The 72089-nt window shown below is 43.1% G+C and overlaps 3 long non-coding RNA genes across 3 annotated transcripts; all 3 read right to left on the reverse strand.

Moving 5' to 3' along the window:
• Positions 1-23107: 23107 nt before the first annotated feature.
• LOC139833389 (uncharacterized) lies at positions 23108-26039 on the reverse strand. Its single transcript, XR_011749060.1, has 3 exons — positions 25288-26039; positions 25007-25118; positions 23108-23174 (listed from the first exon to the last, which is right to left on the reverse strand). It is a non-coding gene; the product is annotated as an uncharacterized lncRNA (long non-coding RNA).
• A 4778-nt stretch (positions 26040-30817) lies between these two features.
• LOC139833279 (uncharacterized) lies at positions 30818-33970 on the reverse strand. The gene is made up of 3 exons (XR_011748697.1): positions 33221-33970; positions 32940-33051; positions 30818-31102 (listed from the first exon to the last, which is right to left on the reverse strand). It is a non-coding gene; the product is annotated as an uncharacterized lncRNA (long non-coding RNA).
• Positions 33971-34177: 207 nt separating this feature from the next.
• On the reverse strand, positions 34178-35003 carry LOC127314809 (uncharacterized). Its single transcript, XR_007859920.1, has 3 exons — positions 34607-35003; positions 34421-34517; positions 34178-34255 (listed from the first exon to the last, which is right to left on the reverse strand). It is a non-coding gene; the product is annotated as an uncharacterized lncRNA (long non-coding RNA).
• Positions 35004-72089: the final 37086 nt, after the last annotated feature.

The raw sequence follows: 72089 nt of genomic DNA on the forward strand, positions 1-72089 counted from the left end.
AGAAGGTAACACTCACATACTTGTTGCTGTTGATTATGTTACTAAATGGGTGGAAGCTATACCTACAAAAAGTGCTGATGGTGAGACCTCTTTAAGAATGCTTTTAGATATTATTTTTCCTAGATTTGGAGTGCCTAGATATATTATGACTGATGGAGGTTCTCATTTTATTCATGGAGGTTTTAGAAAAACTCTTGCTAAGTATGGTATTAATCATAGAATTGCTTCCGCTTATCATCCTCAAACTAGTGGTCAAGTAGAATTATCAAATAGAGAGATTAAATCTATTTTGGGAAAGACCGTTAATAAAACTAGAAAGAATTGGGCTAGTAAATTGAAGGATGCACTATGGGCTTATAGAACTGCTTACAAAAATCCCATGGGAATGTCACCTTATAAAATGGTTTATGGGAAAGCTTGTCATTTACCTTTAGAACTAGAGCACAAAGCTTATTGGGCTGTTAGAGAATTAAATAAAGATCCTAAACTTGCCGGTGATAAGAGGTTGTTGCAATTAAGTTCTCTAGATGAATGGAGAAGTGAAGCTTATGAAAATGCTAAACTCTTTAAAGAGAAAGTTAAAAAATGGCATGATAGAAGGATTATCAAAAGAGAATTTAATATTGGGGATAAAGTCCTATTGTATCGGTCTCGTCTCAGATTCTTTGCAGGGAAATTACTCTCGAAATGGGAAGGACCGTATGTTGTCGAGGAGGTGTATCGTTCAGGAGCAATCAAAATTAGCTCTCTCCAAGGCAATGCTACGCAAGTGGTGAATGGACAAAGACTCAAGCATTATATCTCGGGTGATTCCTATAATGTTGATGTTGATATTATTCAAGTGGAAACACCGGAGGCTTTCATCAAAGGGCAAATTGACAGTCCGCCAGAACTCGACTTTGAATAGGTAACAGTACTGGTAATGAAAAGTACGCAATTTACTTTCCGAACAATATTTTCGCTGTTTTTGGAAAATATGAAAAATTACGAGTTCGAAACGGAGTGGAAAGGACGCACGAGGGGGCGCCACCATAGGCCGGCGCGGCCTGACCTGGGCCCGCGCCGCCCTATGGTTTGGCCGCCTCGTCGCCCCTTTCCGACTCTGGTTCGATCTGGTACTTTCCGTTTGTCGAGAAATTTTTTGCTATATAATCCCCCGGACCCCTGGAGGTCCGTATATCGCTTTCTCGACGTGTTTTGTTTCGAGCTGTTTCTGCCAGGATCTGTTTTCGGTCTAGAAGCACCATGGTCTCCAAGAACAAGGGCAAGGAGTTTCCGGATGAAGATGATCGAGATCTTAGGTGGAAAGAGGAAGACAAGGACGTCAAGGAAGAGGATGAAGAAGAAGTGGAGGAAGATTCGCGCGCATGCCCGCGTGCTACCATCGCAAGCATCAAGGTGATGGACAACCCTTTTAGTGCAAACAAGAGCGCAAGAATTCGCACTGGAGGAGCGGTTCCACGTCATTACCTAGCTCCGAAGTCATCCTTATCAGGCACTCATCACCCCTTCCACAATCTAATTTTCAATAATCAAATTGAAGGGACTCCCAAGGCAGCATTGCCTAGCCAGTGGGATATAGATCGCTCTAACACTGCAGGAGAGAAGGAGCCTGAGGCTGAAGAGTGGGGAAATAACTCCAAGAGCTGGGACTCGCCGTCAGACAGACTCTTTAACCGCGTCGAGCACAATTCAAAGATGATTCGCAATCTCATATACAGGATTGATGAGCTTCAGGAGCTTATTGAGAAGCTTGTCAGGAATTCATCACCACCATCGCCAAAGGAGTAATCATCATCGGTATTGGCATCCCCTTGGTTTGTTCCAAGCTTGGGGGAGTGCCGCGGTATCACATTATCACTACCTTTTACTTTTATTGTCAAGTAGTGTCATATCATGAGTAGGGAAGTTATCATATAAGATGGGTTGCAGTTGGAATTATCTCTCCTTTAGTTGGTTGTCTATGTATCCCTTGGTGTGAGTTATCGTTATGGAATATTAATGAGAAGTCTTATCATTTACATATTGCACATCTTATTCTAGTTTGCAATCTCTATCGTATGATTTACCTTGTTATTAGTATTGGTATTACTTTGGGAGCATTGAATAAATCTATTTGGTTTTGGCAAACTTAGCAATGGTCAATAGCAACAACACTTTGAGGTTTAAGTAGAAAAGAGAAATACATGTAGTTGTTTCATTGTCTTTCTTTCTTGTTAGCTCATAGCTTATTATTCTGAAGTTAAAATTGTTTGTGCTTACAAGGAAGATGCATGATTGTTTCTATCACATGTATATTTGTTTGTTTCCCTCGACTCTTATGCTTGCTAATTAACCTTGCTAGCCAAAGACCTGTACTGAGAGGGAATACTTCTCGTGCATCCAAACCTTAGCCCAAACCTATGCCATTTGTGTCCACCATACCTACCTACTACATGGTATTTTCTGCCATTCCAAGTAAATACTTCATGTGCTACCTTTAAACAATTCAAAACTTAGCATCTCTTATTTGTGTCAATGTTTCATAGCTCATGAGGAAGTATGTGGTGTTTTATCTTTCAATCTTGTTGGGCAACTTCCACCAATGGACTAGTGGCTTCATCCGCTTATCCAATAATTTTGCAAAAAGAGCTGGCAATGGGATTCCCAGTCCCAAATTAATCAAACTAAATAGACACTCCTCCATGGTATGTGATTGATGGACGGCACCCGAAGGATTCGGTTAGCCATGGCTTGTGTAAGCAAAGGTTGGGGGGAGTGTCATCATCATAATAAAGCTAAAATAAAAAGGCACTCCTTCATGGTATGAGATTGTTGGCAGGCACCCGAAGGATTCAGTTAGCCATGGTTTGTGAAAGAAAGGTTGGAAGGAGTGCCACATAAAATGAAAATAATATGGGAGCCGCTCTTTGGAGGTTGTCTGGCAAGGGGGCTAGAGTACCCGCTACCAGTCGTTGACAACAACAAAACACCTCTCAAAATGTTACTTTTATTCTCTTTATATGATTGCAAAACTGAAAAAGCTCTAGCACATGATTTAATCCCTGCTTCCCTCTACAAAGGGCCTGTCTTTTACTTTATGTTGAGTCAGTAAACCTATTTCCCTCCATCTCAAGCAAGCATTTGAGTAGTTGTGATCAAACCATTATATTGTAATTTGCTTCATCATGTCTTTTATTCTTCCTTGTTTAGTACAAGTTTTATCTGAATGAATATAGCTTTGCACGTTATCAATGATTATGAAGAGACCATTACGATTGAGTATGCAAGTTGTGCCCTATAAACTTTAACATGAGAGCGCTGCTCAATGAGATAAGTATAATCTGTTAATTGTTCTCTGACCAAGAACGAAGTTTGCCATCACCAATTATGATTTCTTATGCACCTTTACTTGTGATTACCTTATACTTGTTTCAAGTTGAGTTATAAGAGGTTGTTTACTATAATGTCTTGTGTGAATGAATATGATGCTTCTTGTCCGTATTTTATTTATCGACTCTTCACTCCATAAACATGTGGTCCTGTTTATCGAGCTCAGTTTCGCTTGGGGACAAGCGAAGTCTAAGCTTGGGGGGAGTTGATACGTCCAATTTGCATCACTATTTTATATCATAATTTGCTGTTATTCATTGATATATTTCATATTGGGACACATTACTTATGTTATTTCATCTATTTTGCATGTTTCATCATTATTGGAGGATCAAGCACCGGAGCCAGGATTCTGCTGGAAAAAGCACCGTTAGAACGCAATATTTCGGAAGATCAACTCTGGAAGGAAATTATACCAAAAATCCTATTTTTCAAGATGACGAAGGAAGCCAGAAGGAGGAGCCAGGGTGGGCCCACACCCTAGGGCGGCGCGGCCCATGCCCTGGCCGCGCCGCCATGTGGTGTGGGGGGCCCACAACCCCTTTCGCCTCCTTTTCTTCGCGAAATCCTTCGTCCCGAAAACCGAAGCCACAGAGGGTACCTCGCGAAGAGTTACAGCCGCCTCTGCGGGGCGGAGAACACCAGAGAGAAAAGAGCTCTCCGGCGGGCAGGAATCCGCCGGGGAAATTCCCTCCGGGAGGGGGAAATCGACGCCATCGTCACCGTCATCGAGCTGGACATCATCTCCATCACCATCATCATCATCTCCACCATCATCACCGCCGTCTCCACCGCTGGACACCGTCACCGCCGTAGCAATTTGGGTTTGATCTTGATTGTTTGATAGGGGAAACTCTCCCGGTATCGATCTCTACTTGTTATTGATGCTATTGAGTGAAACCATTGAACCAAGTTTATGTTCAGATTGTTATTCATCATCATATCACCTCTGATCATGTTCCATATGATGTCTCGTGAGTAGTTCGTTTAGTTCTTGAGGACATGGGTGAAGTCTAAATGTTAGTAGTGAACTATGGATGAGTAATATTCAATGGTATGATATTTAAGTTGTGGTGTTATTCTTCTAGTGGTGTCATGTGAACGTCGACTACATGACACTTCACCATTTATGGGCCTAGGGGAATGCATCTTGTACTCGTTTGCCAATTGCGGGGTTGCCGGAGTGACAGAAACCTAAACCCCCGCTGGTATATCGATGCAGGAGGGATAGCAGGATCTCAGAGTTTAAGGCTGTGGTTAGATTTATTCTTAATTACTTTCTTGTAGTTGCGGATGCTTGCAAGGGGTATAATCACAAGTATGTATTAGTCCTAGGAAGGGCGGTGCATTAGCATAGGTTCACCCACACAACACTTATCATAACAATGAAGATTATTTAGCCGTATGTAGCGAAAGCACTAGACTAAAATCCCGTGTGTCCTCGAGAACGTTTGGTCATTATAAGTAAACAAACCGGCTTGTCCTTTGTGCTAAAAAGGATTGGGCCACTCGCTGCAATTATTACTCTCGCACTTTACTTACTCGTACTTTATTCAACTGTTACATCAAAACCCACTGAATACTTGTCTGTGAGCATTTACAGTGAATCCTTCATCGAAACTGCTTGTCAACACCTTCTGCTCCTCGTTGGGATCGACATTCTTACTTATCGAAGATACTACGATACACCCCCTATACTTGTGGGTCATCAGTATGCCAGAGGCATGCCAAACCGGATGGTTTGAGCCATCGAGATACCGGTTAAATATTCTTACCGGAACACAAAGGTAAGAATTTCGCTAAGTGAGACCAAGCCGGTATCCCCAAGAGGGGTATACCGGAACCTGGTAAAGAAGATACCGGAAAGAAGGGCCTGTCGGCAGGACTGGTCAAAGATTCTCTTCAGAGCAAGAAGATAAGGATGAGCTAAGCGAAGCGGCTTTAATCAGAGCCCTGGCGCCAAAGAGAGAGATGACGCTGAAAGAAGCCGGAGGACGTCAGCGTCCCTGATTAAAGAAGACTCCGGCGTCATCTGTGATTAAAGTAGCTTTGTAAAGTAGTTTGTCCAGTCAAAGATGCCATTAGGGTTTCTTGTTCTGTAAGCCACTGTAACACCCCAACTTTTGCAACCATGTTTTGTTGTCCTTAGTGCAAAAATTAGGGGGAACAAAAACTTTTTCTATATGCTAATTAGATGAATTGCCTTGATCTGTTTGTTATAATGAAATGCTTTGATCTGCTGGTAGATAAATTGTCTTGTTGCGCTTGTTGCAATTGTCTTGAGTTACCTCATAGAATAACACCTCTAGTGTTAAAACAATTTAACAACTCACTAAATAAAACACATGTGTGGCCCTGGAAAATTCTTTTCCTTTCTTTACCAATGCATCAACCCTATGCTTGGTGTTTTCCCCATAAATACCTCAACACACAATTTCTAGTCTCCAGAAAAATGGTGAAGCTATGGTCACTCTTGTATTACGTTAACCCCTCCCTTCAAAAACATTTGAGATAACCTTTCACAAAAATCACAAGAACCTCTTTGTGTTTTGTTTCAAAGGATCTTGTCAAAACCCTTTCCTTTAAAATTGGCTATGATCACCTTAGATCATAGTGTCACAAAATGGTTTCTTATGTTATTTTGTTTTAACACAAAGTATTTACCAAATGGCTTACCCTTACTTTATGTGACTCTAAAATCTTGTAAAAGATTTTATTTGTAGTTTTGGTTCCTTAAAATTATAAAATGGAATGATCCATATTTTCTATTTCCTCCATGGATTATTCTACTCTTCTAAGACCTCTCCTCCATTTCAAAAAGTTTTCAAGTAAGCATATCAATCAAGGCCATAGCCACCAAGATAAAGTTAGGACTATTTGATCTGTGATCAGAGATCCATGGCATTATCTTTGCCATTAATACACTTCACATATCTATCTAGTTCACAACTCCACCAGTCATGACCTTGGCTAATTATCATCTGTCAATCACTGAATAAAACTCTATTGGTATATCTAACTTTCCAAAAACACCCAACCCTACCCTTGGCATTGATCCAAATTTACAAATTTGGAGTTTCCCTCCTCTTGTCATAAAACCCTAGAAAAATCTCCTCACCTATATTTATCACTTACCCAACTATTTCTAGTCTTACCAAACCTTTCCAAAATCTCTGCTCAAGTGAAGATAGGAAAGTTTTATCTTTTCCATTGCAAAGATATGTTCTAGGAAATCTCTCTTGGTCTTATTCAACCAAAATGCATGCACAACACGCTTGTAAGCACTTGTTCAACACCACCATACACCCTCTCTTCTCCCTACTTGATTTTTATCAAGTTGGCATCGTCATCACACCACTCCTCTTTTCTTTCTCCATTATTTTGCAATGACCCCTCTCTTCTAACCTTGGTCACATGGGCATTGCATGGCACCCTCCCTCTCCACTCACCCTACACTCCCTCTTTTCCTCCCCTCTCTGATAAACCCTAGAGGGCACCACCCCTCCTTTTTTTTTCTTCTTCCTTGTGGCCGAGCCATGGTGCCCTTGCACCACCTTTCCCCCTTCCTCTCCACATGGCCGGGCCATGGTGCACCAGCACCACCCGCCCCTGTTGCCCTCCCAGGCCTCTTACCCAGCTCAGGGACCACCTGGGCTCCCCTCTCTTCCCTTCCCAAGCCCAACAAACGGCCAGCCCACCCCTCTTACCGAAACCCTAACGAAGCCAGGGACGAGAAAAACGTTCCAGAACCCCTCCCGCTCGCACCCTCCTCCTTCCCGCGCCTCTGCTGACGCAAGCCCTGCGACGTCACTCGCCCGCACAGCCCTGACGTCACCACGCGCGCCTCCATTGGCTGGCAGCACCGCTCGCCCGCTCAGCCATTGGCCGTGGCCACCACCCCCGCTCCTCCATCCGCCTATATAAACCCCGCCCCAGCTCACTCCTCTCCTCACACCACCTCTCCTCTCCCTCCCCAGAACCCTCGCAGAGAAGCGCCAGGGCATTCCCCTGCTCACAGCTCGCCGGAGAAGGGATCACCGGCGTGATCACCGCGAGGGTGACGAGGAAGAACGAGCTCGCCCCCGTCGTCCTCGTCCCTCCCTATCAGTTCCATTGACCTCCCCATGCTCTTCCTGTTCTAACCCACCTCTCCGCCTCACTCAGGGCCGCCGGAGTCCGCCGCCATCCTCACCTGGCCGGGAACACCGGCGGAGAAGGAGCAGACGGGAGCAGCTGCTGCAGGAGGAGAAGCCCTGGATGCGCGCCCCTCGACCCGCCACCGTACGCTGGACCCTCGCCGCCGACCGCCGCTCGCCACCGGTAAAGCCCCAGCCGCCCCTGCCCTCTTTCTTCCGTCCGCCCCGAGCCTGCTTGGCGAGACGAGGGAGACGATGGCCTCCCTCCGATCGTGCATGCGCTGCGTGGCCGTTGCCACGTTGGCCCATGCAGGCCTGGCCCGCCCGGGCCCCTCTCCCCTCCTTTTTCTTATTTTTCTTTTCCCCCACCGCCACCTGGAAAACCACCTGGGCCGGCCCACTTCTCCATGCCCGCACGGCCCAGATCTTCCCGCCCCTTTCCAATTCGTTTAAAAATTTAATTGCTGTTGTATTGTGACAAAAACCAGTGACACTCTTTCGCAAATAACTTGAGTTATATACACCTAAATCCAGTGAAACCAATTGCATTAGATCAGAAATTTCATTAGCTTTCCAATGCCACTGGTCCCTTATTTTTAGGATTTTTCTACGATTTTTGGTGAATTAAACTTGTTCTATGTGTACTGCAGACTCTAGCTAATTCCTAAAATTGTAGGATTAATAATTTTGGGTGAATCCAATTGGGTTAGTCTTGCTTTAGTACTGGCCATCTAGGAAAAATATTGTTAGTATCTGTTCATGCATATTTGTTAGTGTTAGTAATATGTGTGTATCACATGAAATGTTGAACCAAAACTTTTTTTTTTGTTTATTTAAAACCTTTGACCACCTCTTTGTATTAAAACTGGTCAACCTATGTTTTATTCTTGCCAAACAAAACTTCTGAGATTTAAACAAAGTTCTATTGTTTTGCTTAAGATTTCAAAATGGTGTGGCATATTGTTTACTTCCTAGTATTGGGTAGTGTTTTGTAGCAAGATAAAATAGGAAAAATGATTTGTGCCTTTCCAAAAATGTTTGAAAATAAACTATGAATGCTTTTGATGCACTTGTCTTCTTAGTGGTGTTATCTACCAGGGGGTATATAATTTATGCCTTGGTGATACCCATAGAGGCATTTGTTTATTTTTTATGCTCTCATGCCTTTGTTAAGAAAGATCAATTGGTTTTATTTTAAAGTTATTTTGAAATAACTATAAGTCCTTAACATGATAGCCCTTAGTTGAGTGGTTAGTTTCTGATTGTTGCATGTTTGTTTTATTAGTACAATGTGTTGATTGTGTTCCTTTTATATTTTCCGGCGATAGATGCGAACAATTTCGGAGAAGAGGAAGAAGTGGTTCGGACAAGGATTTCATTTATATTGACGGGATTCTTATATTGATGAAGTTGAAGAAGTCCAGGGACAAATAAGCCAAGGCAAGCCATCTATTGATCTCTGATTGTGATGTCTCCTTTTGATGTCACTTTGGTTGCTACTCTTAGCCTCTTGATCATTTGTGTGTTTATCTCCTTATTGTTGTCATGCATGCTTGTTCTCAAGCATGGTAATCGTAGTGGTTCTACCTTATGGTCGTCATAGTAAGTGTTGTGATGCATGCTGATTATGGCCATGCTATCCTATTTGGTCAACATGCATGCTTATCCTAAGCAATGCTAACTCTCTCTTGACAACTCATGCTATACTCCTTTGTTGGTATAGTGGTAGTCACTTCATGAACTAGGTATACTCTCAAATTGAGAGGGGTATGCCTAACCACATTATGTATGTCAAATATTGTTGATCACCATCACTTCCATTAGTGTTGGTTGGGTTAGCACCACAAATCTGAAAGTATTTCCCCTCTTATGTTGTCAACATACATGCTTACCTTAAGCAAGTATGACTTTTTTTATTTCCACCATACCCACTACTTATTGGCATGATGACTATCATCACGGCCATATGGTGTCTTAGTTCCATCATGAAACTTTAGGTTGGGAACCCCTCAAGGTTTACCTTGTTGTAAAAGTTTTGAGAAAAACCTTGGGTGAGTCGACCTTACCCGAGTGTATGGTTTATGAAAGGAAAGGATCTTGACAAAGATGGTTGGAAAGAGGAAAGTGTGTGTGACTTGGGTTTTTGAGAAAAACGACACATGGTTCTCTGTATTCACCCGGAACAATTAACCCGCGCAACCACACTACTCCAACGTGGGCACGGGGCTTAGCTTGACGTTTGTTCTTCTTAGCATGAGGCACCGCACAACTATACAAGGGTACGGTTACCCCCGAGTCCGGGTTGTCGTAGTTGGAGACAATAGTATAACGGGAGGCCTTCGGGGCTGACCCGTCCGGAAGATACTATGGGTCTCCTGGCTTGGCGGTGGAGCCACGCTCAAGAGGAGGTGAGCTGCCACGGTGCCGGGGAGGTACATACTCCATAGGGTAGGACCTCTTGCTAAGTTGAATGGGCGAAAGGCTTCGACTGATTATCCGAGACTCGCATACTTCTGTATGACGAACCGGGGATGATCCCGGCGGATTTATCAGATCTTGTGGGGAAAGTGCGCAAACTCTGCAGAGTCAAATCTATTCGAATAGCCGCGTCCGCGGTCATGGACGGTTGGGATGGCCGTTGCCGAGCTGTGTCGAGTTTTGTTTTATAAAGTGCTTTACAAAGAAAGAGAATGTGTTGGATGTACCGGAAGGGTACGGGAAGGCTTGTGCCGACCATATGGAGATGGTCGAGCAAAAAGGAACAAAATTTGGGTGAACCCTTCCTAGTGTTTCATGTAGAGGAACTCTTCTTCAATAAAGATATAGAGATGGCGTAGTCTATCTTTTGAAGTATCTTCTTCAATAAAGATATAGAGATGGCGTAGTCTATCTTTTGAAGTATCTTCTTCAATAAAGATATAGAGATGTCGTAGTCTATCTTTTGAAGTATCTTCTTCAATAAAGATATAGAGATGTCGTAGTCTATCTTTTGAAGTATCTTCTTCAACAAAGATATAGAGATGTCATAGGATCTTCTTAGTGTCCCCTTCAACTGTGATGTTGGGATGCTACATCCACAAGAGAAACTATTTCTCTTTCTCATGCTATTTCCACAAGAGAAATTAGCTCTTCCCTCTTGTCATCTTAGATTAGCACTTGTTATCTTGCACTCTTGCAAAGTACCTTCGTGATGGTTTGCGAGTACAATTCCAAATGTACTCACGGCTTTGTCCCTGGCTATTTACTTGGCCAGACTTGAAGGAGTTCGACTGATGAAGAAGGAGTTGACGACGTCTATGCGAGCTAGGAACGTCTTCCCAGTCAGTTGCCTGTAGGGTTTATGGCAGATGACTTGGGCTCCGCGCTGTTGAAGTGATGATGCTACTCTGATGGTTAGTTAGGCCCTTCGAGGCTATTATGTAAATTTTGGTCATGAGACCTTATTGTAATTTTTCTTATTCCGCTTTGTAATGGATGGTGTAATTTGATATCAGTTCGGATATGTGTTCACGACGCACTGATCATGGGATCGTGAATTGTATACATAACAGGGTATTTCGGACAGCTAGTCCGGGGTCCCCACAGAGCTGGTATCAGAGCCATCCTGACTGTAGGAGACCTTAGTTAGCATGGACGTTAGTTAGGAAACAAGTACTTGGGAAAAACTATTTACGAAACAAATTCTTTCCTTAGTCGGAAGCATAGCTTCTACTCCTCTTACTTCTTCAAAAACTTCTAAATTCTTACCTCACCGCTTTATAAAAAGGTTTGAAAATTCTTATTCTATTGTCTCATCCACTTCAAACATATATGCTGGACGATATCCCCAACTCAGACCGGAGACTCAACCTCAAAGATGGATCAATCCCTCGGGAAGACTCATGTATCTCCAACAGCAGCTATTGAAGATTGGAGGCCGATTTAGTAATAAGATCATGTCTTTGGTTGTCACCAAAGTATGTCAAGGAGCTGATCTTGTTTCTCCGTGGACTCGCACCTTTTTGCAGTCGTCTGGGAGCAAGTCCTCTGTTCTCGACTAGTAATTTTTTTAGGCCAGCCACCAGAAGTTGTCAACTTCGGGACTACCTCAACAGCTACCCCTCTGAAGACCTCACGTCCTCGGGATGATGAGACCCTCGGATATATGCAGTTTTCGCCTCCACCTCAACATCGACGAGTCAACACCAGGCCTGCGTCACCACCAACTGCTACAAGGATCCCTATTGAAGTCGATGCCAGCAAGATGAAGATGTCGACATATGTGACCAACCCCAAACCTATAGGATAGGTAGGACAAACTCAATCGCTTTGATTGAGATACCCCTGCGCATTAGGCATTCCCGGGTACTTAGAGTACCATGTCTGGTTTGATGATTGCTTGTAGTTCCCAGTGTGCTGCCTTGAGTGTTTTTTTTATGTTTGTTGTGTGTATGATTGCCTTGCTCTTTCGGTCTGAAGAACACTCTTGGTGTGATAACCTAGCTTAGAAAGCCTCCCTAAGATGTTTTCACCATCATCTACCTCGCCGATAAAATACTAACTACTAGTTAATTGGATAAGTTAACCTTGTTAACCACCGATTTTCAACCATCAGGAAAACTAACCTAGACCCCTCTCTTCGCTAACTACCATCAAGCTCAATCGAAGCATCTCCACTTCCCCAAGAAAGCAGAAACCAGTACCTTCAAGAGTAACTGCAACTCCGCGAGAAGATAAAGCCATACTAATTTGGTTTAACCTTAGAGAAAAATCGCGCTAACCTCGAGGATATCTTCTTAGAAACAACCCTCTAACACACCGTCTAACAAGCTGAGAGAACAATAGCGTCAAAGCCAAGCTACTTCACATGATTCATCTGGTCCTCATCAAGTGAAGCTCCTGAAGATACCTCAAGACTCAAGATTAGGTGCAATTTACCCGCTCACTTCTCAGCCGGTATAAGTCAGCACCGACCCGTAAGCTGAAGATTGTCTTCGATGCCTTTTGTTGCCACTTCATATGGGTACCAACCAGGCGTTTCATCAACTTACTAATTCACCACGCGCCCCATATGGTTTAGTTAACGCTGTGAGTGCCTCTTGAAGTTGTGGTCTGCACGTCGCCCCCGAAGATCCTTCAACTGAATAGGGAAGATCGACGACTCCTTCAGAAGCCTCAGACAAAACTACAAGGCCGAAGCTCAGAGTTTTCAAGACCCCCAGTGAACAATTTTAAGGGTGGAAGACTTCGTCTTCCACAAAATTTTAAAGCTAACTCTAAAAAGTTTTCAACCCTGCTAAAGCACCGTTGGAGTGCACTAACCATCACGGAGTCTTGAACCCCCGCTAGGATCGTTTAGAAGCTACAGATCTAACACCTACATGGAGTAGTCAACCTCTTCACGAAGCTCGCCATCGGCAGGAATCCATCATGTCTCCGAGAAGATGAAGCAACGACCTTCTCAATAATGGCACATCTACAGAAGAATGGAGTCTAACTTTAGTTAAACTTTACAACCCCTCTAGTTCTACGCTTAGTAATCTCGGGACGAGATTATTTTAAGGGTGGAAGATCTGTAACACCCCAACTTTTGCAACCATGTTTTGTTGTCCTTAGTGCAAAAATTAGGGGGAACAAAAACTTTTTCTATATGCTAATTAGATGAATTGCCTTGATCTGTTTGTTATAATGAAATGCTTTGATCTGCTGGTAGATAAATTGTCTTGTTGTGCTTGTTGCAATTGTCTTGAGTTACCTCATAGAATAACACCTCTAGTGTTAAAACAATTTAACAACTCACTAAATAAAACACATGTGTGGCCCTGGAAAATTCTTTTCCTTTCTTTACCAATGCATCAACCCTATGCTTGGTGTTTTCCCCATAAATACCTCAACACACAATTTCTAGTCTCCAGAAAAATGGTGAAGCTATGGTCACTCTTGTATTACGTTAACCCCTCCCTTCAAAAACATTTGAGATAACCTTTCACAAAAATCACAAGAACCTCTTTGTGTTTTGTTTCAAAGGATCTTGTCAAAACCCTTTCCTTTAAAATTGGCTATGATCACCTTAGATCATAGTGTCACAAAATGGTTTCTTATGTTATTTTGTTTTAACACAAAGTATTTACCAAATGGCTTACCCTTACTTTATGTGACTCTAAAATCTTGTAAAAGATTTTATTTGTAGTTTTGGTTCCTTAAAATTATAAAATGGAATGATCCATATTTTCTATTTCCTCCATGGATTATTCTACTCTTCTAAGACCTCTCCTCCATTTCAAAAAGTTTTCAAGTAAGCATATCAATCAAGGCCATAGCCACCAAGATAAAGTTAGGACTATTTGATCTGTGATCAGAGATCCATGGCATTATCTTTGCCATTAATACACTTCACATATCTATCTAGTTCACAACTCCACCAGTCATGACCTTGGCTAATTATCATCTGTCAATCACTGAATAAAACTCTATTGGTATATCTAACTTTCCAAAAACACCCAACCCTACCCTTGGCATTGATCCAAATTTACAAATTTGGAGTTTCCCTCCTCTTGTCATAAAACCCTAGAAAAACCTCCTCACCTATATTTATCACTTACCCAACTATTTCTAGTCTTACCAAACCTTTCCAAAATCTTTGCTCAAGTGAAGATAGGAAAGTTTTATCTTTTCCATTGCAAAGATATGTTCTAGGAAATCTCTCTTGGTCTTATTCAACCAAAATGCATGCACAACACGCTTGTAAGCACTTGTTCAACACCACCATACACCCTCTCTTCTCCCTACTTGATTTTTATCAAGTTGGCATCGTCATCACACCACTCCTCTTTTCTTTCTCCATTATTTTGCAATGACCCCTCTCTTCTAACCTTGGTCACATGGGCATTGCATGGCACCCTCCCTCTCCACTCACCCTACACTCCCTCTTTTCCTCCCCTCTCTTATAAACCCTAGAGGGCACCACCCCTCCTTTTTTTTTCTTCTTCCTTGTGGCCGAGCCATGGTGCCCTTGCACCACCTTTCCCCCTTCCTCTCCACATGGCCGGGCCATGGTGCACCAGCACCACCCGCCCCTGTTGCCCTCCCAGGCCTCTTACCCAGCTCAGGGACCACCTGGGCTCCCCTCTCTTCCCTTCCCAAGCCCAACAAACGGCCAGCCCACCCCTCTTACCGAAACCCTAACGAAGCCAGGGACGAGAAAAACGTTCCAGAACCCCTCCCGCTCGCACCCTCCTCCTTCCCGCGCCTCTGCTGACGCAAGCCCTGCGACGTCACTCGCCCGCACAGCCCTGACGTCACCACGCGCGCCTCCATTGGCTGGCAGCACCGCTCGCCCGCTCAGCCATTGGCCGTGGCCACCACCCCCGCTCCTCCATCCGCCTATATAAACCCCGCCCCAGCTCACTCCTCTCCTCACACCACCTCTCCTCTCCCTCCCCAGAACCCTCGCAGAGAAGCGCCAGGGCATTCCCCTGCTCACAGCTCGCCGGAGAAGGGATCACCGGCGCGATCACCGCGAGGGTGACGAGGAAGAACGAGCTCGCCCCCGTCGTCCTCGTCCCTCCCTATCAGTTCCATTGACCTCCCCGTGCTCTTCTTGTTCTAACCCACCTCTCCGCCTCACTCAGGGCCGCCGGAGCCCGCCGCCATCCTCACCTGGCCGGGAACACCGACGGAGAAGGAGCAGACGGGAGCAGCTGCTGCAGGAGGAGAAGCCCTGGATGCGCGCCCCTCGACCCGCCACCGTACGCTGGACCCTCGCCGCCGACCGCCGCTCGCCGCCGGTAAAGCCCCAGCCGCCCCTGCCCTCTTTCTTCCGTCCGCCCCGAGCCTGCTTGGCGAGACGAGGGAGACGATGGCCTCCCTCCGATCGTGCATGCGCTGCGTGGCCGTTGCCACGTTGGCCCATGCAGGCCTGGCCCGCCCGGGCCCCTCTCCCCTCCTTTTTCTTATTTTTCTTTTCCCCCACCGCCACCTGGAAAACCACCTGGGCCGGCCCACTTCTCCATGCCCGCACGGCCCAGATCTTCCCGCCCCTTTCCAATTCGTTTAAAAATTTAATTGCTGTTGTATTGTGACAAAAACCAGTGACACTCTTTCGCAAATAACTTGAGTTATATACACCTAAATCCAGTGAAACCAATTGCATTAGATCAGAAATTTCATTAGCTTTCCAATGCCACTGGTCCCTTATTTTTAGGATTTTTCTACAATTTTTGGTGAATTAAACTTGTTCTATGTGTACTGCAGACTCTAGCTAATTCCTAAAATTGTAGGATTAATAATTTTGGGTGAATCCAATTGGGTTAGTCTTGCTTTAGTACTGGCCATCTAGGAAAAATATTGTTAGTATCTGTTCATGCATATTTGTTAGTGTTAGTAATATGTGTGTATCACATGAAATGTTGAACCAAAACTTTTTTTTTGTTTATTTAAAACCTTTGACCACCTCTTTGTATTAAAACTGGTCAACCTATGTTTTATTCTTGCCAAACAAAACTTCTGAGATTTAAACAAAGTTCTATTGTTTTGCTTAAGATTTCAAAATGGTGTGGCATATTGTTTACTTCCTAGTATTGGGTAGTGTTTTGTAGCAAGATAAAATAGGAAAAATGATTTGTGCCTTTCCAAAAATGTTTGAAAATAAACTATGAATGCTTTTGATGCACTTGTCTTCTTAGTGGTGTTATCTACCAGGGGTATATAATTTATGCCTTGGTGATACCCATAGAGGCATTTGTTTATTTTTTATGCTCTCATGCCTTTGTTAAGAAAGATCAATTGGTTTTATTTTAAAGTTATTTTGAAATAACTATAAGTCCTTAACATGATAGCCCTTAGTTGAGTGGTTAGTTTCTGATTGTTGCATGTTTGTTTTATTAGTACAATGTGTTGATTGTGTTCCTTTTATATTTTCCGGCGATAGATGCGAACAATTTCGGAGAAGAGGAAGAAGTGGTTCAGACAAGGATTTTATTTATATTGACGGGATTCTTATATTGATGAAGTTGAAGAAGTCCAGGGACAAATAAGCCAAGGCAAGCCATCTATTGATCTCTGATTGTGATGTCTCCTTTTGATGTCACTTTGGTTGCTACTCTTAGCCTCTTGATCATTTGTGTGTTTATCTCCTTATTGTTGTCATGCATGCTTGTTCTCAAGCATGGTAATCGTAGTGGTTCTACCTTATGGTCGTCATAGTAAGTGTTGTGATGCATGCTGATTATGGCCATGCTATCCTATTTGGTCAACATGCATGCTTATCCTAAGCAATGCTAACTCTCTCTTGACAACTCACGCTATACTCCTTTGTTGGTATAGTGGTAGTCACTTCATGAACTAGGTATACTCTAAAATTGAGAGGGGTATGCCTAACCACATTATGTATGTCAAATATTGTTGATCACCATCACTTCCATTAGTGTTGGTTGGGTTAGCACCACAAATCTGAAAGTATTTCCCCTCTTATGTTGTCAACATACATGCTTACCTTAAGCAAGTATGACTTTTTTTTGATTCCACCATACCCACTACTTATTGGCATGATGACTATCATCCCGGCCATATGGTGTCTTAGTTCCATCATGAAACTTTAGGTTGGGAACCCCTCAAGGTTTACCTTGTTGTAAAAGTTTTGAGAAAAACCTTGGGTGAGTCGACCTTACCCGAGTGTATGGTTTATGAAAGGAAAGGATCTTGACAAAGATGGTTGGAAAGAGGAAAGTGTGTGTGACTTGGGTTTTTGAGAAAAACGACACATGGTTCTCTGTATTCGCCCGGAACAATTAACCCGCGCAACCACACTACTCCAACGTGGGCACGGGGCTTAGCTTGACGTTTGTTCTTCTTAGCATGAGGCACCGCACAACTATACAAGGGTACGGTTACCCCCGAGTCCGGGTTGTCGTAGTTGGAGACAATAGTATAACGGGAGGCCTTCGGGGCTGACCCGTCCGGAAGACACTATGGGTCTCCTGGCTTGGCGGTGGAGCCACGCTCAAGAGGAGGTGAGCTGCCACGGTGCCGGGGAGGTACATACTCCATAGGGTAGGACCTCTTGCTAAGTTGAATGGGCGAAAGGCTTCGACTGATTATCCGAGACTCGCATACTTCTGTATGACGAACCGGGGATGATCCCGGCGGATTTATCAGATCTTGTGGGGAAAGTGCGCAAACTCTGCAGAGTCAAATCTATTCGAATAGCCGCGTCCGCGGTCATGGACGGTTGTGATGGCCGTTGCCGAGCTGTGTCGAGTTTTGTTTTATAAAGTGCTTTACAAAGAAAGAGAATGTGTTGGATGTACCGGAAGGGTACGGGAAGGCTTGTGCCGACCATATGGAGATGGTCGAGCAAAAAGGAACAAAATTTGGGTGAACCCTTCCTAGTGTTTCATGTAGAGGAACTCTTCTTCAATAAAGATATAGAGATGGCGTAGTCTATCTTTTGAAGTATCTTCTTCAATAAAGATATAGAGATGGCGTAGTCTATCTTTTGAAGTATCTTCTTCAATAAAGATATAGAGATGTCGTAGTCTATCTTTTGAAGTATCTTCTTCAATAAAGATATAGAGATGTCGTAGTCTATCTTTTGAAGTATCTTCTTCAACAAAGATATAGAGATGTCATAGGATCTTCTTAGTGTCCCCTTCAACTGTGATGTTGGGATGCTACATCCACAAGAGAAACTATTTCTCTTTCTCATGCTATTTCCACAAGAGAAATTAGCTCTTCCCTCTTGTCATCTTAGATTAGCACTTGTTATCTTGCACTCTTGCAAAGTACCTTCGTGATGGTTTGCGAGTACAATTCCAAATGTACTCACGGCTTTGTCCCTGGCTATTTACTTGGCCAGACTTGAAGGAGTTCGACTGATGAAGAAGGAGTTGACGACGTCTATGCGAGCTAGGAACGTCTTCCCAGTCAGTTGCCTGTAGGGTTTATGGCAGATGACTTGGGCTCCGCGCTGTTGAAGTGATGATGCTACTCTGATGGTTAGTTAGGCCCTTCGAGGCTATTATGTAAATTTTGGTCATGAGACCTTATTGTAATTTTTCTTATTCCGCTTTGTAATGGATGGTGTAATTTGATATCAGTTCGGATATGTGTTCACGACGCACTGATCATGGGATCGTGAATTGTATACATAACAGGGTATTTCGGACAGCTAGTCCGGGGTCCCCACAGCCACCCTCTCCCCTATATAAGGAGAGGGGGTACTGCCCCATACAGGCGCGTGTCCACAAAGGAGATTAGACGATAGAACTTGTATCCCAGAACCTGTAAGCATGTTGAGATCAATGAAGCAAGCGATCTAGTAAAGAGTTCTTCCTCTTGTCTCTCTTCTTGCATACCGGCCTTTGGTTGTGTTCTTGAGGAAAGCATCCGGAAGTTCATCCCATCTAGTCGCAAACCCTCCCCCGAATCCTCTAGCGTCCATTCGGCCCCAATCTAAGCCATCCCATGGCATCTGTCTGTTCACCACGACGACACCGCCTCTTGGTTTACCTCGTCGGCAACGATCTCATCGGTGTTGTGGAGGGCGAGGACTTGTCTGGTCACCGCTTCCCTGGAGTGGTTGATCTTGTCCAATCTATATCTGTTATAGGTTTGGTGTTAGAAGATCCGGATCAATTCAAGGGTTTAATGGTGACGACTTCAGCTTTGGGGCGATGCTCCGTAGGGATACATGCACAAAGAGGTCCCAACTATCACCAACAACGTTAGGTCCGCTCCGGTACGGGAGCAGCAACAACGGTGCGTCAAAGGCTCGCTTTGGCGGCAGTCTCGAGGTGGTCCAAGGATCTCGATGTGATTATTATTATGTTTGGGGCGCATTGTACTTTTTGTGAACTCATGGAATAGATTCGGATCTTTCCCAAGAAAAAATGTAGTGCATCATCTCTTGTACATTACTTCATCCTCTTCGAATTAAATATCACAAATTTTTCTGGATTCATAAATATCTAGACGTACTTTAGTATATAGATATGTGTGAATCTAGATAAATCTATTGAAACATATGAAGTACATGCACATCAAGAGGTGCAGAGGGGTTTTACAATTTTTGTGCGTGGCATAGGCGATTGAATCAAGGTGGTAGTATAGGGCCTCTTTGATTTGTAGGATGAAAAAAATCAAAGGAATAAGGAAGGGATAGGAATAGGAAAGGATGGTAGGCGTAAAACTTTCCTCTTTCCTTGTCCATAGAATTCAAAGAATAAGGTGAGTGAATTTTTTATTTCTTGTGCATTTTGTCTTCAAAGTGAGGTCTGAAGGAAAAAAATCCTATACTTTTGAAAGGACACGGATGTCGCCTAGAGAGGGGGGGGGGGGTGAATATGCCATTTAAAACTTTTACGAGATGGGCTTAACAAATGCGGAATAAAACTAGCGTTTACTTTATCAAGCCCAAAGCCTATATATTATGGTTCACCTATGTGCACCAACAACTTATGCTAAGCAATACAAACAACTATGTGATAGCAAGATATATAACTTCAAGCACGAAGGCTATCACAAAGTAAAGTGCATAAGTAAAGAGCTCGGGTATAGGAATAACCAAAGTGACGCGGAGACAACGATGTATCCCGAAGTTCACACTCTTGCGAGTGCTACTCTCCGTTGAAGCGGTGTGGAGGACAAGTCACTCCAAATGCACGAGGGTCACCGTATTCTCCTCGAGAATTCCCACCAAAAGGGATATCCTCGATCCACTATGGAACCTTAGGGAGGTCACCGAACTCGCACAAAGCTTGGGGCTATCTCCACAACTTAATTGGAGGCGCCCAATAACGCTTTTCCCTTGAAGAATCTCCACAACTTAATTGGAGTCCCCAAGAACACCACAAAGACCACAAAGACCACTAAGCATTGTCACAAAGGCCTTGCCATTGAAGAATCTCCACAAGAGGAACAAGCTCCGGGAACAAGCTCCCGAAGAAAATATCTCACAAACTTTCACCTTCATGTATCACCGCGGAGAAGTCAAACCGATGCACCAAATGCAATGGCAAGAACACCACAAAAATGCTCAAGTCCTCCTCTCTCAAATTCCAACAAAGCTACAAAATCTATTGGGGGAATAAGAGAGGAAGAACAAATAAGAGGAGGAACACCAAATTTCTCCAAGATCTACATCTAGTGGATTCCCCTCACAAAGAGTGGGATTTGATTGGTGAAGATGTAGATGTAGATCTCCTCTATCTTTCTCTCAAATAGATGCAAGATTCATTGGAGGGAGAGGGAGATAGCAAGCACAAAGAAAGTCAACAATGGAGGCAAAACGAGCTCAAACAGTTGGGGAACTTTGAGGAAGAAGACCCACTTAAATAGGGGCAGAGAAATCTGCCCGTTGGGGTCAAAATCGTGACAGGCCGGCAGTGCCGGGGTGCTCCCGGCGGCAGCTCCGGCCCCCTGTTTTTACCCAAACACCCGATACGAAAACCTTAAGAACTTTTTCATCCGGACTCCGATTTCGATGATCTTGGGATCATTGAAATCACAACAATGAGCTCTAAAACAATATGCATAGAAACATCATAGTCCAGCAAGGGAGTATAGAAACAAATGAATAAATATTTTACTTGTCTATAAAAGACAAACCGGTAAAACCTCCAATATGGAAAATGCAACAATTTGAGTTAGGAAACTTGGATTTAGGTGATACCAATTTTGTTGTAAAGAGGATGACAAGATATACCCCACAAAGAGATAAAAAATTAAGAACAAGTGGGGTAGATCTTTCTATGTATTTTAGAGTGAAAACTCTCAATACGAGAAACCGAGAAAAACTCCGATATCGAAAACGCAACAAGTGATTCATGTGGAATCCGTTTTCGATGAACTAGAGCTTGCTATGGGAATAACCACAAGCTCTAAATCACCACATAGATAAGATCGAAATAACAACCAAGAAAGATGATGCAAGGATGCAAAGGTTTGAGCTCTCCGAAGGATACGATCGAGTTACTTACTCGAGAGCCCTCTTGATAGTATGGCAACTAAACTATAAACCGGTCTCCAACTACATCATCAGACCGGTAAGAAAGAAACCCTATCAAGAGCAAACCTTAACCTTGCACGTTCCTCTTGAGCTTGATGATGACAATCTTGACCATAGCAAGATGGAACACCTTTCTTGATTGTGCTTGCTTGACGAAGTCTTGCGGATTGCTTCCCCATAATCCACCATGGGAGAGCTTCTTCTTCGGTGCATCTTCACATATCCATGAACACCATATGGTTGGCAAGTTTCAAGCAAATGATCTCTTCGAGTTGGCTCATCTTGAACTTGCACTTCATTTCTTCATTCTTCATCATGTTGATGTCTTGAAGTTAAACTTGAGGGCTCACATCATCGTCATCTTCAAGATATACTTGACACTTAATATTCTTCATCAATTTCTTCTTATTGCAACCTTGAAGCCAACTTATGGTTCACGCATTGCCTATGAATAACTCCTACAAATATAACTCAATGCAAACATTAGTCCATAGCGATTGTCATTAATTACCAAAACCACACATGGGGGCTCCATGCACTTTCAATCTCCCCCATTTTCGTAATTGATGAAAATTTCTTTGAGAGGGTTTATATAAGGAATTTAAGTAATAAACAAGTTGAATATATAGAGCAAACTCCCCCATAATATATGCATGTGTGAATGAACTTGAATTTCATTGCATATATTAGCATTCAAAGCCTAGTGGAGTTTCCTCTAAATATTGAACTATGCAAAACAAAGACATAGCCAAATTCCCTTAAACCCTCCAAACTTCTCCCCCATTGGCACCAATTGCCGAAATGGGTGAAAATTTTAGAAGGCCAATATAGTGAGAGTTCCTCCCTATCGTGTGCATTTCTCATAATTTGAGTGGAATCAAATGCACGTATCCAATGACGAATATCTAGAAGGAATCACACTATAGAGGGGATCAAAGATTGCAAAAGGATAACAAGGTCAAGAAGCTTCAAAAAATGAAGCAAGCAACCAAATGAACCACAAAGAAGATACCAAAAGAAAGATAGATATAATGATAAGATCAAGAAGAGTGCTTCGAATAATATGAGGAAGCTCCCCAATGTTTGTGCACAAAACTAGACAATTTGCATTGGAGTATAAAGTGCACAAACATGGAATCATAACTCCCATAATATCATTCAAAACAAAAGATATCAAGTGAATTAAACTCTAATGATCAACACAAAATAGTGCTTTAAATAAAATGAGGAAGCTCCCCAAGGTACATGCATAAATTAAAAATTTGCATTTGAAAACAATATGCATAACATGGAATCCTCACTTCCTCATTACCATTTAAAACACACACATTTGCAATAGATCATAGATAGAAAATGTGGGGACCCCGGACTAGCTGTCCGAAATACCCTGTTATGTATACAGTTCACGTTCCCATGATCAGTGTGCCGTGAACACATAACCGAACTGATATCAAATTACATCATCCTTTACAAAACGGAATAAGAAAATTACAATAAGGTCACATGACCCATCTTTACAAGATAGCCTAGAAGGGCCCAATCTAATCATCAGAGCAGCAGAATCACTTCAAGAACAGAGCCCAAGTCATCTGCCTTAACCCTACAGCAAATCGATCGGGAAGACGTTCCTAGCTCGCATAGACGTCGTCAACTCCTTCTTCATCTGTCGAAGTCCTCCAGGTCTGGCCAAGTAAATAGCCAGGGACAAAGCCGTGAGTACATTTGAATTGTACTCGCAAACCATCAAGAAGGTGATAACAATTCTAACCAAAGAAGACAAGAGAGGAAGAATAGTTTCTCTGGTGGATATAGCATGTGAAAGAGAATCAGTTTCTCTTGTGGATAAAGCATGCCGGCATCTCAAGTGATGCGGACACTTTGGTGGTCCTATGACATCTCTATATCTTTATTGAAGAAGATACTTCAAAAGATAGACTACGACATCTCTATATCTTGATAGAAGAGGTAGCGTTCCGGCGTCTCAATTGATGCAGACGCGATGGAAGTCCTATGACATCTCTATATCTTTATTGAAGAAGATTCTTCAAAAGATAAACTATGACATCTCTACATCTTTATTAAAGAAGAGTTAGCTTCACGCCATCTCAGTTGATGGAGAAACTAGGAAAGCTCTATGACATCTCTATATCTTTATTGAAGAAGAGTTCCTCTACATGAAAACACTAGGAAGGGTCACCCAATTTTGTTTCATTTTCCTCAACCATCTCCACATGGTCGGCACAACATCTTTCCCGTACCCTTCCGGTACTTCCAACACACGCATTTCCTTTGGAAATCATTTTCAAAACCAAAACTCGACACAGCTCGGTAACGGCCATCCCAACCGTCCATGACCGCGGACGCGGCTATTCGAATAGTTTTAACTCTGCAGAGTGTGCGCACTTTCCCCACAAGATCTGATAAATCCGCCGGGATCATCCCCGGTTCGCCATACGAAAGTATGCGGGTCTCGGATAATCAGTCGAAGCCTTTCGCCCATTCAACTTAGCAAGAGGTCCTACCCTATGGAGTATGTACCTCCCGGCACCGTGGCAGCTCACCTCCTCTTGAGCGTGGCTCCACCGCCAAGCCAGGAGACCCATAGTGTCTTCCGGACGGGTCAGCCCCGAAGGCCTCCCGTTATACTATTGTCTCCAACTACGACAACCCGGACTCGGGGTAATCGTACCCTTGTATAGTTGTGCGGTGCCTCATGCTAAGAAGAACAAACGTCAAGCTAAGCCCCGTGCCCACGTTGGAGTAGTGTGGTTGCGGGTTAATTGTTCCTGCGAATACAAAGAACCATGTGTCGTTTTTCTCAAAAACCCAAGTCACACACACTTTCCTCTTTCCAACCATCTTTGTCAAGATCCTTTCCTTTCATAAACCATACGCTTGGGTAAGATTGCCTCACCCAAGGTTTTCATAAACATTTACAACAAGGTAAACCTTGAGGGGTTCCCAACTTATAGTCTCATGAGTTGAACTAATACAACACTATGGCCGAGATGAGGGTCATCACGCCATTGAGGGTATGAAAAAGAGGTATTGGAGTGGATCATACTTGCTTGAGCTAAGCATGTATTATGACAACACAAGAGGAAAATATACTTTCAGATTTGTGGTGCTATCTAACCCAATCAATAGATAGGGATGAGAATTGACCAACACCAACACCATTAAGGGAATCAGGCATACTCATCACAATTTGAGAATACACCAAAAACATGGTATTGATACATCTACACCAGAAGGGATGTAGTATGAATCTTGTCCCGAGGTGGAACATATTCAAGCTAAATATAGAAAGCAAGTTGGATAGCAATGGCCATGATACCATACACCCAACCAATTACCAAGACCTTGACAAGATAAAACTACTAGAGGTACCATGCTTGCATCCAAGCATAGATGACAACAATATGGAGATCATCACACATAGAACCAAGATGCTATTGATAGCACAAGATGACATCCAAAGAGACATCATATCAGAGATCAAAAGATGGCTTGCCTTGGCTTATTTGTCCCTGGACTTCTTCAACTTCATCAATATAAGAATCCCGTCAATATAAATAAAATCCTTGTCCGAACCACTTCTTCTTCTTTCCCGGAAATGTTCGCATCTATCGCCGGAAAATATAAAAGGAACACAATCAATCACATTGCACCAATCATAACAAGCATGCAACATTCAACAATCAACAAGCAATAGCTAACCACCTTACTACGGGCTAACATACAAAGAACTTATAGATACTACAAAGCAACTAAAAGAGAACCCATTTTATTTACCTAGTAAAGGTATGAGAGTATCATAACTTAGCAATTGCCTTTCTCGGTATCACCATGGCACAACTAAGTATCCCCTGGTAGATAACATCATAAAGATGACAAGTGCATTAGTTTGGCATCAAAAACATTCACATTATAATTTGAAACATTTTTGCAAAAGCGGGCAATCATTCTCCCTATTTTATAAAGCTTACATAACACTACACAAGAATAGGAAGCAAATGATATGCCCCACCATTTGAAAACTTAAGCAAAACAAAAGAGCTAAAGTTAAATTGCAGAGGTTTTGTTTTGCAAGCATAAAACAAAGGTTGCCCATCTCTACTAAAAAGAGTTGGTCAAGGGTTTTAAATAAACCGAAAAGTTTTGCTTCAACAATGCATGTCACACATAAACATTACTAACAGCAACAAATATGTATGAACAGAGAATAAAAATATTTTTCCTAGATGGCCAGTATTAATACAAGACTAACCCAATTGGAATCACCCAAAAAGGTTAATCCTACTATTTTAGGAATTTCTTTGAATCTGACTGTACAGAAAAGAAGATCTGTAAGCCATAAATCGTAGAAAAATCCTAAAAATATGAGGCCACTTGCATTTGAAAGGTAATTAAACAGAGATGCATACACAATTGGATTTGGGTTCAAATTGTTTCTGAAACTCTCACAAATGGATTTACAAGTTTACTGCATGTCTGTACCATTTGCTTTCTCTCTGGATTTACACAACAGATAAATGTTTGAAACTTATTTGAGATGATTAAGAAAACATTCAGTAATCCTACAGAATTGGAATCACTCAATTAGGTTCAAAAATGGATTTTTGATGATTTAAAAGCTAACAGCCATGTCTGCAGAACACACAGAACAAGTTTAATTCACCAAAAATCATACACAAATCACAAAAATATGAGGTCAGCGGCATATGAAAGGTATTGAATAGATGGTTCTTACCCTGTTGGTTTCATTCAAAAATTTGTCTCCAAGCTCCTGGTTTAATTCGACAAAGTCAGATCTGACCAGATCTTGATCTGTGAGCCATTTCAGTTTCAGGAGGTCAATCGAAGTGAAACCACGGCCAAAATGAAGGTATTGGAGAGGGCTTTCACCCACAGTTTAGTTTGCTCAAAAAGGTTAGATAAAACGGGAGAAATCTAACAAACAGTGATTCTTTATGTTTGCAGAACTTTATTTACCATGCAAAATCCGTAAGGAATTTGAGGATGAGACCAACGCCAAGTTGTAGATCTTTTCAATACCTATCTGCAGAACTTTGAACCACTCGATTTGGATCTACACACGAGATTTGGTGGATTTTACAAGATCGTACCAGAATCTGAAACAGCAAGAAAGCAGAAATTACAGCAAGTTTTTGGACGAACTTTGTTCAAGAACTTCAGATCTGAGGATAGCTCAAGCTTCTCCATGCTTGGACCAACATGCACCTGCATCAAGATCCAATCTTAGCAAGGGAGGAAGAAGAAGAGGAGAGAAAACCATCTAGGGTTGGGGAGAAGAAGGAGAGGGAGGCTCTCATGGTGAGGAGGAGCTTGAGGGAGGAGGGAGAGCTTCATCTTGGTGGCTTGCCATAGCCATGGCCGGCCATGGGAGCAAGGGGAGCACCATTTTCGTGGGGAAGTGGAGGAGGAGAGTGTGAGGGAGTGGAGGAAATAGTAGGGAGTGAAAAGAAATGAGGCAAAGGAGAGGAGGTGTGGCCGGCCAAGCTCCTTATAAAGAGGGAGGATGGTGGCTGCCTCCTCATTGATTGGGTGGGTTGGGAGGCTGCTCATTTATTGATTGGGGTAGTTGGGAGGCAAGTCTTGTAGAGGAAGAAAAAAAATAGAGAGGAATGGCTGGCCGAAATTGCCATGCATAGACAATGGCCGGCTCCATCCTTGCCAAACATAAGTGAACAAACAAAGAGATGCACAACATCCATGTGTGTAGGCCAAGGCATGATGTGGAGGAGATGACGTCAATGAGTGACTTTAATGATGATAAGAATATGAGTGGATTCATATAGATAAAAAGAAGTATGAGGTGATATGTACTCTAAGGATAATTCCCACCACTTTGGTTGTGACAAACATAAGATGAAAATAGATCCAAAGGTATAGTTGAAGAATAAAACTTTTTATTTGAATTCAAAATTGAAAAGATTGGCATTGACCACATGCAACAATGCATGAGCATGCCAAGGTAGATGGGTAATGTTGATTTGATGAAGTAAGAATGAAAAGAGAGAGGTGTTAATAAACATTGGTGCCAATGTTGAGGAATGAAGCACTTTGATCAAGTGATCAACTTGGCCAAAAGATGATGGTGGTGATGGTGGTTTAGACAATTGTAGAGCAAGGCTAAGAGAGATGGTGAGTGAAATAACCATACTCACTAGGATGAATATGGTGGCATAAGCCATCAACATGAGGTCAAGATGATGATGGTAAACCATACAAGAGTGAGATGTGATGAATGAATGGAAGTTGTTAATTAGATCCTGAACTTTACAGAGGTGGGTCTCCACCACTATGAGAGTTGATCAAAATGTTGGATAGGGTTTATATTGAACTTTCCTTTGAAAACATTTTGAAAGAGATCCAATGATTTTTAAAACAAAATGGGTCTACTTGCATAATAATGCCAAATAGATTTTTCCCTTGTGTTATCAAAAGGTGCAAGGATGGCACATGTACCAAAACCATGCACTTAAAAGAAGGAAGGAAATCAAATGCCTTTATAGAAAGTCTTTTTGGGTTGAAGGGAATGGGATGATACAAAATACCATCCACAATCTCTCTTGTTATTTGAAGAAAACATTTAAGGAGTTTTTTTTGTGGCTAAAACCAGGGAAGAGAAACAATAGGGTTTTTGAGAAAGAAAACTAATTTAGGAAGGAGTGTTCTCAAGGGTAGATGGTGGCTACAAAATGTACCCATCATACCTACTCTTGGTTTTGTGGATATTAAAATTGGATTAAATAAACACAAGAGGTAAAAGAGGAAGAAGTGATCTGGTGCTGAAACATTGGATAGGATACCAGATCAAGTGATTATAAGAGTTGCAAGTGGAGGATGTGACATGTAAGATGTGGAAGTTGTAGACGGTGTTGTATAGAAGAGATCCATGCACTGAGGTCACCAAAAACAGTTGTGGGTGCTAAGAGATCAAGTGCCAAAGTTGGAATCTTATAAGTAGGCACACTCATGTTGCCATCAGGAGGGAGGTTTGATGTCGTAAAAAGAAAAACAATTCTTCCTAAGCCACCATGTGTTTTATTTAGTGAGTTGCTTGTTTAACCACTAGAGGTGTTGTTATTAAGGGTAGCTCAAAACAAAACTCAACAAGCAAATCAAGACAATTTATCTACCAACAGATCAAGGCAATTCATCATAACAAACATATCAAGGCAATTCATGTTAATTAGTCTATAGAAAAAGTTTTTGTTCCCCCTAATTTTTGCACTTTGGATAATTAAACAAGCTTGCAAAAAGTTGGGGTGTTACAGATCTTCCACCCTTAAAATAATCTCGTCCCGAGATTACTGAGTGTAGAACTAGAGGGGTTATAAAGTTTAACCAAAGTCAGACTCCATTCTTCTGTAGACATGTCGTTGTAGAGAAAGTCGTTTGCTTCATCTTCTGGGAGACATGTTGGATTTCGGCCGATGGCGAGCTTCATGAAGAGGTTGACTACTCCATGCAGGTGTTGGATCTGTAGCTTCTTCACGATCCTGGCGGAGGTTCAAGACTGTGGGAGGGTTAGTGCACCCAACGGTGCTTGAGCAGGGCTGAAAACCTTTTTAGAGTTAGCTTGATTTTAGTGGAAGATGAAGTCTTCCACCCTTAAGATTTTTCATCAGGTTCTCGGAAAAACTCAGAGCTTCTGCCTTGTAGTTCTGTCTGGGGCTTCGGAAGAAGTCATCGGTCTTCCTTGTTCAGCTGAAGAATCTTCGGGGGCGACGTGCAGACCACCACTTCAAGAGGCACTCACGGTGTTAACTGAACCATATGGGACCCGCGGCGAGTTAGAAAGTTGAAGAAACGCCTGGTTGGTACCCATATGAAGCAGCAACAGGGGTCGTCGAAGACAATCTTCAGCTTGAGGGTCAGTGCTGATTTCAGTAACAACTAAGAAGTTAGCGGGTAAACTACGCCTAAAGTCTTGAGTCTTGGAGTATCTTCAGAAGCTTCATTTGATGAGAACTAGATGAACCATGTGGTGTAGCTCGGCTTTGATGCTATTGTTCCCTCAGCTTGTTAGACGTCGTGTTAGAGGGTGGTTTCAAGAAGATATGCTCGAGGTTAGTGCGGTTATGCTCTAAGGTTAGACCAAATTAGTAAGACTTCTCGCAGAGGTGCAGTCACTCTTGAAGGTATAGGCTTCTGCTTTCTTGGCGTAGTAGAGATGCTTCAGTTGATCTTGAAAGTAGTTATCGAAGATAGGGGCCTGGGTTAGTTTTTCCGACGGTTGAAAACAACTGTTAACAAGGCTAACTTCTCAGAAAACTAGCAGTTAGCATTTTAACGGCAAGGTAGATGAGGGTGAAAACATCTTAGAGAGGCTTCCTACGCTGGGTTATCACACTCAGAATGTTTTTAGACCTAAATAGCAAGACAAACATACACACAACAAACAGATACAAACACTCAAGGCAGCACACTAGGGAAATACAAGCAATCATCACACCAGACATGGTACTCTAAGTACCCAAGGATGCCTAATACGTAGGGGTAGCTCAATCAAAGCGATTGAGTTTTGTCCTATCCATCCTATAGGTTTGGGGCTGGTCGCATATGTTGACGTCTTCATATCGTCAACATCAGCTTCAACTTGGATCCTTGTAGCAGTTGGTAGTGAAGGGGTCGGGTGTTGAGTCATTGATGATGAGGCGGAGGAGAAAACTGTGTAGAACTTCTAGTCTCGACATCCCGGAAATATGAGGTCTTCGAAGAGGTAGCTGTTGAGGTGCTCCCGAAGTCAATATCTTCTCGTGGCTGGCCTAAAAATTACTAGTCAAGAGACTGAGGACTTGATCCCTGACGACTGCAAAAAGTGCAAGTCCACGGAGGAAGAAGGTCAGCTCCTTGACAGACTTTGGTGACAACCAAAGGCATGATCTTATTATCCCTTTTTGTGCAGGAGTAAGTCGGCGTCCGATCTTCAATAGTTGTCGTTGGGAATATGTGAGACTTCATAAAAGGTTGATCCATCTTCGACGTCGAGTCTCCGATCTGAGTTGGGGACATCGTCCAACATGTAGGTTTGAAGTGGTTGAGACAGTAGAGCAAGAATTTTGAAACCTTTTTATAAAGCGGAGAGATAAGAATTTAGAAGTTTTGAACAAATAAGAGGAGTAGAAGCTATGCTTCTGACTAAAGAAAGAATTTGTTTCGTAAATAGTTTTTCCCAAGTAATTGTTTCCTAACTAACGTCCATGCAAACTAAGGTCTCCTACAGTCAGGATAGCTCTGATACCAGCTCTGTGGGGACCCCGGACTAGCTGTCCGAAATACCCTGTTATGTATACAGTTCACGTTCCCATGATCAGTGTGCCATGAACACATAACCGAACTGATATCAAATTACATCATCCTTTACAAAATGGAATAAGAAAATTACAATAAGGTCACATGACCCATCTTTACAAGATAGCCTAGAAGGGCCCAATCTAATCATCAGAGCAGCAGAATCACTTCAGCAGCGTAGAGCCCAAGTCATCTGCCTTAACCCTACAGGCAACTGACTGGGAAGACGTTCCTAGCTCGCATAGACGTCGTCAACTCCTTCTTCATCTGTCGAAGTCCTCCAGGTCTGGCCAAGTAAATAGCCAGGGACAAAGCCGTGAGTACATTTGAATTGTACTCGCAAACCATCAAGAAGGTGATAACAATTCTAACCAAAGAAGACAAGAGAGGAAGAATAGTTTCTCTGGTGGATATAGCATGTGAAAGAGAATCAGTTTCTCTTGTGGATAAAGCATGCCGGCATCTCAAGTGATGCGGACACTTTGGTGGTCCTATGACATCTCTATATCTTTATTGAAGAAGATACTTCAAAAGATAGACTACGACATCTCTATATCTTGATAGAAGAGGTAGCGTTCCGGCGTCTCAATTGATGCAGACGCGATGGAAGTCCTATGACATCTCTATATCTTTATTGAAGAAGATTCTTCAAAAGATAAACTATGACATCTCTACATCTTTATTAAAGAAGAGTTAGCTTCACGCCATCTCAGTTGATGGAGAAACTAGGAAAGCTCTATGACATCTCTATATCTTTATTGAAGAAGAGTTCCTCTACATGAAAACACTAGGAAGGGTCACCCAATTTTGTTTCATTTTCCTCAACCATCTCCACATGGTCGGCACAACATCTTTCCCGTACCCTTCCGGTACTTCCAACACACGCATTTCCTTTGGAAATCATTTTCAAAACCAAAACTCGACACAGCTCGGTAACGGCCATCCCAACCGTCCATGACCGCGGACGCGGCTATTCGAATAGTTTTAACTCTGCAGAGTGTGCGCACTTTCTCCACAAGATCTGATAAATCCGCCGGGATCATCCCCGGTTTGCCATACGAAAGTATGCGGGTCTCGGATAATCAGTCGAAGCCTTTCGCCCATTCAACTTAGCAAGAGGTCCTACCCTATGGAGTATGTACCTCCCCGGCACCGTGGCAGCTCACCTCCTCTTGAGCGTGGCTCCACCGCCAAGCCAGGAGACCCATAGTGTCTTCCGGACGGGTCAGCCCCGAAGGCCTCCCGTTATACTATTGTCTCCAACTACGACAACCCGGACTCGGGGGTAACTGTACCCTTGTATAGTTGTGCGGTGCCTCATGCTAAGAAGAACAAACGTCAAGCTAAGCCCCGTGCCCACGTTGGAGTAGTGTGGTTGCGCGGGTTAATTGTTCCGGGCGAATACAAAGAACCATGTGTCGTTTTTCTCAAAAACCCAAGTCACACACACTTTCCTCTTTCCAACCATCTTTGTCAAGATCCTTTCCTTTCATAAACCATACGCTTGGGTAAGATTGCCTCACCCAAGGTTTTCATAAACATTTACAACAAGGTAAACCTTGAGGGGTTCCCAACTTATAGTCTCATGAGTTGAACTAATACAACACTATGGCCGAGATGAGGGTCATCACGCCATTGAGGGTATGAAAAAGAGGTATTGGAGTGGATCATACTTGCTTGAGCTAAGCATGTATTATGACAACACAAGAGGAAAATATACTTTCAGATTTGTGGTGCTATCTAACCCAATCAATAGATAGGGATGAGAATTGACCAACACCAACACCATTAAGGGAATCAGGCATACTCATCACAATTTGAGAATACACCAAAAACATGGTATTGATACATCTACACCAGAAGGGATGTAGTATGAATCTTGTCCCGAGGTGGAACATATTCAAGCTAAATATAGAAAGCAAGTTGGATAGCAATGGCCATGATACCATACACCCAACCAATTACCAAGACCTTGACAAGATAAAACTACTAGAGGTACCATGCTTGCATCCAAGCATAGATGACAACAATATGGAGATCATCACACATAGAACCAAGATGCTATTGATAGCACAAGATGACATCCAAAGAGACATCATATCAGAGATCAAAAGATGGCTTGCCTTGGCTTATTTGTCCCTGGACTTCTTCAACTTCATCAATATAAGAATCCCGTCAATATAAATAAAATCCTTGTCCGAACCACTTCTTCTTCTTTCCCGGAAATGTTCGCATCTATCGCCGGAAAATATAAAAGGAACACAATCAATCACATTGCACCAATCATAACAAGCATGCAACATTCAACAATCAACAAGCAATAGCTAACCACCTTACTACGGGCTAACATACAAAGAACTTATAGATACTACAAAGCAACTAAAAGAGAACCCATTTTATTTACCTAGTAAAGGTATGAGAGTATCATAACTTAGCAATTGCCTTTCTCGGTATCACCATGGCACAACTAAGTATCCCCTGGTAGATAACATCATAAAGATGACAAGTGCATTAGTTTGGCATCAAAAACATTCACATTATAATTTGAAACATTTTTGCAAAAGCGGGCAATCATTCTCCCTATTTTATAAAGCTTACATAACACTACACAAGAATAGGAAGCAAATGATATGCCCCACCATTTGAAAACTTAAGCAAAACAAAAGAGCTAAAGTTAAATTGCAGAGGTTTTGTTTTGCAAGCATAAAACAAAGGTTGCCCATCTCTACTAAAAAGAGTTGGTCAAGGGTTTTAAATAAACCGAAAAGTTTTGCTTCAACAATGCATGTCACACATAAACATTACTAACAGCAACAAATATGTATGAACAGAGAATAAAAATATTTTTCCTAGATGGCCAGTATTAATACAAGACTAACCCAATTGGAATCACCCAAAAAGGTTAATCCTACTATTTTAGGAATTTCTTTGAATCTGACTGTACAGAAAAGAAGATCTGTAAGCCATAAATCGTAGAAAAATCCTAAAAATATGAGGCCACTTGCATTTGAAAGGTAATTAAACAGAGATGCATACACAATTGGATTTGGGTTCAAATTGTTTCTGAAACTCTCACAAATGGATTTACAAGTTTACTGCATGTCTGTACCATTTGCTTTCTCTCTGGATTTACACAACAGATAAATGTTTGAAACTTATTTGAGATGATTAAGAAAACATTCAGTAATCCTACAGAATTGGAATCACTCAATTAGGTTCAAAAATGGATTTTTGATGATTTAAAAGCTAACAGCCATGTCTGCAGAACACACAGAACAAGTTTAATTCACCAAAAATCATACACAAATCACAAAAATATGAGGTCAGCGGCATATGAAAGGTATTGAATAGATGGTTCTTACCCTGTTGGTTTCATTCAAAAATTCGTCCCCAAGCTCCTGGTTTAATTCGACAAAGTCAGATCTGACCAGATCTTGATCTGTGAGCCATTTCAGTTTCAGGAGGTCAATCGAAGTGAAACCATGGCCAAAATGAAGGTATTGGAGAGGGCTTTCACCCACAGTTTAGTTTGCTCAAAAAGGTTAGATAAAACGGGAGAAATCTAACAAACAGTGATTCTTCATGTTTGCAGAACTTTATTTACCATGCAAAATCCGTAAGGAATTTGAGGATGAGACCAACGCCAAGTTGTAGATCTTTTCAATACCTATCTGCAGAACTTTGAACCACTCGATTTGGATCTACACACGAGATTTGGTGGATTTTACAAGATCGTACCAGAATCTGAAACAGCAAGAAAGCAGAAATTACAGCAAGTTTTTGGACGAACTTTGCTCAAGAACTTCAGATCTGAGGATAGCTCAAGCTTCTCCATGCTTGGACCAACATGCACCTGCATCAAGATCCAATCTTAGCAAGGGAGGAAGAAGAAGAGGAGAGAAAACCATCTAGGGTTGGGGAGAAGAAGGAGAGGGAGGCTCTCATGGTGAGGAGGAGCTTGAGGGAGGAGGGAGAGCTTCATCTTGGTGGCTTGCCATAGCCATGGCCGGCCATGGGAGCAAGGGGAGCACCATTTTCGTGGGGAAGTGGAGGAGGAGAGTGTGAGGGAGTGGAGGAAATAGTAGGGAGTGAAAAGAAATGAGGCAAAGGAGAGGAGGTGTGGCCGGCCAAGCTCCTTATAAAGAGGGAGGATGGTGGCTGCCTCCTCATTGATTGGGTGGGTTGGGAGGCTGCTCATTTATTGATTGGGGTAGTTGGGAGGTAAGTCTTGTAGAGGAAGAAAAAAAATAGAGAGGAATGGCTGGCCGAAATTGCCATGCATAGACAATGGCCGGCTCCATCCTTGCCAAACATAAGTGAACAAACAAAGAGATGCACAACATCCATGTGTGTAGGCCAAGGCATGATGTGGAGGAGATGACGTCAATGAGTGACTTTAATGATGATAAGAATATGAGTGGATTCATATAGATAAAAAGAAGTATGAGGTGATATGTACTCTAAGGATAATTCCCACCACTTTGGTTGTGACAAACATAAGATGAAAATAGATCCAAAGGTATAGTTGAAGAATAAAACTTTTTATTTGAATTCAAAATTGAAAAGATTGGCATTGACCACATGCAACAATGCATGAGCATGCCAAGGTAGATGGGTAATGTTGATTTGATGAAGTAAGAATGAAAAGAGAGAGGTGTTAATAAACATTGGTGCCAATGTTGAGGAATGAAGCACTTTGATCAAGTGATCAACTTGGCCAAAAGATGATGGTGGTGATGGTGGTTTAGACAATTGTAGAGCAAGGCTAAGAGAGATGGTGAGTGAAATAACCATACTCACTAGGATGAATATGGTGGCATAAGCCATCAACATGAGGTCAAGATGATGATGGTAAACCATACAAGAGTGAGATGTGATGAATGAATGGAAGTTGTTAATTAGATCTGGAACTTTACAGAGGTGGGTCTCCACCACTATGAGAGTTGATCAAAATGTTGGATAGGGTTTATATTGAACTTTCCTTTGAAAACATTTTGAAAGAGATCCAATGATTTTTAAAACAAAATGGGTCTACTTGCATAATAATGCCAAATAGATTTTTCCCTTGTGTTATCAAAAGGTGCAAGGATGGCACATGTACCAAAACCATGCACTTAAAAGAAGGAAGGAAATCAAATGCCTTTATAGAAAGTCTTTTTGGGTTGAAGGGAATGGGATGATACAAAATACCATCCACAATCTCTCTTGTTATTTGAAGAAAACATTTAAGGAGTTTTTTGTGTGGCTAAAACCAGGGAAGAGAAACAATAGGGTTTTTGAGAAAGAAAACTAATTTAGGAAGGAGTGTTCTCAAGGGTAGATGGTGGCTACAAAATGTACCCATCATACCTACTCTTGGTTTTGTGGATATTAAAATTGGATTAAATAAACACAAGAGGTAAAAGAGGAAGAAGTGATCTGGTGCTGAAACATTGGATAGGATACCAGATCAAGTGATTATAAGAGTTGCAAGTGGAGGATGTGACATGTAAGATGTGGAAGTTGTAGACGGTGTTGTATAGAAGAGATCCATGCACTGAGGTCACCAAAAACAGTTGTGGGTGCTAAGAGATCAACTGCCAAAGTTGGAATCTTATAAGTAGGCACACTCATGTTGCCATCAGGAGGGAGGTTTGATGTCGTAAAAAGAAAAACAATTCTTCCTAAGCCACCATGTGTTTTATTTAGTGAGTTGCTTGTTTAACCACTAGAGGTGTTGTTATTAAGGGTAGCTCAAAACAAAACTCAACAAGCAAATCAAGACAATTTATCTACCAACAGATCAAGGCAATTCATCATAACAAACAGATCAAGGCAATTCATGTTAATTAGTCTATAGAAAAAGTTTTTGTTCCCCCTAATTTTTGCACTTTGGATAATTAAACAAGCTTGCAAAAAGTTGGGGTGTTACAGAAAATTAAGCTTAACACTTGCAACGATAAATTAGTGTAGGGATTCGTTGCATAGAAAACAAAAATTTTCCTACCGCGAGAACGCAATCCAAGCCAAGATGCAATCTAGAAGATGGGAGCAACGAGGGGATGAACGAGACTAACCCTTGAAGATTTCCAAAGCCTATAAGAGTAGGCTCTTATTGCTGCGGTAGACGATCACTTGCCGCTTGCAAAAGCGCGTAGAAGATCTTGATCACGGTGCCACAAACGGGCAGCACCTCCGTACTCGGTCACACGTTCGGTGTTGATGAAGACGACGTCCTTCTCCCCGTTCCAGCGGGCAGCGGAAGTAGTAGCTCCTCCTTGAATCCGGCAGCACGACGGTGTGGTGGCGGTGGCGGTGGAGTTCTCCGGCGGAGCTTCGCTAAGAGTGCGGGGGAAGAGGAGGAGAGAGGGGGTGGCTAGGGTTTGGGAGAGGGGGTGGCCGGCCTCCTTGGGTGTGGCCAAGGTGGGGTGGTTGTGGTGGCCGGCCCCCTCCCCTATGCCCCTCATTATATAGGTGGATCCCCAAGTGTTGGACTACAAGTCTTCGAATAAGACCCCAACACTAGAACCTTCCATGTAGTAGGGAAACCTACCCAAGGTGGGAATCCCACTTGAGGTGGGATTCCCCCTTTCCATGTGGAGGGGTGGCCGGCCCCCTTTGGTGGAGTCCACCTTGGACTCCACCCTCTAGGGTTGGCCGGCCATGGGTAGGTGGAGTCCCTCCGGGACTCCTCCTTCCTTAATGATTCCTTCCGGACTTTTCTAGAACCTTCTAGAACCTTCCGCAAAATCACCGGATCATTTTAAATCTTATAAAATGACTTCCTATATATGAATCTTATTCTCCGGACCATTCCGGAACTCCTCGTGATGTCCGGGATCCCATCCGGGACTTCGAACAAAACTTCGAACTCCATTCCATATTCAAGTTCTACCATTTCAACATCAAACCTTAAGTGTGTCACCCTACGGTTCGCGAACTATGTGGACATGGTTGAGTACTCTCTCCGACCAATAACCAATAGCGGGATCTGGAGATCCATAATGGCTCCCACATATTCAACGATGACTTAGTGATCGAATGAACCATTCACATACGATACCAATTCCCTTTGTCATGCGATATTTTACTTATCCGAGGTTTGATCATCGGTATCACTCTATACCTTGTTCAACCTCGTCTCCTGACAAGTACTCTTTACTCGTACCGTGGTATGTGGTCTCTTATGAACTTATTCATATGCTTGCAAGACATTAGACGACATTCCACCGAGAGGGCCCAGAGTATATCTATCCGTCATCGGGATGGACAAATCCCACTGTTGATCCATATGCCTCAACTCATACTTTCCGGATACTTAATCCCATCTTTATAACCACCCATTTACGCAGTGGCGTTTGATGTAATCAAAGTACCTTTCCGGTATAAGTGATTTACATGATCTCATGGTCATAAGGACTAGGTAACTATGTATCGAAAGCTTATAGCAAATAACTTAATGACGTGATCTTATGCTACGCTTAATTGGGTGTGTCCATTACATCATTCATACATTGACATAACCTTGTTATTAATAACATCCAATGTTCATGATCACGAAACCATGATCATATATTAATCAACAAGCTAGTTATACAAGAGGCTTACTAGGGACTCTTTGTTGTTCACATAACACACATGTATCAATGTTTCGGTTAATACAATTATAGCATGGTATGTAAACATTATCATAAACACAAAGATATATTATAATAACCATTTTATTATTGCCTCTTGGGCATATCTCCAATAGTCTCCCACTTGCACTAGAGTCAATAATCTAGTTTACATTTGTAAAGATATAACACCTTGGCCTTCTGGTGTTTTATCATGTTTTGCTCATGGGAGAGGTTTTAGTCAACGGATCTGACATGCTCAGAACCGTATGTATTTTGTAATTCATTTGCGTCTCAACGCATCACTCATTTCCAAATGAGTCGGCATTAAATATGTTTGGTCTTCTGGTGGAACCTTAATTCCGCGGTCTGAAATATGTCACTAATATTGTCACACACAATATAGCTTCAATAGTTCCGACTCTGTCGGAACTACACCAAGTTCTCAAAGAACCTCTTGACTTAACATCCTTTGTCATTGTCAAAACAATGACATACTCTGCCTTCTTTTGTAGAATCCGTCATAATATTTAGAACTCTTCTAAATCTAGCATAGACAACTTCTAGCTCATTGTGCTACCTTCTAAACAACACTTAGTCTAATTTGAGATTGAAATTTTATTTTCATATGTGACAAAACAAGTATCGGTGCAACACCTTACAGTGATTTGTTTGTCATTTCTCCATACAAAACTATATATATATCCTTGGTTCTTCTTAAGTACTCAAGAATATTCTTTACTGTTTTTCAATGATCATCACATGAATCATTCTGGTATATGCTCCTAACTCTTTAGAGCACATGACATCTGATTTTGTACATATTCTTTGTGATCTAAATCACTCATGTGTTTTTACTCATCGAGTGTCAGATACACTTAAGTCTTGTTAAAACTTCACATGTCAAGAACATTTTCTTAATATTTCTATATTGAACTATTTCAATATCCATTTTATGTACTTTGACTTAAACATATTATGTGTTTTAATCTATCTTCATAGATCTTGACACAAAAATTTGTTTTAGTCCATTTCCTTTCATTGAAGTTAATTTCTCAATGAAACCTTTTAATCAAGTATATAATTACATCATTTATAACCAACTATATGTCTTCTACATAAGTATTATAAATATGTCTCAGCGCTCCCACTTAATTTTTTGCAAATGCAAGCCTCTTCATCGTTTCTGATGAAATCAAAAAACTCTTTGACTATTTCATCCGGTGAAGATTCCAACTCTGTGATACTCACTTCATCCAATTGAAGTTCGTATTCTTATCTAGTATTCCACGGACTAGCAAAACAATTGGTTGTATCTTGTATACACCTTTAATACACACTTCTGTTAAGTAGTGTATTTTGCCATCCTACTAGCATATCTCATAAAAGAAATATGTAGTGATTACTAGAATAATCCACATAGACTATAAGCATTACTACGGAAGATCTAATCTTATCGTAGTCAACTCTTTAAACTTTGTCGTAAACAACTTTTCGACAAGTCGAGCTTCTTCAAGGATATTTCATCCAAGTCCATCAATTTTATAGATCCATTTACTTTCAAAAAGTATTCATCTATCTTGGATTTCATGGCGTATAGCCATTTTAACGGAGTCAGGGCCCATCATAACTTCTTTGTTTGTAGTTGGTTTATCATTGTTCAAAATCAATCCTTTGTCCACAAATCATTTATTTGATCACAAAGTAAACCATACCTACAAGGTTCAATATGTACTTCGATCTCCATTGGCTAAAACACTTTGTAGTCATGGGAGCCATGATCGTCGTGGCCGCTTCCGAAACCAATTCCGATGTTGCGCTACTCTGATCATTATGCTTAGGTTCATAAACCTTATCAAATTATATTGTCCTCCCACTCAAATACTTCACTAGAAACAATTTCTCGGAAATAAGAAACATTGACAAACACTTTTGTCTTTGTCTCGTGAGAAGAATTCCCAATTAAATCTCTGGGATAATCAACAAAGACATTCATCCGATTTTGGTTGTAAACTTATTTACTTATGCTATGCATATCAAAAATTTAAGAAAAGACTATCAGAGTTCATACCCATGCCATAACTCGTATGGTGTCATTTCAACGGATCATGATGATGCTCTATTCAGTGTAAAAGCGGTAGTCACTAAAGCATAATCCACAAAAATATAATGGCGTCATAATATTTTATCTCATCATTAATCCAACAAGGTTTGGATACATCTCTCGGATACTATATCATCATTATGATACTCCAAGAAATGTGAGTTGTAGAACAATTTCATGACTCTCTTAGATGTTCGCTAAAACTCGTAATTCAAATATTTTCACCATGATCCAATCATAGATATTTGACTTTTCTATTACGATGATTTCCACTTCATGCTGAAATTTATTTGAATCTATTCAAATGTTTCAAACTTCTTCCTTATTGAATATATCCACATATATACTCAATTCATTGTTGAAAGTTTTCATGGAGTAGAAGAATCTCCCGCACACAACTATGCCCAGTGAACCACATACATCATCATGTATTTTTTCACTAAGTTTGTTGCCCGTTCAACTCTTGGCCTATGAACGGTATTTCAGTCATTACTTTTTAGAAAAGATTTTGCAAGCGCCAAATGATTCAAAAATCAAATGACTCCAAAAATCCATTTTCATGGAGTTCCTTCATGCGTTCCTTTCTAACATGACCTAAATGGCGGTTCCACAAATAAGTGGAATTCAAATCATTTGCCTTATGGCATTTTAGCATCAGTGTTATGTATGTGTGTTTCACCATTAAGATTTATAATAACTTATCCATCGTACATGGAGTAATGTCATAATTTGAACAACTCATTGTTTTCATTTGACCAGAGCAAAATAACAATTATTAAGTTCTTTATTATAAATTCTAAGGGCTAGATAGAATGCTAACGACAAACATAATAACACTTTATTTTGTTCCAGACGTGCATTCCTATCATATTCCTTGTCAGTCACTTAGGCCATTGTATTCTTGTATTGCGTTGTTTTGTATGACACTTCATACCAACCAATATAGTACTAATACCCAAGAATTTCATAGTGTGACTTAACTAGGAATACAACCATAACATGTATATCATTTATATACACCTGAGCTAGACTTTCTAGTCTTTTCTTTTCTTTTTGCCAAAATATCTTTTGCAGTTTCTCTTTTAGCTTTCTTCATTATTCAGAAAAAACACATCAACTTCAATAACTTCTTGGTTTGTTGGTCAAATACCAATAACCTTGAGGTTCTTACTTTGAAGTTGATCATCATATGTCAAGTGTTCCGGATTTCACTATTAGTAACCTTGTAATATGATGAACAATTTCACTCATAATTTTATCCATTGTATCATGATGACTTTCTGAGACCATGTCTGTACATGCTAGGCTCGTAAAGTTTTAACCTTAGTATTCGCATATGCAAATCTGGCTTGCACCCGTTGTATGCACACGTAGAATCTATAACACCCGATCATCACGTGATGCTTCGATACGACGAGTCTTAGCAACGGTGCATACTAAGGATGATAACTTCATGGATATGCGAATATTGTTAGTGCCCCAATAGTTGGAGGATTGGGACGCCTTGCGTCTTCAACCTTCGTACATTCCCATAAAACTTATGAGTTTATGTAGTCTCACCAAATTATATTCTATCATCTTGCAATAAGGTCTTAGATATCACATATATCTCATACCTTGATTATTTCTGAAAACTAAATTTTCAGCTCCTTATTTTTCAAACAGATTTGAACTTCAAGTTTCACGGAGACAAGATAACTTTAGGTACTAATTGAAACCACAGCTCTTTGAATCAACAATGTGAGGTTTACTAAAAGTTTGCAATAGGACTTAATCAATTCTTGATTCTTTAACAATACGGTACCAATCCGTAAAGTTTCTTGTCAGATTTTAACATTATTTCTATCTCAATTACAAGACTAGCGCATGGTAGAAAACGGATGCCAATACTACAAAATTAATTCAAAATACTACTCAGACTATGTTTATGATAATTAGTTCATGTTTTAATCTAATTACTAATGAACTCCCACTTAATACAACATCCCTCATAGTTGTTAAGTGGTACACGATCCAAATCCACTACACCAAAACCGATCATCACGTGAGATGATGTAGCTTCAATGGTGAACATCAACATGTTGATCATATCATCCATATGACTCGTGTTTAACCTTTTGGTTTCCGTTGTCCCGAGGCCATGTCTGTACATGCTAGGCTCGTCAAGCAAACCCAAGTATTCCGCGTGTGCAACATGGCTTACACCCGTTGTATGTGAACGTTGAATCTATCACATCCGATCATCACGAGATGCTTCGAAACGACGAACTGTACAACGGTGCATACGAGGGGAGAACACTTTATTATCTTGATATTAATGTGAGGGATCATCTTATAATGCTACCGTTGCGTTCTAAGCAAAATAAGATGCATAAAGGATTAACATCACATGCAATTCATATGTGATATGATATGGCCCTTTTGTCTTTGCGCCTTCGATCTTCATCTCCAAAGCACGGACATGATCTCCATCATCAACGGGCATGATCTCCATCATCGTCGGCGTAGCGTCAAGGTTCATGGCGCCGTCTTCATGGTTGTTCACCTCATGTAGCAACTATTACAACTACTTTGAAATACTACTCAACATGAAATTTAAAGACAACCATAAGGCTCCTGCCGGTTGCCACAATACAATAATGATCATCTCATACATATTCATCATCATATTATGGCCATATCACATCACCAAACCCTACAAAAACAAGTTAGACGTCTCTAATTTGGTTTGCATATTTTACGTGGTTTAGGGTTGTCGAGTAAGATCTAATCTACCTACGAACATGAACCACAACGGTGATACTAGTGTTCTCAATAGAAAGAGTAAATTGAATCTTCACTATGGTGGGAGAGACAGACACCCGCAAAGCCACTTATGCAATACAAGTTGCATGTCGAACGTGGAGCAAGTCTCATGAACGCGGTCATGTAAAGTTAGCCCGAGCCGCTTCATCCCACCATTCCACAAAGATGCAAAGTACTCGAAATAAAGACAACATAAGCATCAACGCCCACAAAACCATTGTGTTCTACTCGTGCAACCATCTATGCATAGACACGACTCTGATACCACTGTAGGGATTCGTTGCATAGAAAACAAAAAATTTCCTACCGCGAGAACGCAATCCAAGCCAAGATGCAATCTAGAAGATGGGAGCAACGAGGGGATGAACGAGACTAACCCTTGAAGATTTCCAAAGACTATAAGAGTAGGCTCTTATTGCTGCGGTAGACGATCACTTGCCACTTGCAAAAGCGCGTAGAAGATCTTGATCACGGTGCCACAAACGGGCAGCACCTCCGTACTCGGTCACACGTTCGGTGTTGATGAAGACGACGTCCTTCTCCCCGTTCCAGCGGGCAGCAGACGTAGTAGCTCCTCCTTGAATCCGGCAGCACGACGGCGTGGTGACGGTGGCGGTGGAGTTCTCCGGCGGAGCTTCGCTAAGCGTGCGGGAGAAGAGGAGGAGAGAGGGGCGGCTAGGGTTTGGGAGAGGGGGTGGCCGGCCTCCTTGGGTGCGGCCAAGGTGGGGTGGTTGTGGTGGCCGGCCCCCTCCCCTATGCCCCTCATTATATAGGTGGATCCCCAAGTGTTGGACTACAAGTCTTCGAATAAGACCCCAACACTAGAACCTTCCATGTAGTAGGGAAACCTACCCAAGGTGGGAATCCCACTTGAGGTGGGATTCCCCCTTTCCATGTGGAGGGGTGGCCCCTCCGGGACTCCTCCTTCCTTAGTGATTCCTTCCGGACTTTTCTAGAACCTTCTAGAACCTTCCGCAAAATCATCGGATCATTTTAAATCTTATAAAATGACTTCCTATATATGAATCTTATTCTCCGGACCATTCCGGAACTCCTCGTGATGTCCGGGATCCCATCCGGGACTTCGAACAAAACTTCGAACTCCATTCCATATTCAAGTTCTACCATTTCAACATCAAACCTTAAGTGTGTCACCCTACGGTTCGCGAACTATGTGGACATGGTTGAGTACTCTCTCCGACCAATAACCAATAGCGGGATCTGGAGATCCATAATGGCTCCCACATATTCAACGATGACTTAGTGATCGAATGAACCATTCACATACGATACCAATTCCCTTTGTCACGCGATATTTTACTTATCCGAGGTTTGATCATCGGTATCACTCTATACCTTGTTCAACCTCGTCTCCTGACAAGTACTCTTTACTCGTACCGTGGTATGTGGTCTCTTATGAACTTATTCATATGCTTGCAAGACATTAGACGACATTCCACCGAGAGGGCCCAGAGTATATCTATCCGTCATCGGGATGGACAAATCCCACTGTTGATCCATATGCCTCAACTCATACTTTACGGATACTTAATCCCATCTTTATAACCACCCATTTACGCAGTGGCGTTTGATGTAATCAAATTACCTTTCCGGTATAAGTGATTTACATGATCTCATGGTCATAAGGACTAGGTAACTATGTATCGAAAGCTTATAGCAAATAACTTAATGACATGATCTTATGCTACGCTTAATTGGGTGTGTCCATTACATCATTCATACAATGACATAACCTTGTTATTAATAACATCCAATGTTCATGATCACGAAACCATGATCATCTATTAATCAACAAGCTAGTTATACAAGAGGCTTACTGGGGACTTGATACGTCTCCGACGTATCGATAATTTCTTATGTTCCATGCCACATTATTGATGTTATCTACATGTTTTATGCACACTTTATGTCATATTCGTGCATTTTTTGGAACTAACCTATTAACAAGATGCCGAAGTGCCAGTTCCTGTTTTCTGCTGTTTTTGGTTTCAGAAATCCTAGTAACGAAATATTCTCAGAATCGGACGAAATCAACGCCCAAGTTCCTATTTTCACCGGAAGCATCCAGAACACCCGGGATGGACCAGAGGGGGGGCACTGGGCCCCCAGACCCTTGGCCGGCGCGGCCAGGTGGTAGTCAGGGTTGGAAAATCATCTGCTTGTAAATTCATTTTGTAAAAAAAAGTCCCTATGGTTTCGTCGCCCCTTCGACCCTCCTGCGCCGCCTCTTCGCCTATATAATGCCCCTGGATCGAAAACCCTGATACGTTGGACGAAAACCACAGAAACCTTCCAGAGCCGCCGCCATCGCGGAGCCAAGATCTGGGGGACAGGAGTCTCTGTTCCGGCACCCTGCCGGAGCGGGGAAGTGCCCCCGGAAGGCTTCTCCATCGACACCGCTGCCATCTCCACCGCCATCTTCATCACCGCTGCTGCTCCCATGAGGAGGGAGTAGTTCTCCATCGAGGCTCGGGGCTGTACCGGTAGCTATGTGGTTCATCTCTCTCCCATGTACCTCAATACAATGATCTCATGAGCTGCTTTACATGATTGAGATTCATATGAGTTTGTATCACAATTTATCTATGTGCTACTCTAGCAATGTTATTAAAGTAGTTCTATTCCTCCTGCACGTGTGTAAAGGTGACAGTGTGTGCACCGTGTTAGTACTTGGTTTATGCTATGATCATGATCTCTTGTAGATTGCGAAGTTAACTATTGCTATGATAATATTGATGTGATCTATTCCTCCTACATATGCATGAAGGTGACAGTGTGCATGCTATGTTAGTACTTGGTTTAGTCTTTTGATCTATCTTACACTATAAGGTTACTTAAATATGAACAAATTGTGGAGCTTGTTAACTCCGGCATTGAGGGTTCGTGTAATCCTACGCAATGCGTTCATCATCCAACAAGAGTGTAGAGTATGCATTTATCTGTTCTGTTATGTGATCAATGTTGAGAGTGTCCACTAGTGAAAGTGTAATCCCTAGGCCTTGTTCCTAAATACTGCTGCAATACTACCACCATCAACTACACGCCAGCAAGCTATTTTCTGGCACCGTTGCTACTGCTCATATATATTCATACCACCTGTATTTCACTATCTCTTCGCCAAACTAGTGCACCTATTTGGTGTGTTGGGGACACAAGAGACTTCTTGCTTTGTGGTTGCAGGGTTGCATGAGAGGGATATCTTTGACCTCTTCCTCCCTGAGTTCGATAAACCTTGGGTGATCCACTTAAGGGAAAACTTGCTGCTGTTCTACAAACCTCTGCTCTTGGAGGCCCAACACTGTCTACAGGAAAAGGAGGGGGAAGTAGACATCAAGCTATTTTCTGGCGCCGTTGCCGGGGACCAGAAAGCTACACAACAGGAATTTCCTCCCTCGTCAACCACGCGCCAGTCCTGGACAGCATCAAGTATTTTCTGGCGCCGTTGCCGGGGAGGAAAGGTAAAAGGTACTCACACTCCGGATCTCGGCTACTAAGCTATTTTCCCGGCGCCGTAAGTACTCGAAGCTATTTCCTTTAGATCCTGCAATTGCAACTTTTTGTTTCTTGTTTACACTAGTAAGGCATAATGGACAACAATGAGCTTTTTACTCTATTTCCTGATTTAAGACATGGATGGTTTGATCCGAAAATTAAAAAACCCATGAAACATGTTAGCATGAATACTTTGAACACCATTGTTGCTAATGATATGGAAAATTCTAAGCTTGGGGAAGCTGGTTTTGATGAGCATGATCTTTTTAGTCCACCAAGCATTGAGGAGAAAATTTACTTTGATGATACTTTGCCTCCTATTTATGATGATTATAATGATAGTAGTCTTTTGTTACCGCCTGTTATGGAGGATGAATTTGATTATGATTACAATATGCCTCCTATATTTGATGATGAGAATAATAATGATAGCTACTTTGTTGAATTTGCTCCCACTACAACTACTAATAAAATTGATTATGCTTATGTGGGGAGTAATAATTTTATGCATGAGACTCATGACAAGAATGCTTTATGTGATACTTATATTGTTGAGTTTGCTCATGATGCTACTGAAAGTTATTATGAGAGAGGAAAATATGGTTGTAGAAATTTTCATGTTACTAAAATACCTCTCTATGTGCTGAAATTTTTGAAGCTATACTTGTTTTATCTTCCTATGCTTGTTACTTTGCTCTTCATGAACTTGTTTATTTACAAGATTCCTATGCATAGGAAGCATGTTAGACTTAAATGTGTTTTGAATTTGCCTCTGGATGCTCTCTTTCACTTCAAATACTATTTCTTGCGAGTGCATCATTAAAACTGCTGAGCCCATCTTAATGGCTATAAAGAAAAGAACTTCTTGGGAGATAACCCATGTGTTATTTTGCTACAGTACTTTGTTTTATATTTATGTCTTGGAAGTTGTTTACTACTGTAGCAACCTCTCCTTATCTTAGTTTTGTGTTTTGTTGTGCCAAGTTAAGCCGTTGATAGAAAAGTAAGTAATAGATTTGGATTACTGCGCAGTTCCAGATTTCTTTGCTGTCACGAATCTGGGTCTACCTCCCTGTAGGTAGCCCAGAAAATTAAGCCAATTTACGTGCATGATCCTCAGATATGTACGCAACTTTCATTAAATTTGGGCATTTTCATTTGAGCAAGTCTGGTGCCATTTTAAAATTCGTCAATACGAACTGTTCTGTTTTGACAGATTCTGCCTTTTATTTCGCATTGCCTCTTTTGCTATGTTGGATGAATTTCTTTGATCCATTAATGTCCAGTAGCATTATGCAATGTCCAGAAGTGTTAAGAATGATTGTGTCACCTCTGAATATGTTAATTTTTATTGTGCACTAACCCTCTAATGAGTTGTTTCGAGTTTGGTGTGAAGGAAGTTTTCAAGGGTCAAGAGAGGAGGATGATATACTATGATCAAGAAGAGTGAAAGCTCTAAGCTTGGGGATGCCCCGGTGGTTCACCCCTGCATATATCAAGAAGACTCAAGCGTCTAAGCTTGGGGATGCCCAAGGCATCCCCTTCTTCATCGACAAATTATCAGGTTCCTTCCCTGAAACTATATTTTTATTCCGTCACATCTTATGTGCTTTGCTTGGAGCGTCTGTATGCTTTTATTTTTGTTTATGTTTGAATAAATTGGATTACATCATGCTTGTATGGGAGAGAGACACGCTCCGCTGGTTCGTATGAACACATGTGTTCTTAGCTTTTAGTATTCATGGCGAAGTTTCTTCTTCGTTAAATTGTTATATGGTTGGAATTGGAAAATGATACATGTAGTAATTGCTATTAATGTCTTGGGTAATGTGATACTTGGCAATTGTTGTGCTCATGATTAAGCTCTTGCATCATATGCTTTGCACCTATTAATGAAGAAATACATAGAGCATGCTAAAATTTGGTTTGCATATTTGGTTTCTCTAAGGTCTAGATAATTTCTAGTATTGAGTTTGAACAACAAGGAAGACGGTGTAGAGTCTTATAATGTTTTCAATATGTCTTTTATGTGAGTTTTGCTGCACCGGTTCATCCTTGTGTTTGTTTCAAATAACCTTGCTAGCCTAAACCTTGTATCGAGAGGGAATACTTCTCATGCATCCAAAATACTTGAGCCAACCACTATGCCATTTGTGTCCACCATACCTACCTACTACATGGTATTTCTCCGCCATTCCAAAGTAAATTGCTTGAGTGCTACCTTTAAACAATTCAAAATTTATTACCTCTGATTTGTGTCAATGTTTTATAGCTCATGAGGAAGTATGTGGTGTTTATCTTTCAATCTTGTTGGGCAACTTTCACCAATGGACTAGTGGCTTCATCCGCTTATCCAATAATTTTGCAAAAAGAGCTGGCAATGGGATTCCCAGTCCCAAATTAATTAACAAAAAAATAGACACTCCTCCATGGTATGTGATTGTTGGACGGCACCCGAAGGATTCGGTTAGCCATGGCTTGTGTAAGCAAAGGTTGGGAGGAGTGTCATCATAATAAAACTAAGATAAAAAGGCACTCCTTCATGGTATGAGATTGTTGGCAGGCACCCAAGGATTCGGTTAGCCATGGTTTGTGAAAGAAAGGTTGGAAGGAGTGCCACCCAAAAATAAAATAAAATGGGAGCCGCTCTTTGAAGGTTTGTCTGGCAAGGGGGTTAGAGTACCCGCTACCATTCGTTGACAACAACATACACCTCTCAAAACTTTATTTTTATGCTCTCTTTATGTTTTCAAAATAGAAGCTCTAGCACAAATATAGCAATCGATGCTTTTCCTCTATGGAGGACCATTCTTTTACTTTCAATGTTGAGTCAGTTCACCTATTTCTCTCCACCTCAAGAAGCAAACACTTGTGTGAACTGTGCATTGATTCCTACATACTTGCTTATTGCACTTATTATATTACTCTATGTTGACAATATCCATGAGATATACATGTTATGAGTTGAAAGCAACCGCTGAAACTTAATCTTCTTTTGTGTTGCTTCAATGCCTTTACTATGAATTATTGCTTTATGAGTTAACTCTTATGCAAGACTTATTGATGCTTGTCTTGAAGTGCTATTCATGAAAAGTCTTTGCTTTATGATTCAGTTGTTTACTCATGTCATTACCATTGTTTTGATCGCTGCATTCACTACATATGCTTTACAAATAGTATGATCAAGGTTATGATGGCATGTCACTCCAGAAATTATCTTTGTTTATCGTTTACCTGCTCGGGACGAGCAGAAACTAAGCTTGGGGATGCTGATACGTCTCCGACGTATCGATAATTTCTTATGTTCCATGCCACATTATTGATGTTATCTACATGTTTTATGCACACTTTATGTCATATTCGTGCATTTTCTGGAACTAACCTATTAACAAGATGCCGAAGTGCCGCTTCTGTTTTCTGCTGTTTTTGGTTTCAGAAATCCTAGTAACGAAATATTCTCGGAATCGGACGAAATCAACGCCCAAGTTCCTATTTTCACCGGAAGCATCCAGAACACCCGGGATGGACCAGAGGGGGGGCACTGGGCCCCCAGACCCTAGGCCGGCGCGGCCCAGGCCCTGGCCGCACCGCCCTATGGTTTCGTCGCCCCTTCGACCCTCCTGCGCCGCCTCTTCGCCTATATAATGCCCCTGGATCGAAAACCCTGATACGTTGGACGAAAACCACAGAAACCTTCCAGAGCCGCCGCCATCGCGGAGCCAAGATCTGGGGGACAGGAGTCTCTGTTCCGCACCCGCCGAGCGGGGAAGTGCCCCCGGAAGGCTTCTCCATCGACACCGCTGCCATCTCCACCGCCATCTTCATCACCGCTGCTGCTCCCATGAGGAGGGAGTAGTTCTCCATCGAGGCTCGGGGCTGTACCGGTAGCTATGTGGTTCATCTCTCTCCCATGTACCTCAATACAATGATCTCATGAGCTGCTTTACATGATTGAGATTCATATGAGTTTGTATCACAATTTATCTATGTGCTACTCTAGCAATGTTATTAAAGTAGTTCTATTCCTCCTGCACATGTGTAAAGGTGACAGTGTGTGCACCGTGTTAGTACTTGGTTTATGCTATGATCATGATCTCTTGTAGATTGCGAAGATAACTATTGCTATGATAATATTGATGTGATCTATTCCTCCTACATATGCATGAAGGTGACAGTGTGCATGCTATGTTAGTACTTGGTTTAGTCTTTTGATCTATCTTACACTATAAGGTTACTTAAATATGAACAAATTGTGGAGCTTGTTAACTCCGGCATTGAGGGTTCGTGTAATCCTACGCAATGCGTTCATCATCCAACAAGAGTGTAGAGTATGCATTTATCTGTTCTGTTATGTGATCAATGTTGAGAGTGTCCACTAGTGAAAGTGTAATCCCTAGGCCTTGTTCCTAAATACTGCTGCAATACTACCACCATCAACTACACGCCAGCAAGCTATTTTCTGGCACCGTTGCTACTGCTCATATATATTCATACCACCTGTATTTCACTATCTCTTCGCTGAACTAGTGCACCTATTTGGTGTGTTGGGGACACAAGAGACTTCTTGCTTTGTGGTTGCAGGGTTGCATGAGAGGGATATCTTTGACCTCTTCCTCCCTGAGTTCGATAAACCTTGGGTGATCCACTTAAGGGAAAACTTGCTGCTGTTCTACAAACCTCTGCTCTTGGAGGCCCAACACTGTCTACAGGAAAAGGAGGGGGAAGTAGACATCAAGCTATTTTCTGGCGCCGTTGCCGGGGACCAGAAAGCTACACAACAGGAATTTCCTCCCTCGTCAACCACGCGCCAGTCCTGGACAGCATCAGGACTCTTTGTTGTTCACATAACACACATGTATCAATGTTTCGGTTAATACAATTATAGCATGGTATGTAAACATTATCATAAACACAAAGATATATTATAATAACCATTTTATTATTGCCTCTTGGGCATATGTCCAACAATTAGTTGAGCAACAAGTAAGAGCCACCATAATAAAGGGTTCAACCAAAAGGATATGTGAAAGGCATGACAAAGCATATTATAAGACTATTACAAGGATGAGCAAAAAAAGCATCATCATAGTCTTCAATGAATTATATTGCTTATCATGACCAATCAACACGCAACAAATAAATGTGATATCAAATGGAGATGTATCATCTCTTATGTGTATAAGTTTCTCTAAGTGGGCAATATTACGAAGATGTTTATCCACAAGGAAACATGCACACACAAAATAGATACACAAGAAATATAGCATGATATCCAAGACAAAGTCATGCAATATACCAATAAGAATTTTTGCTTAATAGAATGACCAAAGGCTTAATTTTATCTTATTGTATATTCATGAACTTCAACCACAAACATATAAAATACATCACACATATCAACAAGGGATATAAGATAGTTGGGATCCTTTGAGAAAGGCAACAAGTATCACAAACAAGGATACCAAAAGAAATAACTCAATTTGCACTTTCATCGATTTTGCACACGTGAGAGGCTTGAGGAATTGATATGCAATAAAATTGCTTGATAGACATAGTTGGGATGGATGAATCATGAGCATGATTTTATATACTTACCAACATATGTGCTCATCTCAATTTACTCACATTTGCAATAAAGATGTTTCATTAAAATCTTTTGCAAGAAGCATAATATTTGGAAATCAAGAGATTCATGCCAAGATGCAACCACACGGTTGGATGCTAGACAAATATGCATGAGAAGATACTTGTTACCGAGATAGCATTGGTGTGGATGTAGTAGATATGAGTTTGTTGATCATCCTAACTTGCCTCAAATTACCATTGAGTCACCACATCTTCAAAAGTGGGAGACAAGCATCCAATGTATCTCCTTGTACCTAAAACAAAATAAAGCAAGAATGGTTCCAAAACTAATTGGGTCCAAAGTAGTTAGGTACACTACAACATATATGACAAACTCCACAAAACTATGTGCATATAGATATGAAATCGAATTTCATGCACATCTTAATCAAATTAGGATTTGATGGAGTTTACCATATATATTGGATCAAAGAAAGTAACACATGCCATAAGATATATATGTATTAAATATGCATGCACAAGACTTTCAAGAACCAAAGGAAGATGCAATTTGGACAAAAAAACCAAATAAATCAAGAAACAATGGTTTTCCAAATTATATCAAAAAATCAAATCAACACAAGATTGACTCCAAAGAATTATCTCATTATAAAAAGCTAATTAAACCAAAGAACAAAGGAATGAGATAACCAACTCCCAAGAAAGCAAGGTTCCAACAAATAAGCCAAACCCTCAACACTTTTTATGATGGCACAAAGTACCAAAAAGGAAATTAATGTCTCCCAAAACCAATTTTTTGATAATGATCAAGAGATGTTAAGCATTCTAACAAATATAGGAGAGCTCCCCCAAGATTAGTGCATTATCTAGGATTTTGCATATGAATACAAAATGCACAAAACTAGGATCATCACGCTACCTATATCTACTAAAATGCTAAAAAAGTTTGAATAGACAAATTAGATCCATAAAATGCAAGAAATACACATGGGAGTCAAAGCACAACAAATTCATGGCAATAAATAAGGCAATTTAAACACAAGAACCAATGTAAATATGATCAATAAAAATCTACCTCATAATAGATTGCCAATTGTCCTAGGACAAGAGGTATTAGGAAATATTCCCGGTGGTAGTTTGTAAGTATATGTAAGATCATATTTACAACAAATAAATCATATGGTAAAAGATAAGATTTAGCCATCATGCAAAGATAGTTTCTTGATAGCTTCAATTAGTCATACCAACATGCAAAACAATTAATAGTATTCATACCAACATGCAAAGAAATTAATAGTATGACTTGAAGCACATGGTTTTCCAAAAAATGTATTGAGGGACATGTTGTGAAAAACCATGTGTAAGAGCAAAATTCATACCCCAAGTTTTGTGTGTTTGATGACAACACTTGAGTAATCTCACCGTGTGCTTTGAGTATCATTGTTAGATTTGCAAGAGCACGGAGACCTCACCGGACGCATCAAGATCGGAAGACTGAAGCGTAGTTGATAGGTTTTCTGGTTTTGTGTGTGTTTAGCGAGGTGACATGGTTGGAGAGAAAAAGGGAAGAAACCAGATTTGGCCAGGCCGGTACTACCGGTACCTGTAGCGGTAGTATCGCTACCCCTATAGGTACCACCCTCGATACCGCTCTGAGTCTGCACTGATTTCGTCCTCCAGAACATGCTGTGGTACCCCTGCAGTACCTAGGGCGGTAGTACCGCTCACGGTACCGCTTAGGTACCGTAACCGAGTTATGGTCGTACCGCCCTGGTACCGCTCTGGTGCCGCTTTGGACTCTGTGAGTCTGGATCCTATTGCGGTACCTCAAGCGGTACCTCGTGCGGTAGTACCGCCCTGCGTCCTTTGACCAGATCTGGAGGGATTTCAAACTCAGAGCGGTAGTACCGCTTCCATGAAGCGGTAGTACCGCTTATTCCAAATCTGGACATAACGGTTGGATTTGGAGGAGCCTATTTAAGGGCCCCTTCTTCCCCAACACGATTTTATCTCTTCCCCTTCTCTCTCCTCCATTGTTGCTGAGCTTAATCCTTGAGGATCTCCTTCCCCATCCAACCAATCTTGCCCAAACTTTGAGGATAGGTGGAGGAGACCCCGATCTATAGTTCTACCAAGAGAGATTTCACCAATACTAGCTATTCCTTAGTGGATCTTGGTGGTAGGGTTCCTTAGTGGGGCATTGGAGAAGAGTTCCTTTGGTGGAGCATTGGAAGAGTTCCTTGGTGGGGCATTGGAGAAGAGTTCCTTTGGTGGAGCATTGGAAGAGTTCCTTTGGTGGAGCATTGTAGATGGGTTCCTATGGTGGAGCATTGGAGATGTGCAGCTATGGAGTCTAGCTTGGTGATGTACTAGATCCATAGGGTGTTGGGAGCATCCTTGTGTGTGGAGCTCACCCCAACCTTGTGAAGGAATCACCGCCTCGACCGGTGCCTTAGTGGAAGAGGGAGAGCACCTCCGTGGAGCTCTCTCGAGGAAGAAGGTGAGGCCTTCCTTCGTGGTGTGGCCACCTAGTCTCTTGTGTGAGACTAGCACCTCCTCAACGCGGACGTACTTCCTTTAGTGGAAGGAACTGCGGGAAACAAACCTCGACTCGCCTCGCGCCCCCCGGTTGTCTCGCTCCTTACTCTTGTTATCTTGTTGATTTCTTATTTGCTGCACTTGTCCGATATTCATTGTAGGATCACCCCCATTGCTAAAGTTCACACCTTTACCTTCTGTTGCATAAAAATTGAAAAAGACTAAAACTTGCCGTAGCGCCATTCACCCCCCTCTTGTTCGCTACGATCCATTCAAGTGGTATCAGAGCAAGGTTTTTTTGCTCGGGCTTTACCGCCTAAGAAATGGCCGAACAAGAGGCGGACAAGAATGGGTCACCTTCCCTTGTTCCACCTGCTCCATCATCGCCCATCGATTCCACGACGGCTACGTTGGATGACCTCAAGAAATTGGAGTCATCCATCGTTGCCCAAATGAAGGCGATGATGATGGAGTTGGTTGTACAAAAACCAAACCCTCCACCAAAAGCAAGTGCCGAGGATCCGCCACCAAAAGCTAACCCCCTTCCTCTTGTTGATTTTGTCGCGCAAGCGACAAAAGATCCACAAAAGGAAGGGCTTGGGGATACCGGCACTTCAACAAAAGGGAAGGATGATGACACACCGGTTGCGGAACGTCAAGGAGGTTATCATGCGGTGCCACCACCAAATGATTACACCATAAACGTTCCAATACCAATGCCGCATATCTTGTCGCATGGTTCACCACCGTTACTCGAGTCAAACAACTTTGAGAATTGGCAATTCTTAATGCGTTCTCATGTGCGTAGCGCTTCTACCGAGCTTTGGCGTATCATTGAGGAAGGCTATTCACCACGAGATCCAAAGAGCTTGACAAGAAGAGATGTGGTGGATGACCAACTCAACGCCACCGCCATCAACATGATTCATATGGCCATCACCCCCAAGGACCGCGCTCATATCCGCTCGCTCAAGACCGCCAAGGAAGCATGGGACAAACTTGAGAAGCTCTTCCTCGGCAGTGCAAGCATCCAAAGCTCTCGTTTTGATGAAGTTAACAACATGGCCGACAACTTCGTCATGATTGAAGGGGAGACCCCCGAAGAAATGTATCGACGCCTCATCGCTCTTGCCGTGCAAATGCAAGATCTTGGAGCAACGTTCGTGGATGACCATTGGATCAAGCGCAAGTTCTACAACCCTCTCCTCCCTTATGAGGAAGTGAAGTTGACGGCCATCCGCCAAAACGCCTCCTTCCGTGCTATGACATCCGATGAAGTCCTTAGCGAAGTCATTGCTTTGGACATCTCCAAGAAGAATGCGGAGGATCTTGTTACTCGCGCCCACAACTCCCGCAAGCCCAACCTTGCATTGAAGATGAAGGTGCATGAAGCTAGTGAAAGCGATGAGGATCCCGTTGAGTGGGGATCGGATGATCTCAAGATCAACTACCATGAGCACATGGCTCTCGCCGCCAAGAAGTTTTGGGATGGAAACATGTCCCGAAACACAAGACCAAGAAGATCACATGATTCTCCAAGAAGACTCTCCAAGAGCCCAAGAGAAGGGACAAAGGGAAGAACATGCTACAATTGCGGCGACAAGAATCATTTTGTTGCGGATTGTATGTTTGAGAGAAGAGAAGATCATGGTGGAAGGCTTATCCCAAAGGATAGGTACAAGCCACTCTCCAAAGGATTCTCCAAGTTCTTCCCAAGGTCCGATGACGATAAGGTCTCCTCCAACAAGAAGCCTAGAGCCTTCATCATTCGAGAAGAGTACTCCTCCGATGAAGATGGTGTCATCGTGGTGAATGAGCAGATGCCATGGGATGGCTTAACTTGGGGCCGAATGGGCGCTAGAGGATTCGGGGGAGGGTTTGCGACTAGATGGGATGAACTTCCGGATGCTTTCCTCAAGAACACAACCAAAGGCCGGTATGCAAGAAGAGAGACAAGAGGAAGAACTCTTTACTAGATCGCTAGCTTCATTGATCTCAACATGTTTTCAGGTTCTTGGATACAAGTTCTATCGTCCAATCTCTCCTGTCTACACACGCCCGTATGAGGCAGTGCCCCCTCTCCTTATATAGGGGAGAGGGTGGCTTACAGAACAAGAAACCCTAATGGCATCTTTGACTGGACAAACTACTTTACAAAGCTACTTTAATCATAGATGACGCCGGGGTCTTCTTTAATCAGGGACGCTGACATCCTCCGGCTTCTTTCAGCGTCACCTCTCTCTTTGGCGCCAGGGCTCTGATTAAAGCCACTTTGCTTAGCTCATCCTTGTCTTCTATCTCTGAAGAGAATCTTTGACCAGTCCTGCCGACAGGCCCTTCTTTCCGGTATCTTCTTTACCAGGTTCCGGTATACCCCTCTTGGGGATACCGGCTTAGCTTCACTTAGCCAAACTCTTACCTTTGGGTTCCGGTAAGAATATTAAACCGGTATCTTGATGGTTCAAAACATCCGGTTTGGCATGCCTTTGTCATGCCGGGGGTTATCCCCCCAACAGTAGTCCCCGAAGCTGGTATAGTCTGGCGGATTCTATCCTACAGACCATGCCAGGTTTTCATGTTTTTAGGATACCGGTTTAATCTCTCCGGCTTTGAGCTTGGATCCGGCATCTTTGCCCTTATTTGTCTTTTCTATCTTTGCAAGGCATTCCCCGGCATCTCTTTTCTCCGGTATCATTCGCATTTACTCTTTCCTCGGCGAAGTCGAGAATATCTCGGGCCCCGCGCCTGTCAGTGACATGCGCACTGTTAACTGGCGCGCCAGTGTCAGTTGTCATTTCGCTTCGACTTCTGCGCGTACATCAAATGCAGCACTGCGGATCCCACTAGCCACTTCGGATCTGTGTATGCCTCCGTGTGTCTTCTTGTTTTTTCGCGTGTACCTCCTCGCCACGTGGCGGCCCGTGGTGCGAACCGTCGCGGCCCGCGAAGCGAACCGCCGCGGCCCGACGGTTTTCGGCCCACCCTCTCTCTTCTTTATAAGGAGAACTGCCCCTTCTTCTTCCTCTTCTTGCATTCTCCATCCTTCGCGCATAGTGTTCTTCGCTTGCCGCGCCTCTGCCGTTCTCCGCTCGCCGCCGTTCGCTCGAGCTCCACCGCCCGACAAACTCACGCTGCTTCTCTGCCGTACTTCCTCGTGCGGAGATTCGTCACAGCGCCCTCGCTGCGAGCGCAGCATTCTTGCTTCTTCGCGCCCTTCACCGCTTCACCGTCGACGGTGCTCGCCGGTGACCGTAGGCTCGCTCTTCCGCCGGTGAACGTCTTCTCCAGCGACCGCGCCGCCTCAGGTTAGTACCAATCTCAGTCCGCTCTTCCTTTGCTCGTTTTCCAGATCTTGGGTCGACAGTGTTCTTATTTCCTCTTTTTCTTTGATTTTCGTCTTACTCGTAGATCTTCGCGCGGGGTTCAACTGTGGAATTTCTGTTTTTTCGCCTCCAATCCAATGTCTAGCGAGGAATCTTCCTCTGCTTCTTCTTCTTCCTCCTCCTCCGGTAGCCGGCGTAGACAATCTTCCGATAGATCTACGGCTTCGGATCCGATGGACACCGATTCCGGCGACCAGCAAGAATCCGGTAGCCACCAAGAATCCGGTAGCCACCTAGAATCCGGTAGCTCTAGCCAAGCTTCCGGCGTAGAGCCTTCCCCTACCACTCGTGGAGCCTGGATGGGCTCCAATGTTACCAAATACGAGATCGATTGGCTATACCGGTCCCGCAGGATTCCGGAAGGAGTAACCTGCCGGCTTCCCGGTGACGAAATCGAACCGGTGCTCCAGCCCGGTGAACATGTTGTTTTCCTTGCTCATTTTGAGCGCGGCTTCGGCCTTCCTGTTTCCGAATTTTTCCGGAAGTTCTTAGATTTCTATGAACTTCAACCTCATCACCTCCCTGGCAATGCCATCTTTTATCTTTCCTGCTTTGCCACCTTCATGGAGGCCTATATTGGCATTCGTCCCACTCGTGAGACGTTCGCCCGCTTCTTTGCTCTGCGGATTAATTCCGTTCAGGGCAAGGAAATTCCTAAGCCCAAACCGCCCGTGCAGTGCGGGTCTTGCATCGTCGGCTCCCGCCAAGGGAGCACTTTCTTCAAATTCTCCGGCCTCGAGTCCTGCCGCGCCTGGCAAGGGACTTTCTTCTACGTGAAGAACAACGGCCCCGCGAACCTCATCGATCTGCCGCCCTTCAACGCGGCGCCGCCCAGCAGAGCCAACTGGAGCTACAACCCGAAGACGGATCACGTCGAAACCAACCGGGTGGTACGCTTGATACGTCTCCGACGTATCGATAATTTCTTATGTTCCATGCCACATTATTGATGTTATCTACATGTTTTATGCACACTTTATGTCATATTCGTGCATTTTCTGGAACTAACCTATTAACAAGATGCCGAAGTGCCGATTGCTTTGTTTCTGCTGTTTTTGGTTTCAGAAATCCTAGTAAGGAAATATTCTCGGAATTGGACGAAATCAAAGCCCAGGGGCCTATTTTTCCACGAAGCTTCCAGAAGTCCGAAGACGAAACGAAGAGGGGCCACGAGGCAGCCAGAGCATAGGGCGGCGCGGCCCCTGCCCTGGCCGCGCGGCCCTATGGTCTGGGCACCTCGTGCCGCCTCTTGACCTACCCTTCCGCCTACTTAAAGCCTCCGTGACGAAACCCCCAGTACCGAGAGCCACGATACGGAAAACCTTCCAGAGACGCCGCCAACGCCGATCCCATCTCGGGGATCCAGAGATCGCCTCCGCACCTGCCGGAGAGGGGAATCATCTCCCGGAGGACTCTACGCCGCCATGGTCGCCTCCGGTGTGATGTGTGAGTAGTCTACCCCTGGACTATGGGTCCATAGCAGTAGCTAGATGGTTGTCTTCTCCCCATTGTGCTATCATTGTCGGATCTTGTGAGCTGCCTAACATGATCAAGATCATCTATCTGTAATTCTATATGTTGCGTTTGTTGGGATCCGATGAATAGAGAATACTTGTTATGTTGATTATCAAAGTTATATCTACGTGTTGTTTATGATCTTGCATGCTTTCCGTTACTAGTAGATGCTCTGGCCAAGTAGATGCTTGTAACTCCAAGAGGGAGTACTTATGCTCGATAGTGGGTTCATGCCTGCATTGACACAGGACAAGGATGTGAAAGTTCTAAGGTTGTGTTGTGCTGTTGCCACTAGGGATAAAACATTGATGCTATGTCTAAGGATGTAGTTGTTGATTACATTACGCACCATACTTAATGCAATTGTCTGTTGCTTTGCAACTTAATACTGGAGGGGGTTCGGATGATAACCTGAAGGTGGACTTTTTAGGCATAGATGCAGTTGGATGGCGGTCTATGTACTTTGTCGTAATGCCCAATTAAATCTCACTATACTCATCATGATATGTATGTGCATGGTCATGCTCTCTTTATTTGTCAATTGCCCAACTGTAATTTGTTCACCCAACATGCTGTTCGTCTTATGGGAGAGACACCTCTAGTGAACTATGGACCCCGGTCCAATTCTCTTTACTGAAATACAATCTACTGCAATACTTGTTCTACTGTTTTCTGCAAACAATCATCTTCCACACAATACGGTTAATCCTTTGTTACAGCAAGCCGGTGAGATTGACAACCTCACTGTTTCGTTGGGGCAAAGTACTTGGGTTGTGTTGTGCAGGTTCCACGTTGGCGCTGGAATCCCTGGTGTTGCGCCGCACTACATCTCGCCGCCATCAACCTTCAACGTGCTTCTTGACTCCTACTGGTCCGATTAAACCTTGGTTTCTTACTGAGGGAAACTTGCCGCTGTGCGCATCACACCTTCCTCTTGGGGTTCCCAACGGACGTGCCAACCACACGCATCAAGCAAATTTCTGGCGCCGTTGCCGGGGAGATCAAGACACGCTACAAGGGGAGTCTCCACTTCTCAATCTCTTTACTTTGTTTTTGTCTTGCTTAGTTTTACTTACTACTTTGTTTGCTGCACTAAATCAAAATACAAAAAAATTAGTTGCTAGTTTTACTTTATTTGCTATCTTGTTTGCTATATCACAAACACAAAAAAATTAGTTACTTGCATTTACTTTACTTAATTCATCATGTTTCCTTTTAATTTTACCACAAAAGACGTACCGGTAGGACGTGGGTCTATAGTTGGGAGAAATAATATAGAAGAATTTTTCAATCATGTTAGTACCATTGAAAATTTTGAAGATAGACACTTGGTAGACCTTGCGCCTACTTATGAAATTGCTGCTGCGCATTTAGTTCGCCTGTTGGAAACTAAATTTGTTAATCTCAATCCTATAATCCAACACATGTTTCTCACACTTGGTGATATGGAAGAAGGGGAAAAGAAAGATTTTGTTTTAGAAACCCTTCTTAGAGAATTTGGTGGTCTAGCAAGAGAAGCTAGAAAGGTCTTTGCTAAATTTAATATGCTTGGTTCACATACTAATTTTGTTAGTCTCCTTGAAAAGATGGACATGGATAGAATAAGATACACTAATAATATTGATGATGGTGGGGAGATCAAAGCACCAATACCATGTAAACTCTTAGCTATGAATGATGCACTAGAAAATAACTATGCTTGGCTTGTTCCTGAAAATTTGTTTGATGAGAGTAGCACGCCTCAGACTAATGAAAAGGGGGATGCTAAAACTTATGTATCTAATATACTATGCCTGGTTGAGAAAACTCCACACCCCGCTGAGAATGTACCATCTTTCGATAATACTTGATACACACTTTCTGCGCCTAGCTGAAAGGCGTTAAAGAAAAGCACTTATGGGAGACAACCCATGTTTTTACCTACAGTACTTTGTTTTTTATTTTGTGTCTTGGAAGTTGTTTACTACTGTAGCAACCTCTCCTTATCTTAGTTTTGTGTTTTGTTGTGCCAAGTTAAGCCGTTGATAGAAAAGTAAGTACTAGATTTGGATTACTGCACAGTTCCAGATTTCTTTGCTGTCACGAATCTGGGTCTACCTCCCTGTAGGTAGCTCAGAAAATTAAGCCAATTTACGTGCATGATCCTCAGATATGTACGCAACTTTCATTCAATTTGAGAATTTTCATTTGAGCAAGTCTGGTGCCATTTTAAAATTCGTCAATACGAACTGTTCTGTTTTGACAGATTCTGCCTTTTATTTCGCATTGCCTCTTTTGCTATGTTGGATGAATTTCTTTGATCCACTAATGTCCAGTAGCATTATGCAATGTCCAGAAGTGTTAAGAATGATTGTGTCACCTCTGAATATGTTAATTTTTATTGTGCACTAACCCTCTAATGAGTTGTTTCGAGTTTGGTGTGGAGGAAGTTTTCAAGGATCAAGAGAGGAGTATGATGCAACATGATCAAGGAGAGTGAAAGCTCTAAGCTTGGGGATGCCCCGGTGGTTCACCCCTGCATATATTAAGAAGACTCAAGCGTCTAAGCTTGGGGATGCCCAAGGCATCCCCTTCTTCATCGACAACATTATCAGGTTCCTCCCCTGAAACTATATTTTTATTCCATCACATCTTATGTGCTTTTTCTTGGAGCGTCGGTTTGTTTTTTTTTTGTTTTGTTTGAATAAAATGGATCCTAGCATTCACTTTATGGGAGAGAGACACGCTCCGCTGTAGCATATGGACAAGTATGTCCTTGGTTTCTACTCATAGTATTCATGGCGAAGTTTCTCCTTCGTTAAATTGTTATATGGTTGGAATTGGAAAATGATACATGTAGTAATTGCTATTAATGTCTTGGGTAATGTGATACTTGGCAATTGTTGTGCTCATGTTTAAGCTCTTGCATCATATGCTTTGCACCCATTAATGAAGAAATACATAGAGCATGCTAAAATTTGGTTTGCATATTTGGTTTCTCTAAGGTCTAGATAATTTCTAGTATTGAGTTTGAACAACAAGGAAGACGGTGTAGAGTCTTATAATGTTTTCAATATGTCTTTTATGTGAGTTTTGCTGCACCGGTTCATCCTTGTGTTTGTTTCAAATAACCTTGCTAGCCTAAACCTTGTATCGAGAGGGAATACTTCTCATGCATCCAAAATACTTGAGCCAACCACTATGCCATTTGTGTCCACCATACCTACCTACTACATGGTATTTTCCGCCATTCCAAAGTAAATTGCTTGAGTGCTACCTTTAAAATTCCATCATTCACCTTTGCAATATATAGCTCATGGGACAAATAGCTTAAAAACTATTGTGGTATTGAATATGTAATTATGCACTTTATCTCTTATTAAGTTGCTTGTTGTGCGATAACCATGTTCACCTGGGACGCCATCAACTACTCTTTGTTGAATTTCATGTGAGTTGCTATGCATGTTCGTCTTGTCTGAAGTAAGAGAGATCTACCACCTTATGGTTAAGCATGCATATTGTTAGAGAAGAACATTGGGCCGCTAACTAAAGCCATGATCCATGGTGGAAGTTTCAGTTTTGGACAAATATCCTCAATCTCATATGAGAAAATTATTAATTGTTGTTACATGCTTATGCATAAAAGAGGAGTCCATTATCTGTTGTCTATGTTGTCCCGGTATGGATGTCTAAGTTGAGAATAATCAATAGCGAGAAATCCAATGCGAGCTTTCTCCTTAGACCTTTGTACAGGCGGCATAGAGGTACCCCTTTGTGACACTTGGTTAAAACATGTGCATTGTGATGATCCGGTAGTCCAAGCTAATTAGGACAAGGTGCGGGCACTATTAGTATACTATGCATGAGGCTTGCAACTTGTAAGATATAATTTACATGATACATATGCTTTATTACTACCGTTGACAAAATTGTTTCATGTTTTCAAAATCAAAGCTCTAGCACAAATATAGCAATCGATGCTTTTTCCTCTATGGAGGACCATTCTTTTACTTTCAATGTTGAGTCAGCTTCACCTATTTCTCTCCACCTCAAGAAGCAAACACTTGTGTGAACTGTGCATTGATTCCTACATACTTGCTTATTGCACTTATTATATTACTCTATGTTGACAATATCCATGAGATATACATGTTACAAGTTGAAAGCAACCGCTGAAACTTAATCTTCCCTTGTGTTGCTTCAATACCTTTACTTTGAATTATTGCTTTATGAGTTAACTCTTATGCGAGACTTATTGATGCTTGTCTTGAAGTGCTATTCATGAAAAGTCTTTGCTTTATGATTCACTTGTTTACTCATGTCATATACATTGTTTTGATCGCTGCATTCACTACATATGCTTTACAAATAGTATGATCAAGATTATGATGGCATGTCACTCCAGAAATTATCTGTGTTATCGCTTTTACTCCGCTCGGGACGAGCAGAACTAAGCTTGGGGATGCTGATACGTCTCCGACGTATCGATAATTTCTTATGTTCCATGCCACATTATTGATGTTATCTACATGTTTTATGCACACTTTATGTCATATTCGTGCATTTTCTGGAACTAACCTATTAACAAGATGCCGAAGTGCCGATTCTGTTTTCTGCTGTTTTTGGTTTCAGAAATCCTAGTAAGGAAATATTCTCGGAATTGGACGAAATCAAAGCCCAGGGCCTATTTTTCCACGAAGCTTCCAGAAGTCCGAAGACGAAACGAAGAGGGCCACGAGGCAGCCGTGAGCATAGGGCGGCGCGGCCCCTGCCCGGCCGCGTGGCCCTATGGTGCAGGCACCTCGTGCCGCCTCTTGACCTACCCTTCCGCCTACTTAAAGCCTCCGTGACGAAACCCCCGACCGAGAGCCACGATACGGAAAACCTTCCGTAGACGCCGCCAACGCCGATCCCATCTCGGGGGATCCAGGAGATCGCCTCCGGCACCCTCGCCGGAGAGGGGAATCATCTCCCGGAGGACTCCTACGCCGCCATGGTCGCCTCCGGTGTGATGTGTGAGTAGTCTACCCCTGGACTATGGGTCCATAGCAGTAGCTAGATGGTTGTCTTCTCCCCATTGTGCTATCATTGTCGGATCTTTGTGAGCTGCCTAACATGATCAAGATCATCTATCTCGTAATTCTATATGTTGCGTTTGTTGGGATCCGATGAATAGAGAATACTTGTTATGTTGATTATCAAAGTTATATCTACGTGTTGTTTATGATCTTGCATGCTTTCCGTTACTAGTAGATGCTCTGGCCAAGTAGATGCTTGTAACTCCAAGAGGGAGTACTTATGCTCGATAGTGGGTTCATGCCTGCATTGACACTGGGACAAAGGATGTAAAAGTTCTAAGGTTGTGTTGTGCTGTTGCCACTAGGGATAAAACATTGATGCTATGTCTAAGGATGTAGTTGTTGATTACATTACGCACCATACTTAATGCAATTGTCTGTTGCTTTGCAACTTAATACTGGAGGGGGTTCGGATGATAACCTGAAGGTGGACTTTTTAGGCATAGATGCAGTTGGATGGCGGTCTATGTACTTTGTCGTAATGCCCAATTAAATCTCACTATACTCATCATGATATGTATGTGCATGGTCATGCTCTCTTTATTTGTCAATTGCCCAACTGTAATTTGTTCACCCAACATGCTGTTCGTCTTATGGGAGAGACACCTCTAGTGAACTATGGACCCCGGTCCAATTCTCTTTACTGAAATACAATCTACTGCAATACTTGTTCTACTGTTTTCTGCAAACAATCATCTTCCACACAATACGGTTAATCCTTTGTTACAGCAAGCCGGTGAGATTGACAACCTCACTGTTTCGTTGGGGCAAAGTACTTGGGTTGTGTTGTGCAGGTTCCACGTTGGCGCCGGAATCCCTGGTGTTGCGCCGCACTACATCTCGCCGCCATCAACCTTCAACGTGCTTCTTGACTCCTACTGGTCCGATTAAACCTTGGTTTCTTACTGAGGGAAACTTGGCGCTGTGCGCATCACACCTTCCTCTTGGGGTTCCCAACGGACGTGCCAACCACACGCATCAACGCTTCATGGCGAACCTCATGAAGGAGACCAACATCTGCTCGGATGATATCATCCGTACTTTTATCTCGCGCCGGGTGCTTCCTCTCAAGCGCCGGCAGCATAGGATGAGCGAGATGTATGGCGCTGGCGATCCCACCAAGATCACCGGCCGTCCTCTTAGCAAGAAGGACGTCGTCCGCAAGGCTAGGCAGATCTGCCAAACTGCCATGCCGTTTGACTGGGAATGGGGCTTCCTTCCCCTCAGCACTACTAACCCTCCGACCCAAGAAGTAAGAGATTACGCAATTAGGGTCGGTTTGCCGGTAACTTTTTATTCTTGTTAACCTTCTTTTTTCTTGTTTCAGGCCAAGGACCGCTTCCCCACCATTCACGCAGAGCGGCGTGGGATCTGCGTGAAGCGCGCGCTTGACTCCTTCGACCCGGATCCTTACATCCGTTGGAAGGATCTGAAGATGGGCAAGACTCCTGCTGCGCGTCTTGGCAGATCTCCACCGAAGCCAACCGGCTCTTCTGATGATCTGACCGTGCTTGAGGTACCTTTCTTTTCCGGTTTCTTATACTCCTCCGTTATCGCTTTCTTGCGAATCTTTTCTTAGCTATCTTTAACTCATAGATCCACGAGCATGCGCCGCCATTGCGCGCCGAGGCCGGTCATGAGTTTGTGGACAAGCTCATGGCCCAGGGCCAGAAGCACAAGGCGCCGGCATCTGACGCCGGTTCCAGCCAGGCCCCTCCCTCTAAACGCTTCCGGATGGAGCCTTTGGGGGAGAAGGAAGTGGGCATGCGGCGCTACGGGCGCAAGCAGATGCCGACTGCTTCCGGGTAAGTTTCTTGTTTTCTTGCTTGCTTCTTTTTGCCAAGTTCTTTTTCCGGTTTCCTTTTTTCCAACTGTTTTTCTTTCTTTTTCTCAGCCCTGCGCTCAAGATTGGCTCAAGGCCAGCGGGCTCTGAAGGTTCCGCAAGGACCTCAACCCCTCCTCCTCGCTCAAGCCCGGCACCTTCTGGTGCCGGCAACATCTCTGCCTCCCCTCTGGGGGGCACTACAAGTTCGGGGCGTGCGGCCCCTACACCGCCAGAACACCGCACGGAGGAGGACTTTGTCTCCCCTCCAGAGACCCAAGATACCGGCGCCAGCAACATCGGCGCCGAGGAAGAAGCTACCGGGCGGGCGGAACCTTTGGTTCCTCCCGTCCTTGAAAAGAAGACAACTTCCCCGCCGGGAACTTCCGCGCCGGAAGGCTCCAACCGGGGTGACGCGCTTAGCGCTCCCCCTTCTCCACGATCTGCTCCAACACCACCGCCGGATGCTCCTCGCATCAATCCCTCCGGGGCTGCTCCAACTGCGCCGCCGCCCAAGCTCTCCAAGCTTGTCAAGGGGAAGGCGACGGCCTCCAAGGCCCCCTCTGAGGGTCAGCAGTCTCTGGTGCTGCACGTCTCCAAGGCTGCTAGCGCTGCCGGCGAGAAGGCCACCGGCTTGCTCGGCCGCATCACAGAGTTCCGGCGCGGGGGCCGGGAGCTGGGGCATCTGCTGCCCTATGCCCAGAAGTGGAACGCCGCGGATGTGACCCCGGCGACCCGCGGCGTGGGCAAGGACAGGCAGCCGACGCCAGACCCTGCCAGGGACCGATCTTCCGAGGAGCATTTCATGCGCCTCCGCCGAGCCGTGAAGGAGCTCGACAATGCGTGGTTTGACTCCACGAACAATCTGAGGGTAAGTTTCCGGCACTCTTTTCAACTTTTGCCGGTTTCCTTATTTCTGGATTTTTTCTATCTTTTCTTGTCAATTTCTCTTTTTCTATTGAATCTTGTCTATCTTCTCAGTCCCCGAGTTTTGTGGTGAGATCGCAGCTCTTAGCACAAAACGTTAACTTAAAAACTTAGCGTGAAACCGGCATTGCCAGTCCCCGAGTTTCGGGTTAAGAACCTTGTTCTTAGCGCAAAACTTAGGTTAAAAACGCGCGAAACTAGCACTGCCAGTCCCCGAGTTTCGGGTTAAGAACCTTGTTCTTAGCGCAAAACTTAGCTAATCTCTTTTTCTTGAACAGCTCACGGCTGACGCTCGGAAGGTCCTCTTTGAGGAGCTTCTATGGGAGCATCGGGACCTTGCTGAGGCACATGATAAGTGCCAAGGTAAGCTTTTGTACCGTCGGCATCTTTTTACCGGAAACCCTTTTTCCTCCTAACACTTATGATTGTTGCTTAACAGTGATCCCGGAAGCTTCCATTGAGGCTCTCAAGGAGCAGCTCGCCGCCGCCCAACGTACAACTTTCCCTTTTTCCTGTTGGCTTGCTTTTCTTTTCATCTTAATAGTACAACTTTGTTAACATCTTCTTTTCCGGGTTTCAGGGGAGAAGGACCAGCTCATCCGGCAACATCAGGAGGAGCTGAGCGCCCAAAAGACCAGCTACCAAGAGCTCAAGTCCCAGTTTATCCAGCTGGGCCTTGACCATGCTAAGGCGCTAAAGGCTGCTGAAGCCGACGCAGCGGCCAAGATGCACGAAGCTCTTGAGGATGCCGGCAACTCCAATATGGTGTTGCAGGCCGGGCTGGAGGAGTCCGCCAAGGCGCTAAAAGGTGCTGAGGACAAGGCCGTGCGGCTGGAGGTGGAGCAGAAGGAATATGACCGGCTAATCACGCAGACCGATGCGCATGCCTTCCGTAAGTTCCTTCTTTTCCCTTTTCCGATTTCTGCTTATAAGCTTTTTTCTTCCGATTGCATTTTCTTCCCGCTACCTTTCTTTCCGGTTGCATTTTCTTCCGGATGCCTTTCCTTAGCCTCTTTCTTTCTTTGCACAGGCCTCTTTCCAGACTCTCAGAGGTTTGCCATCAAGAAGGTTGATGAGCACCGCGTTGCCCAGGCCCAGGAGAATCTTGGCGTGCCGTGGACCCCCTATGACCATCTGGTTGCGCTGAGCGCGCGGGTGTCTCACATGCGCGCCATAGATCGTAACCTCTCTGATATTCCTGATGTAGCTACCCAGCTCTTCAGGACTCTGTGGCCTGGCGAGGAGGTGCTGGATACTTTCTCGCTGATCAGCGACCGCCTCAAGGGTGCCGGCAGGAGGATCCATGAGTGGCAGTGCTCTGCTGCCCGCGCTAGAGCAGACTCTGCACTCCGCGTCGCTTGTTCGTGGTATCCTGAGCTGAACTTGGACGCCCTCACCGGAGTGCGCGAAGGCGCAGAAACCGATTTGGACCCGATCCTTACCGCTAAGCGGCAGGATCGCGCGTACCACATCGCGGAGTACGCCGATATGCGCACCTTCATCCCTCCCCCTCCTGACGTTCAGGACTATCTCGACGAGGAGGAGGATGAAGCCGAGGAGGAGCCTCTGGGCGATGCCGGTGCTGGCGATGCTCCTCCGGAAGCCCCCGCTGCCTGATCATCTACTGCTTGAAAGTTTACCTGTGATATGTCTTTTGGTCCTGTTTATCTCAAAACAATGTCTCGTTAAATTCTACCCCGGTATGCCGGGGTTTATGATGTAAAACTCTAAGTTTGCTTTTGGTTGCTGCACAACAGTTTATGCCGGTAAATTATACCGGTATTTAATTATCTTAACTTTGCCTTAACATATTTGCTTATGGTTTTGCTTTTATCCTGCACCGCAAAAATTTCCAAATTGTTTCCGCATCCAATTCGATGCACACTTGGTTCTTTTGCCTTGGCTCTGCCTGCCTTCTCTGGGCGTTCTTTGGCGTATGAGCACAAGGTTCTTTCACCAAACAAGCATTTTCTTGAACTTAGAAATAACTTCGAAATTTTGCAAAAAACCGGTTTGACCGGGGTTAGCTAAATTTTCCGGATTGTTTGCTCCCACTCTCTCTTTTCGCAGTTCGCGTGCTTAGTTGCTACCGGTTTATCTTGCTTGCCATGAAGCTGGTTTGCGGACATCAGCAGAGTCGAAGACTCCGGTAGGTTTAGCACGCTACTAAACCGGAAAGAAAAAATGTTCACTAACCAACCGGCGAACTGAAAAAATAAACACATTTCATGCAACTTAGGTTGGGGTAGTCCCCGAGATTTATTTGAGATTCCGACATCTTTTATTCATAGCATATAAGGTACAAAAAGGAACTTCTTACTCCACAACTTCAAGAGTAGAAAGGACGCAACAGAGCTACGTTCCATGGACGCTTGCTCTCCTCTCCAGATTTGTCCGCCTTTCCTTGTTTCCACTCCTGTGCATCGATCAAGTAATAGGAATCATTGTGAAGAGCTTTGCTCACAATGAAGGGACCTTCCCATGGTGGTGAGAGCTTATGCCGGCCTTCAATGCGCTGCACTAGGCGTAGCACCAGATCTCCTTCCCGGAAAACTCTCGGGTTAACCTTCCGGCTATGATAGCGTCTGAGGTTTTGCTGGTAAATGGTTGTTCTTGCCAAAGCCAACTCTCTTGCTTCTTCTAGCAAGTCCACATCATTTTCTCTGGCCTCTTTGACCTCTTGCTCAGTATAGAGCTGTACCCTTGGTGAATCATGAATGATGTCAGTTGGAATGACCGCTTCTGCTCCATATACCATGAAGAATGGAGTATATCCGGTGGACCGGTTTGGAGTTGTTCTTATGCTCCATAGCACTGATGGTAGCTCATCAAGCCAACACCCCGGTGACTTTTCTACCGCTTCAATGAGCCTTGGTTTGATACCGGAAAGTACCAAAGCATTCATTCTTTCCACTTGGCCATTTCCTTGCGGGTGTGCCACTGAGCACAAATCCAACCGGATGTTGTTGTCCTCACAAAACCTTTTGAACTTACCTTGAGCAAAGTTGGTTCCATTGTCAGTGATGATGCTGTGCGGGTATCCATACCGCAAAATGACATCTTTCAAGAACTTCACCGCTGTGTGCCCATCACATTTTGCGATAGGTTTCACTTCTAGCCACTTGGTGAATTTATCAACCATAACCAAGATGTGAGTCATGCTGCTCCTTGCAGTTTTGAATGGGCCAACCATATCGAGGCACCAAACAGCAAATGGCCATGTTAGCGGTATCGTTTTTAAACCTGACGCTGGGGTATGATTTTGCTTGGCGTACCTCTGGCACCCGTTGCATTTTCTTACCAAATCCTCAGTGTTTTCCAAAGCAGTGGGCCAATAGAACCCATGCCGGAACACTTTTGCTACCAGCGCCCTTGATGAAGCATCATGCCCACACTCTCCTTGGTGAATCTCCTTAAGCATTTCTTTTCCTTCTTCCGGTTCCACACATCTTTGAAGGACACCGGTAACGCTTCTCTTGTACACCTCACCATTGATGAATGTGTATGCCTTGGACCTTCTTTGGATTCTCCTTGATTCATTTTCGTCATCCGGCAAGGTGCCGTTGATCAGGAATTCCTTAATAGGTTTAACCCACGACGGTGTCTCTCGAACCAAAAACACCGGTGCATCTATCTCTATGCTGTCAACCAGCATCATTTCTTCTGGTACGGCTGCAGCAGTCCCCGAGCTTGTCGGTGCAGTCCCCGAGTTTACCGGTGTAGTCCCCGGGTTCCCTTCATCGATGTCCATAGGTGCCACATGCGATTCCGGTACGAAAATTGATTCCGATTCTGGGCTTGGTTTGATTGATGGTACTCTTAAGTGTTCCAAGGCTATTCCGGGAGGAATTTCCTGCCTAGATGAGCCCAGCTTTGACAAAGCATCCGCGGCTTCGTTTTCTGCCCTTGGCACATGGTGAAACTCACAGCCCTCAAAGAAGCCGGTAATCTTTTGCACATGAAACCTGTACAAAGCCATGTTAGCATCTTTTGCGTCCCAATCTCCGGAACATTGCTGCACCACAAGATCTGAATCTCCATAGCAAATGATCTGGTGCACGCCGATTTCTTTTGCGACCTTTAACCCATGGATCAAGGCCTCATATTCAGCGACATTATTTGATGCCCTGAAATGCACGGAGATGGTCTCCTTTTGGCGAGGTAAGCACCACACCAGCACCTAGACCCTCTTTGAGTTTGGATCCATCAAAGTGCATTTTCCAGTATTCTATCTTCTGATCCGGCGGCTTGTATTGCATCTCCGCCCAATCGACGAGGGAATCAGCCAAAGCCTGTGATTTTATGGCATCTCTCCTTTCGTACACTGGTACATATGGTGATATCTGGATTGCCCACTTTGCAATCCTTCCGCTAGCGTCCTTGTTGCACATGATATCGGAAATTGGTGCTTCACTCACCACCTTCATA

This window comes from Lolium perenne, chromosome 7, assembly GCF_019359855.2.
Source record: "Lolium perenne isolate Kyuss_39 chromosome 7, Kyuss_2.0, whole genome shotgun sequence".
Lineage (NCBI taxonomy): Eukaryota > Viridiplantae > Streptophyta > Magnoliopsida > Poales > Poaceae > Lolium > Lolium perenne.